The 70,135-nt window shown below is 55.2% G+C and overlaps 1 protein-coding gene and 2 long non-coding RNA genes across 3 annotated transcripts; 2 read left to right on the top strand and 1 right to left on the bottom strand.

The window, feature by feature from the left end:
* The first annotated feature begins 3,867 nt into the window (after window positions 1-3,867).
* On the top strand, window positions 3,868-15,640 carry LOC144673431 (uncharacterized). The gene is made up of 3 exons (XR_013574309.1): window positions 3,868-3,933; window positions 13,464-13,535; window positions 15,536-15,640. It is a non-coding gene; the product is annotated as an uncharacterized LOC144673431 (long non-coding RNA).
* Window positions 15,641-30,314: 14,674 nt separating this feature from the next.
* On the top strand, window positions 30,315-31,844 carry LOC144673433 (uncharacterized). The gene is made up of 2 exons (XR_013574311.1): window positions 30,315-30,407; window positions 31,693-31,844. It is a non-coding gene; the product is annotated as an uncharacterized LOC144673433 (long non-coding RNA).
* Window positions 31,845-33,857: 2,013 nt separating this feature from the next.
* On the bottom strand, window positions 33,858-69,313 carry LOC144673428 (uncharacterized). Its single transcript, XM_078535271.1, has 5 exons — window positions 68,288-69,313; window positions 62,589-63,037; window positions 61,494-62,501; window positions 51,611-51,756; window positions 33,858-34,486 (listed from the first exon to the last, which is right to left on the bottom strand). Exons 1-5 carry the CDS (start codon window positions 69,311-69,313, stop codon window positions 33,858-33,860), a joined length of 3,258 nt encoding a protein of 1,085 aa, XP_078391397.1.
* Between the last annotated feature and the right edge of the window lie 822 nt (window positions 69,314-70,135).

Below are 70,135 nucleotides of genomic sequence, written 5' to 3'. Positions count from 1 at the left end.
GTGAAGTTGTTCACTTTGGCAGGAAGAATAAAAAAGCAGAGAGTTACTAAAATGGAGAACAGCTGCATAATTCCAGGGTGCAGAGGGATCTGGGTGTTCTAGTGCATAAGTCACGAAAAGTTAGTATGCAGGCACAGCAAGTAGTTAAGAAGGCTAATGGAACGCTCTCCTTTATTTCAAGAGGAATTGAACATAAACGTAAGGATGTTATGCTTCAGTTATACAGGACATTGGTGAGATCGCATCTCGAATACCATGTGCAGTTTGGGTCTCCTTATTTAAGGAAGGATGTAAATGCGTTGGAGGTGGTGCAGAGGAGGTTAATGAGATTGATACCTGGAATGAGTGGGTTGTCTTATGAGGAAAGGGTTGGACAGACTGGGCTTGTTTCCACTGGAGTTTAGAAGAGTGAGGGGGGGTGATTTGATTGAAGTTTACAAGATCCTGAACAGTCTCGACAAGGTGGAAGTAGAAAGGATGTTTCCTCTTGTGGGTGAGTCCAGAGGGGCACGGTTTTAAAATTAGGGGTCGCCCTTTTAGGACAGAGACGAGTAGAAATTTTTCCTCTCAGAGGGTTGTGCGAGTTTGGAACTCTCTGTCTCCGAAGGTGGTGGAGACGGTGGGGGGGTCACTGAATATTTTTAAAGGCGGAGATAGAGAGATTCTTGTTCAGCAAGGGAATCGAAGGTTATCGGGGGGTAGATGGGGATGTGGAAATCGAAACACCAACAGATCAGCCACGATCTCATTGAATGGCGGAGCAGGCTCGAGGGGCTGAATGGCCTCCTCCTGCTCCTATTCCTTATGTTCATATGTAAACCCCATCTCCCCTTCCCTCTGTTATGAAGAGAGGGGAACCCAGCCTACCTCACGTAGCCCATCCTATACTTTCATGTTAATGGGCGTGTTAATGGTAGCGTTAAAGACTAGAGAAGGTGCTGATAGCAGCAGAAAGGTAAGAAAGCAGAATGTGATGATAGCAGGACAAGAGTCAGCGCTCTGTGAAAGAACAACATGGAAGCAGTAACAGATGGCCCTTTCGAGAGTGGGGTGGGGGCGGTGGTTGGGAAAAATCACATGAAATGATAACAGAAAATGCTGGAAAACCTCAGCAGGTCTGACAGCATCTGTGGAGAGTCAACGTAACCTCCCTGCTCTTGTACTCTATGCCCCTATTAATAAAGCCCAGGATACTACATACGTCATTAACCGCGCTCTCCCCACCTGTCCTGGACACCTTCAGTGATTTATACACATCCCTCTGCCCCTGCACACCCCCTGTACAGATGTCCCCTTTATTTTATATTGTCTCTCCACGTTCTACCCACCAAAGAGAATCACTTCGCTCTCAATGTCCAAACTCCCTGTGATAATCCCTCTCTCTCTCTCACGACCAAACCTGTCACAGGAGAGGAGAGATGAGGATTGTTGGACAGGCTGAGCCTGTGCCCATTGGAGTTTCGAAGACTGAGAGGTGATCATCTTATAGAAACTTATAGGCTCCTGAAAGTGGGGTGGGGGGGAGGAGGGGCAGGTGGGGTGTGGGTGGTGGGGAGGTGCAGCTCGACAGGGGTGCAGGCTGGCAAGGATGTTCCCCCTTGTGGGGGAATTTAGAAAGAGGAAAGCAAAATGCTGCGGATGCTGGGAATCTGAAACAAAATGCTGGAAAAACTCAGCAGGTCTTACAGCATCCGTAGGGAGAGAGACAGAGTTAATGTTTCGAGTCTGTGTGACGCTTCAGAGCTAAAGAGAAGTGGAAATGTGATGAAACCTATACTGATTAAGGCGGGGCAGGGGGTGGTGGTGGAGCAGGTGAAGCTGGATAGAAGGCCAGCGATAGGTGGGGGCAAAGGAGAGATTGACAAAGGTGTAATGGACATACGACAAAGGGAGTGTTAATGGTAATGATAAGGGCTAAAGGAGGTGTTAATAGTGGCATGAAGGTAAGAAAGCAGAATGTGTTAATAGCAGAACAAGGGTAAGCGCTCTGTGAAAGAACAGCATGGAACAAGAAAGAGATGGACCTGGTGGGGATGGGGTGGGGGAATGGTGCGGTGGTTGTGGGAAAAAGGGATAAAAGGGGAAGATAAAAAGGGGATAAAACAATGAATGAAACATGAAAATAAGTGGATAAAAATGGAAAATAGAGGGGATTAAAAAAAGGGGGTGAGGATGGAGGAGAGAGAGAGTTCATGGTCTGAAGTTGTTGAACTCGATGATAAGGACCCGCATGGGAGACTGATAACGGAGGTAAGAGCCCATGGGATCCAAGGCAATTTGGCAAATTGGATCCAGAATTGGCTGAGTGGCAGGAAGCAGAGGGTGATGGACGAGGGGTGTTTTTGGGACTGGATGCCTGTCTCCAGTGGGGTTCCACAGGGATCGGTGTTGGGTCCCTTGCTGTTTGTGGTATATATAAATGATTTAGACGTGAATGTAGGAGGGTTGATCAGTAAGTTCATGGATGACACGACAATTGAGGTGGTGAATAGTGAGGAGGATTGCCTTAGATTACAGGAGGATATTGACGGGCTGGTCAGATGGGCTGATCAGTGGCAAATGGAATTTAATCTGGATAATTGTGAGGTGATACACTTGGGCAGAACAAACAAGGCACGGGAATACACGATGAATGGCAGGACCCTGGGAAGTACCGAGGATCAGAGGGACCTCGGTGTGCATGTCCGCCGGTGCCTTAAGGTAGTGGGGACAGGTAGATAAGATGGTTAAGAGGGCATATGGGATACTTGCCTTTATTAGCCGAGGCGTAGGATATAAGAGCTGGGAGGTTATGCTGGAACTGTATAAAACGCTGGTTAGGCCACAGTTAGAGTATTGCCTGCAGTTCTGGAATCCGCATTATAGGAAGGATGTGATCACACTAGACAGAGTGCAGAGGAGATTCACCAGGATGTTGCCTGGGCTGGAGAGTTTTAGTTATGAGGAGAGATTAGGGTTATTTTCCCTGGAGCAGAGGAGATTGAGGGGGGACATGATTGAGGTGTACAAAATGATGAGGGGCATAGATAGGGTAGACAGGAAGGAACTTTTCCCCCTTGGTGGAGGGATCAATAGATTTAAGGTAAGGGGGGACGGGAGGTTTAGAGGGGGATGTGAGGAAGAATTTTTTCACCCAGAGGGTGGTGGGAATCTGGAACTCGCTGCCTGAAAGGGTGGTAGAGGCAGAAACCCTCATAACCATTGAAGAAGTACTTGGATGTGCACTTGCGATGATGCCCATGGCGGACAAGGCTATGGGCCCAGTGCTGGAAAAGGGGATTAGAATAGTCAGGTACTTGTTTGACCGGCACAGACTCGATGGGCCGAAGGGCCTTTTTCTGTGCTGTCGACCCCTATGAGCCTATGGCTCTATAAAGTTAAATCTGGAAGGCTGTGAAGCGCCTAATCTGTTCCAATCCCAGTGGATTCCGGTCCCTGTGGCTGCGTTTGGGCAATGGCGGCGCCTCCTGACCAGCATGCCCCGCGCTCGGGAATACGCCCTATCCCGCCTGGCACATGACCAGCGGCTGAGGGGGAGCGGGGCTTGGCGGGACTGGAGACAGGAGCATGCGCACCAGGCAAGGGAGCCCGCCAAGGCAGGGCGAGGGCTGGGGGCGTTTCCCCGCCCGCCCTCTCTCGACGCCCCGCCTCCCCGTGGGCGGGGCGCTGGGCTGCGGGGCCGGACAGCGGCCACGCGTGCGCAGTTGAGGGGGTTGGGGGGGGGGCGGGGACGCCGGAGCGAGCGCAGTGGTCAGGCGGGGGGGGGGGGGGGGGGGGCGGGGCCGTCCAGCGGCTACGCGTGCGCAGTGGCGGGTAGGCGGGGTTGGGGGTCGGCCCCGCATGCGCACCGCGTTTCCCCCGAGGCCCCGCCTCCCCGAGCATGCGCAGTTCGGAGTAAAATGAAAGCCGGAGAGAGAGGTGGCAGCGGATGAGGTAGGAACGGGTCCCGGAGCCCGGGGGAGAGGAGGAGGGAGGAGGAGGAGGAGGAGGAAGGAGGGAGGTTAAAAACTCCGGGTGTTTATAAAACTCCGGAATAACCGATCGCGCGGGGGGGGGGGGCAGCGTGTGGGTGTCACGTGTGCAGGAAATGCCCCCCCCTCCCCCCTCCTCTTTGCCACATTTCACGACAGTGGGAGCCCCTGGGAGAGAGACTGGGGGTCAAATCCCCAAAATCCTGAATCAAATCCCCAAAATCCAGTCAAATCCCCAAAATCCTGAATCAAATCCCCAAAATCCAGTCAAATCCCCAAAATCCTGAATCAAATCCCCAAAATCCTGACAAATCCCTAAAACCCAGTCAAATCCCTAAAATCCTGAATCAAATCCCCAAAATCCAGTCAAATCCCCAAAATCCTGAATCAAATCCCCAAAATCCAGTCAAATCCCTAAAATCCTGAATCAAATCCCCAAAATCCAGCCAAATCCCCAAAATCCTGAAACAAATCCCCAAAATCCAGTCAAATCCCTAAAATCCTGAATCAAATCCCCAAAATCCAGCCAAATCCCCAAAATCCTGAAACAAATCCCCAAAATCCAGTCAAATCCCTAAAATCCTGAATCAAATCCCCAAAATCCAGTCAAATCCCCAAAATCCTGAATCAAATCCCCAAAATACTGAATCAAATCCTCAAAATCCAGTCAAATCCCCAAAATCCTGAATCAAATCCCCAAAATCCTGAATCAAATCCCCAAAATCCAGACAAATCCCTAAAACCCAGTCAAATCCCCAAAATCCTGAATCAAATCCCCAAAATCCAGTCAAATCCCTAAAATCCTGAATCAAATCCCCAAAATCCAGCCAAATCCCCAAAATCCAGAAACAAATCCCCAAAATCCAGTCAAATCCCTAAAATCCTGAATCAAATCCCCAAAATCCAGTCAAATCCCCAAGATCCTGAAACAAATCCCCAAAATCCAGTCAAATCCCTAAAATCCTGAATCAAATCCCCAAAATCCAGTCAAATCCCCAAGATCCTGAAACAAATCCCCAAAATCCAGTCAAATCCCTAAAATCCTGAAACAAATCCCCAAAATCCAGTCAAATCCCTAAAATCCTGAAACAAATCCCCAAAATCCAGTCAAATCCCTAAAATCCTGAATCAAATCCCCAAAATCCAGTCAAATCCCCAAGATCCTGAAACAAATCCCCAAAATCCAGTCAAATCCCTAAAATCCTGAATCAAATCCCCAAAATCCTGAATCAAATCCCCAAAATCCTGAATCAAATCCCCAAAATCCAGTCAAATCCCCCAAATCCTGAATCAAATCCCCAAAATCCAGTCAAATCCCTAAAATCCTGAATCAAAACCCCAAAATCCAGTCAAATCCCTAAAATCCTGAATCAAATCCCCAAAATCCTGAATCAAAACCCCAAAATCCAGTCAAATCCCCAAAATCCAGTCAAATCCCTAAAATCCAGTCAAAACCCCAAAATCCAGTCAAAACCCCTAAAATCCAGAACAAAATCCCCAAAATCCAGTCAAATCCCCCAAATCCAGTCAAAACCCCAAAATCCAGAACCAAATCCCTAAAATCCAGCCAAATCACCAAAATCCAGAACCAAATCCCCAAAATCCTGAATCAAATCCCCAAAATTCAGCCAAATCCCCAAAATCCAGAACCAAATCCCTACTATCCAGTCAAACCCTCAAAATACGGTCAAATCCCCAAAATCCAGTCAAATCCCCAAAATCCAGTCAAATCCCCAAAATCCTGAATCAACTCCACCAAATCCAGTCAAATCCACAAAATCCAGTAAAATCCCTAAAATCCAGTCAAATCCCCAAAATCCTGAATCAAATCCCCAAAATCCAGAACCAAATCCCTAAAATCCAGAACCAAATCCCTAAAATCCAGAACCAAATCCCCAAAATCCAGTCAAATGTTTTAAATCCAGTCAAATCCCTAAAATCCTGAATTAAATCCCCAAAATCCATTCAAATCACCACTGTCGGAGGGTCAGTACTGAGGGAGCGCCACACTGTTGGAGGATCAGTACTGAGGTAGACCGTCAGTATCGGAGGGTCAGTGCTGAGGGAGCGCTGCACTGTCGGAGGTTCAGCACTGATGGAAAGCCGTACTGTCGGAGGGTCAGTGCTGAGCCAGTACCGCACTGTCGGAGGGTCAGTACTGAGGGAGCGCCGCACTGTCGGAGGGTCAGCACTGAGGGAGCGCCGCACCGTCGGCGGGTCAGCGCTGAGGGAGAGCCGCACTGTCGGAGGGTCAGTGCTGAGGGAGACACGCACTGTCGGATGGTCAGTACAGAGGGAGCGCCGCACTGTCGGAGGGTCAGTACTGTGGGAGAGCCGCACTGTCGGAGGGTCAGTACTGAGGGAGCGCTACACTGTCGGAGTGTCAGTGCTGAGGGAGCACCGCACTATTGTATGGTCAGTACTGTGGGAGCGCTGTACTGTCGGAAGGTCAGTGCTGAGGGAGCGCCGCACTGTCGGAGGGTCAGTGCTGAGGGAGAGCCGCACTGTCGGAGGGTCAGTGCTGAGGGAGCGCCGCACTGTCAGAGGGTCAGTACCGAGGGAGAGCTGCACAGTCGGAGGGTCAGTACTGTGGGAGAGCCGCACTGTCGGAGGGTCAGTAATGAGGGAGCGCTACACTGTCGGAGTGTCACTGCTAAGGGAGCACCGCACTATTGCATGCTCAGTACTGTGGGAGCGCCGCACTGTCGGAGGGTCAGTGCTGAGGGAGAGCCGCACTGTCAGAGGGTCAGTGCTGAGTGAGCACTGCACTGTCGGAGGGTCAATACTGAGTGAGAGCCGCACTGTCAGAGGATCAGTGCTGAGGGAGAGCAGCACTGTCGGAGGGTCAGTACGGAGGGATAGCCGCACTATCGGAGGGTCAGTGCTGAGGGAGAGCCGCACTGTCGGAGGGGCAGTACTGAGGGAGCGCCGCACTGTCGGAGGGGCAGAACTGAGGGAGTGCCGCACTGTCGGAGGGTCAGTGCTGAGGGAGCGCTGCATTGTCGGAGAGTCTGTGCTGAGGGAGCGCCGCACTGTCGGAGGGGCAGTACTGAGGGAGTGCCGCAATATCGGAGGGTCAGTATTGAGGGAGAGCCGCACTGTTGGAGGGTCAGTACAGAGGGAGCGCCGCACTGTCGGAGGGGCAGTACTGAGGGAGTGCCGCAATATCGGAGGGTCAGTATTGAGGGAGCGCCGCACTGTCGGAGGTTCAGGACGGAGGGAGAGCCGCACTGTTGGATGGTCAGTACTGAGGGAGAGCCGCACTGTCGGAGGGTCAGTGCTGAGGGAGAGACGTAATGTCGGAGGGTCAGTGCTGAGGGAGAGCCGCACTGTCGGAGGGTCAGTACTGAGGGAGCGCCACACTGTCGGAGGGGCAGTACTGAGGGAGTGCCGCATTGTCGGAGGGTCAGTGCTGAGGGAACGCCGCGTTGTCGGAGGGTCAATACTGAGGGAGAGTCGCACTGTCTGAGGGTCAGTACTGAGGGAGAGCCGCACTGTCGGAGGGGCAGTACTGAGGGAGAGCCGCACTGACGGAGGGTCAGTGCTGACGGAGAGCCGCAGTGTCGGACGGTCAGTAATGAGGGAGTGCCGCACTGTCGGAGGGTCGGTGCTGAGGGAGAGTCGCACTGTTGGAGGGTCAGTACTGAGGGAGAGCCGCACTGTCGGAGGGTCAGTACTGAGGGAGCGCCGCACTGTCGGAGGGTCAGTACTGAGGGAGCGCCGCACTGTCGGAATGTCACTGCTAAGGGAGCGCCGCACTGTTGGAGGGTCAGTACTGAGGGACAGCCGCACTGTCGGAGGGTGAGTGCTCAGGGAGCGCTTCACTGTCGGAGGGTCAGTGCTGAGGGAGAGCCGCACTGTCGGAGGGTCAGTGCTGAGGGAGAGCCGCACTGTTGGACGGTCAGTACTGAGGGACAGCCGCACTGTCGGAGGGTCAGTGCTCAGGGAGCGCCGCGCTGTCGGAGGCTCAGTGCTGAGGGAGCGCCGCACTGTCGGAGGGTCATCGCTGAGGGAGAGCCGCACTGTCGGAGGGTCAGTGCTGAGGGAGACACGCACTGTCGGATGGTCAGTACAGAGGGAGCGCCGCACTGTCGGAGGGTCAGTGCTGAGGGAGAGCCGCACTGTCGGAGGGTCAGTGCTGAGGGAGAGCCGCACAGTCGGAGGGTCAGTACCGAGGGAGAGCCGCACTGTCGGAGGGTCAGCGCTGAGGGAGCGCCGCACTGTCGGCGGGTCAGCGATGAGGGAGAGCCGCACTGTCGGAGGGTCAGTGCTGAGGGAGACACGTACTGTCGGATGGTCAGTACAGAGGGAGCGCCGCACTGTCGGAGGGTCAGTGCTGAGGGAGAGCCGCACTGTCGGAGGGTCAGTGCTGAGGGAGAGCCGCACAGTCGGAGGGTCAGTACCGAGGGAGAGCCGCGCTGTCGGAGGGTCAGTACTGTGGGAGAGCCGCACTGTCGGAGGGTCAGTACTGAGGGAGCGCTACACTGTCGGAGTGTCAGTGCTGAGGGAGCACCACTCTATTGTATGATCAGTACTGTGGGAGCGCTGTACTGTCGGAAGGTCAGTGCTGAGGGAGCGCCGCACTGTCGGAGGGTCAGTACGGAAGGATAGCTGCACTATCGGAGGGTCAGTGCTGAGGGAGAGCCGCACTGTCGGAGGGGCAGTACTGAGGGAGCGCCGCACTGTCGGAGGGGCAGAACTGAGGGAGCGCCGCACTGTCAGAGGGTCAGTGCTGAGGGAGAGCCGCACTGTCGGAGGGTCAGTGCTGAGGGAGCGCCGCACTGTCGGAGGGGCAGTACTGACGGAGAGACGCACTGTCGGAGGGTCAGTACAGAGGGAGCGCCGCACTGTCGGAGGGTCAGTACTGTGGGAGAGCCGCACTGTCGGAGGGTCAGTAATGAGGGAGCGCTACACTGTCGGAGTGTCACTGCTAAGGGAGCACCGCACTATTGCATGCTCAGTACTGTGGGAGCGCCGCACTGTCGGAGGGTCAGTGCTGAGGGAGAGCCGCACTGTCAGAGGGTCAGTGCTGAGTGAGCACTGCACTGTCGGAGGGTCAATACTGAGTGAGAGCCGCACTGTCAGAGGATCAGTGCTGAGGGAGAGCAGCACTGTTGGAGGGTCAGTACTGAGGGACAGCCGCACTGTCGGAGGGTCAGTGCTCAGGGAGCGCTTCACTGTCGGAGGGTCAGTGCTGAGGGAGAGCCGCACTGTTGGACGGTCAGTACTGAGGGACAGCCGCACTGTCGGAGGGTCAGTGCTCAGGGAGCGCCGCGCTGTCGGAGGCTCAGTGCTGAGGGAGCGCCGCACTGTCGGAGGGTCATCGCTGAGGGAGCGCCGCACTGTCGGAGGGTCAGCACTGAGGGAGCGCCGCACCGTCGGCGGGTCAGCGCTGAGGGAGAGCCGCACTGTCGGAGGGTCAGTGCTGAGGGAGACACGCACTGTCGGATGGTCAGTACAGAGGGAGCGCCGCACTGTCGGAGGGTCAGTGCTGAGGGAGAGCCGCACTGTCGGAGGGTCAGTGCTGAGGGAGAGCCGCACAGTCGGAGGGTCAGTACCGAGGGAGAGCCGCACTGTCGGAGGGTTCAGCGCTGAGGGAGCGCCGCACTGTCGGAGGGTCAGCACTGAGGGAGCGCCGCACCGTCGGCGGGTCAGCGATGAGGGAGAGCCGCACTGTCGGAGGGTCAGTGCTGAGGGAGACACGTACTGTCGGATGGTCAGTACAGAGGGAGCGCCGCACTGTCGGAGGGTCAGTGCTGAGGGAGAGCCGCACTGTCGGAGGGTCAGTGCTGAGGGAGAGCCGCACAGTCGGAGGGTCAGTACCGAGGGAGAGCCGCGCTGTCGGAGGGTCAGTACTGTGGGAGAGCCGCACTGTCGGAGGGTCAGTACTGAGGGAGCGCTACACTGTCGGAGTGTCAGTGCTGAGGGAGCACCGCACTATTGTATGGTCAGTACTGTGGGAGCGCTGTACTGTCGGAAGGTCAGTGATGAGGGAGCGCCGCACTGTCGGAGGGTCAGTACGGAAGGATAGCTGCACTATCGGAGGGTCAGTGCTGAGGGAGAGCTGCACTGTCGGAGGGGCAGTACTGAGGGAGCGCCGCACTGTCGGAGGGGCAGAACTGAGGGAGCGCCGCACTGTCAGAGGGTCAGTGCTGAGGGAGAGCCGCACTGTCGGAGGGTCAGTGCTGAGGGAGCGCCGCACTGTCGGAGGGGCAGTACTGAGGGAGTGCCGCAATATCGGAGGGTCAGTATTGAGGGAGCGCCGCACTGTCGGAGGGTCAGTACTGACGGAGAGACGCACTGTCGGAGCGGCAGTACTGAGTGAGCACCGCACCTTCGGAGGGTCAGTGCTGACGGAGAGCCGCACTGTCGGACGGTCAGTGCCGAGGGACCGCCGCTCTGTCGGAGGGTCAGTACTGAGTGAGAGCCACACTGTCAGAGGGTCAGTGCTGAGGGTGAGCCACATTGTCGGAGGGTCAGTACTGAGGGAGCGCCGCACGGTCGGACGGTCAGTACTGAAGGAGCGCCGCACGGTCGGAGGGTCAGTGCTGAGGGAGAGCCGCACTGTGGGAGTTTCAGGACGGAGGGAGAGCCGCACTGTTGGAGGGTCAGTACTGAAGGAGCGCCGCACTGTCAAAGGGTCAGTGCTGAGTGAGAGACGTAATGTCGGAGGGTCAGTGCTGAGGGAGCGCCGCACTGTCGGAGGGTCAGTGCAGAGGGTGAGCCGTACTATCGGAGGGTCAGTGCTGAGGGACAGCTGCACTGTCGGAGGGTCAGTACTGAGGGAGCGCCGCACTGTCGGAGGGTCAGTGCTGAGGGAGAGCCGCACTGTCGGAGGGTCACTGCTGAGGGAGCGCCGCACTGTCGGAGGGTCAGTACCGAGGGAGAGCCGCACAGTCGGAGGGTCAGTACCGAGGGAGAGCCGCACAGTCGGAGGGTCAGTACTGTGGGAGCGCCGCACTGTCGGAGGATCAGTGCTGAGGGAGAGCCGCACTGTCAGAGGGTCAGTGCTGAGTGAGCACTGCACTGTCGGAGGGTCAGTGCTGAGGGAGCGCTGCACTGTCGGAGAGTCAGTGCTGAGGGAGCGCCGCACTGTCGGAGGGGCAGTACTGAGGGAGTGCCGCAATATCGGAGGGTCAGTATTGAGGGAGCGCCGCACAGTTGGAGGGTCAGTACTGTGGGAGCGCCGCACTGTCGGAGGATCAGTGCTGAGGGAGAGCCGCACTGTCAGAGGGTCAGTGCTGAGTGAGCACTGCACTGTCGGAGGGTCAGTGCTGAGGGAGCGCTGCACTGTCGGAGAGTCAGTGCTGAGGGAGCGCCGCACTGTCGGAGGGGCAGTACTGAGGGAGTGCCGCAATATCGGAGGGTCAGTATTGAGGGAGCGCCGCACTGTCGGAGGGTCAGTACTGACGGAGAGCCGCAATGTCGGAGGGGCAGTACTGAGGGAGTGCCGCACTGTCGCAGGGGCAGTACTGAGGGAGAGCCGCACTGTCGGAGGGTCAGTGCTGACGGAGAGCCGCACTGTCGGACGGTCAGTGCCGAGGGACCGCCGCTCTGTCAGAGGGTCAGTACTGAGTGAGAGCCACACTGTCAGAGGGTCAGTGCTGAGGGTGAGCCACATTGTCGGAGGGTCAGTACTGAGGGAGCGCCGCACTGTCGGACGGTCAGTACTGAAGGAGCGCCGCACTGTCGGACGGTCAGTACTGAGGGAGCGCTGCACGGTCGGAGGGTCAGTGCTGAGGGAGAGCCGCACTGTGGGAGGTTCAGGACGGAGGGAGAGCCGCACTGTTGGAGGGTCAGTACTGAAGGAGCGCCGCACTGTCAAAGGGTCAGTGCTGAGGGAGAGACGTAATGTCGGAGGGTCAGTGCTGAGGGAACGCCGCGCTGTCGGAGGGTCAGTACTGAGGGAGAGCCGCACTGTTGGAGCGTCAGTACTGAGGGAGCGCCGCACTGTCGGAGGGGCAGTGCTCAGGGAGCGCCGCGCTGTCGGAGGCTCAGTGCTGAGGGAGCGCCGCACTGTCGGACGGTCATCGCTGAGGGAGCGCCGCACTGTCGGAGGGTCAGTGCTGAGGGAGACACGCACAGTCAGATGGTCAGTACAGAGGGAGCGCCGCACTGTCGGAGGGTCAGTGCTGAGGGAGAGCCGCACTGTCGGAGGGTCAGTGCTGAGGGAGAGCCGCACAGTCGGAGGGTCAGTACCGAGGGAGAGCCGCACTGTCGGAGGGTCAGTACTGTGGGAGAGCCGCACTGTCGGAGGGTCAGTACTGAGGGAGCGCTACACTGTCGGAGTGTCAGTGCTGAGGGAGCACCGCACTATTGTATGGTCAGTACTGTGGGAGCGCTGTACTGTCGGAAGGTCAGTGCTGAGGGAGCGCCGCACTGTCGGAGGGTCAGTGCTGAGGGAGAGCCGCACTGTCGGAGGGTCAGTACTGAGGGAGAGCCGCACTGTCGGAGGGTCAGTGCTGAGGGAGCGCCGCACTGTCGGAGGGTCAGTGCTGAGGGAGCGCCGCACTGTCGGAGGGTCAGTACCGAGGGAGAGCCGCACAGTCGGGGGGTCAGTACCGAGGGAGAGCCGCACAGTCGGAGGGTCAGTACTGTGGGAGAGCCGCACTGTCGGAGGGTCAGTAATGAGGGAGCGCTACACTGTCGGAGTGTCACTGCTAAGGGAGCACCGCACAATTGCATGGTCAGTACTGTGGGAGCGCCACACTGTCGGAGGATCAGTGCTGAGGGAGAGCCGCACTGTCAGAGGGTCAGTGCTGAGTGAGCACTGCACTGTCGGAGGGTCAGTGCTGAGGGAGCGCTGCCCTGTCGGAGAGTCAGTGCTGAGGGAGAGCCGCACTGTGGGAGGTTCAGGACGGAGGGAGAGCTGCACTGTTGGAGGGTCAGTACTGAAGGAGCGCCGCACTGTCAAAGGGTCAGTGCTGAGGGAGAGACGTAATGTCGGAGGGCCAGTGCTGAGGGAACGCCGCGCTGTCGGAGGGTCAATACTGAGGGAGAGTCGCACTGTCTGAGGGTCAGTACTGAGGGAGAGCCGCACTGTTGGAGGGTCAGTACTGAGGGAGCGCCGCACTGACGGAGGGTCAGTACTGAGGGAGAGCCGCACTGTCGGAGGGTCAGTACTGAGGGAGAGCCGCACTGTCGGAGGGTCAGTACTGAGGGAGAGCCGCATTGTTGGAGGGTCAGTGCTGAGGGAGAGCCGCACTGTCGGAGGGTCACTGCTGAGGGAGAGCCGCACTGTCGGAGGGTCAGTGCTGAGGGAGAGCCGCAGTGTTGGAGGGTCAGTACTGAGGGAGAGCCGCACTGTCGGAGGGTCAGTGCTGAGGGTGAGCCGCAGTGTCGGAGGGTCAGTGCTGAGGGTGAGCCGCAGTGTCGGAGGGTCAGTGCTGAGGGAGAGCAGCACTGTCGGAGGGTCAGTACCCCGCTCGCTGTGTGGGATGTTCTGAGATGGCGAGACCCCGCCCGCTAATGCAGGTCTGTCTCCTCTTTCAGAGTCACTGTCTGCGTTTCGTTGCCCCACCCTCACCCTCCGCTGAGATCGAGCAGCTGTTAGCGCCGGGCAAGGTAGGATGTTGAGGGTGACTCAAGCTCGTTGGGGGAGTCGGGGGTTGGGGCGGTGGGTTAGGGGCATGAGTTGGGAGACGTGGGTCAGCCCCGATGATATTCTACAGGCCCGTGGGGCTGGAACGGCCTCCTGCTCTCCCAATCAGAGGGGCTGAACGGCCTCCTCTTTTCCCCGTCCAAGGGGCTGAATGGGCCCCCCCTTCCTTGCCTGGCAAAGAGGGGCTGAGTGGCCTCGGCCAATTCCTAAATGAGGGGCTGAATGTGCCCCTCCCCCCACCCCTCCCCCTCCCCCTGTTTCTAGAGGAGACTGAATAACTTCTAGCCTGGGGAGGGGCTGTTGACCGGCCTGTCCCGAGGAGAGGGGCTGAATGGCCTCCTGTCCCGAGGAGAGGGTCTGAATGGCCTCCCGTCCCTCAGAGAGGGGCTGAATGGCCTCCCGTCCCTCAGAGAGGGGCTGAATGGCCTCCCGTCCCTCAGAGAGGGGCTGAACGGCCTCCTGTAGCGGCTGAATGGCCTCCCGTCCCGAGGAGATTGGCTTAATGTCCTCCTGTCCCGAGGAGAGGGGCTGAATGGCCTCCTGTCCCGAGGAGAGGGGCTGAATGGCCTCCTGTCCCCAGGAGAGGGGCTGAATGGCCTCCTGTCCCCAGGAGAGGGTCTGAATGGCCTCCTGTCCCCAGGAGAGAGGCTGAATGGCCTCCTGCCCCAGGAGAGAGGCTGAATGGCCTCCTGTCCCCAGGAGAGAGGCTGAATGGCCTCCTGTCCCCAGGAGAGAGGCTGAATGGCCTCCTGTCCCCAGGAGAGAGGCTGAATGGCCTCCTGTCCCCAGGAGAGAGGCTGAATGGCCTCCTGTCCCCAGGAGAGAGGCTGAATGGCCTCCTGTCCCCAGGAGAGAGGCTGAATGGCCTCCTGTCCCCAGGAGAGAGGCTGAATGGCCTCCTGTCCCCAGGAGAGAGGCTGAATGGCCTCCTGTCCCCAGGGGAGAGGCTGAATGTCCTCCTGTCCCCTGGAGAGTGGCTGAATGTCCTCCTGTCCCCAGGAGAGAGGCTGAATGGCCTCCTGTCCCCCGGAGAGGGGCTGAATGGCCTCCTGTCCCTCGGAGAGGGGCTGAATGGCCTCCTGTCCCACGGAGAGGGGCTGAATGGCCTCCTGTCCCCAGGAGAGGGGCTGAATGTCCTCCTGTCCCCAGGAGAGGGGCTGAATGTCCTCCTGTCCCCAGGAGAGAGGCTGAATGTCCTCCTGTCCCTCGGAGAGAGGCTGAATGTCCTCCTGTCCCTCGGAGAGAGGATGACTGGCCTTCTGTTCCCTGTATAGGTGCTGAATGACATTTTATCCCTTGAAAGGCCTAATGCCCTCCTCTTGCTTGGTGTGGGGCTGAATGGCCTCTTGTTCCCCTAGAGAGTGGCTGAATAGCCTCCGGTCCCTCAGAGATGGGCTGAATGTTCCACTGTCTCCCGGAGATGGGCTGAATGGCCTCCTGTCCCCTCAGAGAGGGGCTGAATGGCCTTTTGTTCCCCTGGGGCGTGGTTGAATAGCCTCCGGTCCCTCAGAGATGGGCTAAATGTTTCACAGTCTCCTGTAGAGGGGCTGAATGGCCTCCTGTTCCCCCGTAGAGGGGCTGAATGGCCTCCTGTTCCCCCCGTAGAGGGGCTGAATGGCCTCCTGTCCCCTGGAGAGGGGCTGCATGGTCTCCTCCCGTCAGTAAATTGCGTTTTTTTTGTTTCTTTCTCTCTCTCTCTCTGTCTCTCCCCCTCTGTTTCTCTCTCACCCTCTCTCTATCTGTCTGGCTCCCTCTCCGTCTCTCTCTCTCCCACCCTCTCCTTCTCCCTCCTTCCGTCCCCCTCTCCCTCCTTCCGTCCCCCTCTCCCTCCTTCCGTCCCCCTCTCCTTCCTTCCGTCCCCCTCTCCTTCCTTCCGTCCGTCCCCCTCTCCTTCCTTCCGTTCGTCCCCCTCTCTATCCTTCCGTCCCTCTCTCTCTCTCTCCCACTCTCTCCCTCTCTGCAGGTCGGAGTGCTGAGGAGGGTCCCCCCCCTGCGAGGAGTCCCGGCGATGGAGGACCTGGGCCCGGACGTGGTGAAGGTGACGGTGGGGGGCAGCCCGGAGCGGGGCTCCCAGCCCAAGCGCCGGCGCAAGTACTACTGCACCTACAACGACGACTGGTGCGCCCTGCACCCCGAGTACCGGCCCTGGCTGCGCAAGGTGGACGAGTCGACGGCCGAGTGCCTGCTGTGCCGCCAGGCCTTCTCCGTCAAGTACGAGGGCCGGAGGGCCGTCCGGGGACACGCCGACTGCACCCGCCACAAGGAGGCGGTGAAGAACCGGGGCCGGCCTCCTCCTCCTCCCGCACCCCCCTCCCCCCACCCCCACCAACACCCCCCCCCCGCCGACCCAGCCCCGGCCGCCCGGGAGGCCGAGCTGCGGGAGAACCTGGCCACGGCGGCCGAGCTGGCCGAGATCTACCGGGGGGTCACCCACCACCTCAGCTACTCCAGCCTGGGCTGCGGAGGCGTCGGCAGCCACCATCACCTGCTGCTGAGGCGGAGGGGGCGGGGCCTCGGGGCCGCCGCGTCATCCGCGGACCCTTGTGACGCGGATCCCGGCCACGCCCCCTGGGCGGCCGCCCTCGCGCGGCCCGTCCACTGCGGCCGCACCAAGGCGGCCAGCCTGACCGAGAGCGTGCTGGCCCCGCACTCGCGCGGGCTGCTCCTCTCCGGCCTGCGGGCGGCCGGCGCCTTCTCCCTGTCGGCCGACGCCTCCAACCGGGGCGGCCGCACCTACCTCCCGGTCACCGTCCGCTACTTCGACCGGGCCCGGGGCCTGCGGCACGGGCTGCTGGACTGTTACCGGGAGGAGGGGCCGGAGGACCAGGCGGAGGCGGCCGGCCGGGCCCTGGCCTCCCGCCTGGACGGCCTCCTGCGGCAGTGCCGGCTGGAGGGGGCCCGCCTCTCGGCCTACCTGGCCGACGATGACGACGACGGCGCAGGCGCAGACGGCGGCAAGCACGCGGCGGCCTACCGCGGCCTGCGCGAGCGGCACGGCGCCGCCCTGCGCGCGACCTGCCACTGCCGGGCGCTGCACGAGGCCGTCCGCCAGGGGCTGAGGGGCCTCAGCTTCGACGTGGAGTGGCTGGTGCTGAAGGTGTGCGCCGAGCTCTCCTCCTCCTGCGACAGCGCCACCACCGGCGGCGGCGGCAAGGGCCTGCGCGGCGAGAGCGTCTCCTCCTCCTCCTCCCTCTCCGGCGACAGCGCCACCACCGGCGGCGGCAAGGGCTTGCGCGCCCAGCTCTCCTCCTGCGACAGCGCCACCACCGGCGGCGGCGGCGGCAAGGGCCTGCGCGCCCAGTTCTCCTCCTGCGACAGCGCCACCACCGGCGGCGGCAAGGGCCTGCGCGCCCAGCTCTCCTCCTGCGACAGCGCCACCACCACCTGCGGCGGCAAGGGCGTCTCCTCCAGCTGCTCCTCCGGCGACACCGCCGGCAAGGGCATGCGCGGCGAGCTCTGCTCCTCCTCCTCCGGCGACAGCGCCACCACCGGCGGCGCCGGCAAGGGCATGCGCGGCGAGCTCTGCTCCTCCTCCTCCGGCGACAGCGCCACCACCACCGGCACCGGCGAGGGCCTGCGCGGCTTCACCGCCTTCCTCCAGCGGGAGTACAAGGAGCTGCTGCGGCGGGCGCCGGTGCGCTGGCTCTCGCTGCTGCTGCCCGCCGTGGCCCAGCTGGCCGGCAGCTGGGAGGCGCTGCGGGCGCACTTCCTGGCCAAGCCTGTCGGCGGCGCTGTCGCGGGCGGCGGGGGCGACGCCGGGGCGCTGAGGCAGGCCTTCGCCCAGCCGGGCCCGCTGCCCCTCTGCTACCTCCACTTCGCCCACCACCTGCTGGCGGCCTTCCAGGAGGCGGTGGCCCGGCTGGAGCGGCCCGAGGCCACCTGCGCCGAGCTGGGGCCGGCCCTGGCCGGCCTGCTGGCCCGGCTCCGGCGCCGGCGGGACGAGCGCGACTATGGCCCGGCCTGCCAGGCCGCCCTGGCCGGCCTGCCGGCCGCCGAGCGCCGGCGCTTCGAGGAGGAGGAGGCCGGCGCCGCCCTCACCCGCTGCCTGGGGCTGCTGGAGCGCTGCTATCACCACCAGCAGGGGGCGGAGGCGGAGGAGGGCGCCCCCCTCTGGGGGGGCATGGCCGCCCTCTCCCTGGAGCGGGAGGTGCGCTGGGCCGAGGTGGAGGCCCTGGCCCGGCGCCTGCGCCTGGGCCTCGACCTGGACCGGCTCCGCGATGACGTCAGCGCGCTGCAAGGCCTCCAGCAGGGGGCGTCGTCCGCCGCCAGGGAGCCGCGGGTGGACCGGCGCTGGGTGGAGGTCTTCCGCCAGCTGCCGCCGGCCCGCAGCGCCCAGCTCTTCCGCCTGGTCTCCTTCGTCCTCTCCATCCCCGTCTCCAACGGCTACTGCGAGCGGGTCTTCCGCCTGATGGCCCAGCTCCGCAGCAAGGAGCGCAACCGGCTGAGCGAGGGGCTGGTCCGGGCCGAGCTCCAGGTGCAGCTCAACTACGGCCTCAGCTGCGCCGAGTTCTACGAGTACGCCAAGGGCTCGCCCGAGCTGCTGAAAGCCGCCCGCAGCCAGCTCAAGTACCGCTTCAAGAAGAAAAGGATCGCCAGCGAACAGCAGCAGCAGCAGCCGGAGGAGGAGGAGGCCCCGTCTCTATAAAGCCCAACGTCTCCCCATTGGAGCCATTCTGCTGCTTCTGTATAATTTTTCGCTTTCTGAATAAACCCGACGTTCTCGCTTAGCCTGATGCCGCGGTCCTGTCAGCCTCTTATTTCGCCGGCCGGTTCGAAGGGGCGGACTTCCCCTTTCAGGTCTCGCACCAGCTCCCCCTTCCGGTCTTGCACCAGCTCCCCCTTTCCGGTCTTCCTCTCGTGTGCGTCAGATTCTTCCCTGGTTTATCTTTATTTATCCGTGTCCTCTGCGCTACAGGGTGTTGGGGGGGGCTCCCTCTCCTCTCCCTCCTCTCCCTCCTCTCCTCTCCCTCCTCTCCTCTCCCTCCTCTCCCCTCCTCTCCTCTCCCTCCTCTCCTCTCCCCTCCTCTCCTCTTGCCCCTCCCCTCCCTTCTCTCGCCCCTCCCCTCTCCCTTCTCTCGCCCCTCCCCTCTCCCTTCTCTCCCCTCCCCTCTCCTCTCCCCCCTTCCCCTCTCCTCTCCCCCCTTCCCCTCCCCTGTCCTCTTCCCCTCCCCTCCCTTCTCCCCCCTCCTCTCCCCCCCCTTCCCTTTCCCCTCCCTCCGTCCTGTCGGTTCCAGCTCGTCGAAAGGGCTCGTGTTGGACGTTCTCAATTCAATCCGCCCTCCCCACCTCCTCTGCTCTGAGGGGAAAGCGATTCCAGCTCCTACGAGCGTAGGAGTGAGGAGCAGGAGGAGAGGCCACTCGGCCCCCTCGAGCCCTGCTTACTCCCCCCCCCCCCCCCCCCTTTCGATAAGACTGTGGCTGATCCGATGGTAACCTCAGCACTCTTTTAGAGTTAAAACAATGAACTAAATGAACAAAATAAGGGATAAATCAAGCACAGCCCCTAAGTCAGGTCAGCTGTAAAACCAAGGACAAAGTTTAAAGGAAACTTGCAAACATCAAACCAAAATGTGATTAAAGGGGTCAACAAACCACCCCAGTCCCCGCGGCGCCCACCGGGCACGGAAGGTACCCTCAGCCCCACACTCCCTGCCCACCCCTGATAACCTTTCACCCCCCCCCCCCCCCGCCTTGTGAATCAAGAACCTATCAAGCTCTCCCTTAAAAATATTAAAAAGACTCTGCTTCTCACCACCTTTTGACGAAGAGAGTTCCAAAGACTCACCACCCTCGGAGAGAGAAACATTCTCCTCGTCTCTGTCCCTTATTTTTAAACAGTGAACCCCCCCTCGTTCTAGATTCTCCCACAAGAGGAAACATCCTCTCCACATCCACCCTGTCCAAGACCCCCTCAGGATCTTAAAAGGTTTCAATTAAGTCGCCTCTCACTCTTCTAAACTCCAGCGGTTGCAAGCCTAACCTGTCCGACCTTTCCTCATAAGACAACGCGTACGAAATAGGAAGAGGAGGAGGCCATTCGGCCCCTCGAGCCTGCTCCACTATTCAATAAGATCATGGCTGATCTGTTTGGGTTTCGAGTTCCACATTCCCATCTCTCTCCGATAACCTTTGATTCCCTTGCCTCACAACAATCTCTCCACCTCCAACTTAAAAATATTCAGTGACCCCCTCCCCCTGTCTCCACCACCTTCGGAGGCAGAGAGTTCCAAAGTCGCACAACCCTCTGAGAGAAAAAGTTTCTCATCTCTGTCCTAAAAGGGCGACCCCCTCATTTTAAAACAGTGCCCCCCCACCCCCTCTAGTTCTGGACTCACCCACAAGAGGAAACATCCTTTGCATGTCCATCTTGTCAAGGCCGTTCAGGATCTTGTAAACTTCAATCAAATCAACCCCCCCTCACTCTGCTAAACTCCAGTGGTAACAAGCCCAGTCTGTCCAACCCTTTCCTCATCGGACAACCCACTCATTCCAGGTATCAATCAGGTAAACCACCTCCAACGCATTTACATCCTTAAGTAAGCAGACCAAAACTGTGCACAGTATTCGAGGTGCAGTCTCACCAATGCCCTGTATAACTGAAGCATAACATCCTTACTTTTATGTTCAATTCCTCTCGTAATAAAGGATAGCATTCCATTAGCCTTCTTAATTACTCGCTGTCCCTGCATACTAACCTTTTGTGACTCATGCACTAGAACACCCAGATCCCTCTGCACCTCAGAATTCTGCAGCTGTTCTCCGTTGAGGTAAAACTCTGCTTTTTTTATTCTTCCCGCCAAAGTGAACAACTTCACATTTTCCCACGGTCTACCCCATCTGCCAGGTTTTTGCCAACTCACTCCGCCTATCTTTCTCTGTCTGCAACCTCCTTATGTCCTCTTCAAACCACACCCACTCACTCCACTTCTCCATATCCACCCACAGCCTCTTATGTCTTCACCACATACTTTCCTACCTATTTTTGCGTCACCTGTAAATTTAGCTACTGCGCCTTCACTCCCCTCATTTAAGTTATTGATATAAGTTGTAAAAAGTGGAGGCCCCAGCACAGACCCCTGTGGGACTCCGCTTGTTACATCCTGCCAATCCGAAAAAGACCCATTTAAGCCTACTCTCTGCTTCCCGCCAGTCAGCCGATCTTCTAACCATACGTTACCCCCTACACCACGAGCTTTTATTTTTCCACAGTAACCTTTGATGTAGCACCTTATCAAATGCCTTCTGGAAAATCCAAGTGCAGCACGTCTACAGGTTCCCCTTTATGCACAGCGCACGTCACTCCTTCGAAGAACGCCACAATACATGGGTTAAACATGATTTCCCTTTCGCAAAACCAAGCTGATGCTTCCCGATTACCTTGAGTGCCCGGCTATAACCTCCTTAATGATCGATTCGAGCGCCTTCCCTGGAACGGGCGTCAAGCCAACTGGCCTATCGTCTCCTGTTTTCTGCCAACCCTCCCCTCTTGAATAGAGGGGTTGCATTTGCTACTTTCCAGTCTGATGGAACCCTCCCAGAATCTAGCGAATTTTTGGAAGATTAACACCAGCGCATCGCTGACTACCTCATTAGCCACCTCTTTTAAGACCTCTAGGATGTAGCCCACCAGGACATGGAGACTTGTCAGCCCTGCAGCCCCATCGGTTTGCTTAGTACTTCTTCCCCAGCGATTGTAGTGGCATAGCCACTGGACTAGTAATCCAGAGACCCAGGGCAGTGCTCTGGGGACCTGGGTTCAAATCCCCACCACGGCAGATGAAACAATCGCCAATTGTTGGAAAAAACCCACCTTTGTTCACCAGTGCCCCTTTAGGGAAGGAAATCTGCTGTCCTTACCTGACCTGGCCTGCATGTGACCCCAGGCCCCCAGCAATAAGACGATAAGACATAGGAGCAGAAATAAGGCCATTCGGCCCATCGAGTCTGCTCCGCCATTCAATCATGGCTGATAAGTTTCTCGACCCCATTCTCCCGCCTTCTCCCTGTCACCTTTGATCCCCTTACCAATCAAGAACCCATCTATCTTGGTCTTAAATACACTCAGTGACCTGGCCTCCACAGCCTTCTGTGGCAATGAATTCCATAGATCCACCACTTTGGCTAAAGAAGTTTCTCCTCATCTCTGTTCTAAAAGGTCTTCCCTTTACTCTGAGGCTGTGCCCTCGGGTCCTAGTCTCTCCTACTAATGGAAACATCTTCCCCACGTCCCACTCTATCCAGGCCTTTCAGTATTCTGTAAGTTTCAATCAGATCCCCCCCCTCATCCTTCTAAACTCCATCGAGTATAGACCCAGAGTCCTCAAACGTTCCTCACATGTTAAGCCTTTCATTCTTGGGATCATTCTCGTGAACCTCCTCTGGACCTTCTCCAGGGCCAGCACATCCTTCCTGAGATACGGGGCCCAAAAGTGCTCACAATATTCTAAATGTGGTCTGACCAAAGCCTTATCAAGCCTCAGCAGCACCTCCCTGCTTTTATATTCTAGTCCTCTCGAAATAAGTGCCAACATTGCATTTGCCTTCCTAACTACCGACTCAACCTGAAGTTAACCTTAAGAGAATCCTGGGCTAGGACTCCCAAGTCCCTTTGCACTCCAGATTTCTGAATTCTCTCCCCATTTAGAAAATAGTCTATGCCTCTATTCTTCCCACCAAAGTGCATGACCTCACACTTGCCCACATTGTCTTCCATCTGCCACCTCTTTGCCCGTTCTCCTCTTCAATACTACCTGTCCCTCCACCTGTCTTTTTGGTTGTCTCTTAAATGGCTCCTGACAAAAGCACTGGCCCAGCCAGTGATGCCTGCAACTCAGGAGCAAATTTAAAAAAATGTTCTCTCCCTTCCACCACCTGATTTACAGCTATTACTGGAACATTTTTTGTATCTTCTATAGCGAATACAGAAGCAAAATATTTGTTCGTTTGATCCGCCTTTTACTTATTTATTATTCTTACTCTTCTTTTTAAATACCTGTAGAAACTCTTGCTTTCCATTTTTTACATTTCTAGCTGCCTCCTCTGATACTCTTCTCCTGATGAACTTTCTCGTCAGTCTCCGCTGGTCTCTGTATGATGACCAAGTGTCTGAGCTCTTTGCACAGTTACGTGCTTTTTCCTTAAGTTTGATGCTTTCCTTAATGGGCCCTCCCCTTCGAATTTTTCTTTACCATAGGAATATACTTATTCTGAGTGTTCTGAAATATCCCCTTAAACGCCTGCCACTGCTTCTCTATCGATCTATCCTCGAGCCTAGTATCCCAGTTAAATTAAGCAAGCTCAGCACTCATGCCCCCATAGCTGCCCTTATTTAAGTTTAAAAGACTAGTCTTAGACCCACCCTTCTCCCCCTCAAACTGGATGTGAAGATCAATCATATTGTGGTCGCTGCCTTCACTCTGAGGTCATTAATTAACCCTGTCACATTACACAATACCATGTCTAATGTAACCTACTCTCTGGTTGGTTCCAGAACGTGCTGCTCTAAGAAACGATCTCATTCAGGTATTAGTCTAGTAAACCTTCTCTGAACTGCTTTCAACAGATTTACATCCTTCCTTAAATAAGGAGACCAATACTGTACAAAGTACTCCAGATGTGGTCTCACCAGTGCCCTGTACAACTGAAGTATCACCTCCTCACTTTTGTAATCAATTCCCGTCACATAAATGATAACATTCTATTAGCTCTCCTAATTACCTACTGTACCTACATACTAGCCTTTTGTGATTCAAGCACTAGGACAGCCAGATCCCTCTGCACCTCAGAGCTCTGCAATCTCTCACTATTTAGATAATACGCTTCATATTAACCTTCTGTGATTCACGCACGAGGACACCCAGATCCCTCTGCACCTCAGAGCTCTGCAATCTCTCACCATTTAGATAATACCCTTCATACTAGCCTTTTGTGATTCATGGAGTAGGACACCCAGATCCCTCTGCATCTCAGAGCTCTGCAATCTCACCATTTAGATAATACGCTTCATACTAGCCTTTTGTGATTCACGCACGAGGACACCCAGATCCCTCTGCACCTCAGAGCTCTGCAATCTCTCACCGTTTAGATAATATGCTTCATACTAACCCTCTGTGATTCATGCACTAGGATACCCAGATCCCTCTGCATCTCAGAGCTCTGCAATCTCTCACCATTTAGGTCATTCTCATGAATCTTTTCCGCACTCTCTCTCTCTCCAACGCCTTCATATCCTTCCTAAAGTGTGGAGTCCAGAACTGGACACAAGACTTCAGTTGAGGCTGAACTAGTGTCTTATACAAGTTCAACATAACCTCCTTGCTCTTGTACTCTATGCCCCTGTTAATAAAGCCCAGGACACTGCCTGCTCCCTCAACCCGTCCAGCCACCTTCAATGATTTATGGACGTATACACCCAGGTCCCTCTGCATCTGCGCACCCTTTATAGAATTGTATCCTTTATTTTATATTGTCTCTCAGTGTTCTACCAAAAAATGTCTTTGTATGGAACTTCATCTGCCACCTGTCTGTCTATTCCACTAACTGGTCTATGTCCTTTTGAAGTTTTGCACGATCCTCCTCATAGTTCACAATGCTTCCCAGTTTTGTATCAATCGCACATTTTGAAATTGTGCCCCATACACCAAGGTCTAGACCATTGATATATATTTGGAAAAGCAAGGGTCCCTTGAGGGACTCCCGTACAAACCTTCCTCCAGTCTGAAAAACATGCTCTCTGCCTCCTATCACTAAGCCAATCTCGTATCTGTTTTATCCCACGAGCTCTTAATTTTTCTCACAAGTCTGTCATGTGGCACTGTATCAAATGCCTTGTGGAAGTCCATGTACACCATATCGACGGCATTGCCCCGCATCAACCTTCTCTGTTACCTCTTCAAAAAACTCCTGCGGGTTGGCTAAACACGATTTTTCCCTTAAGAAATCCCATGCTAGCTTTCTTTAATTCACCTGCATTTGTCCATGTGACTATTAACTTGGTCCTGAATTATTGTTTCTTGAACTATCCCCACCACTGAAGTTAAACTGACTGGCCTATAGTTGCTGGGCTTATCCTTACACTTTTTTTGAACAAGGATGTAACATTTGCAATTCTCCAGACCTCTGGCACCACTCCTGAGCCTATGAGTTACAGATAGGAGGGGGTTTAATTTAAACTGCCCTGATTTCTCCTGTCACCACCCATCTGTAAACAGAAAGGCGTTTTGATTTGCTTTCCCTTTTATAAGCAATGGCGTACTTCCCAACCCCTCAGTTTGGTGTGATCCAATTTTCCTGTTCATAAACCCGCAGAAAACTCGAGATAGGATGAACTCAAAGGGTTAGTTTCTTTGTGCACACTCGAAACGGGAGAAAAAGGATTCGCAATGTTCACCCCCCCCCCCACAAACCCTTTGCATTCATGGAGTAGAAGAGGGGTAGAGAAAAGTTTTTATGGTGCAGAGACCACAGAGAAAATAAATATTGGTTCAAGTGGGGTCCAGAGCCCAGAATCGAAGTCTAATGAGGTATTTGTTCATGGAGGTTGGGCAGGCTGCAAGCTGATGCTGTATAATTCACTTTTCCGGTGGTGTTGTCTTCACGTGAGGAGGTAGGTACACAGGGACGAATCAGTCTTGTAGGTGATGGCACAGAATTCCCAGCAGAAGCAGAGTAGATGGGGCCAACCTGGTCCAGAGCTCCTTGTCTGTGAGGCTGCTAGTCAGACGGTGAAAAGGCAGACTGCGACTTTGCAGTTCAGCAAGGCAGCATCACTGCTTCAACGCCAGAGTTGGGAAGGTCACAGACCTCTAGGGGAGGTGTAATCGGCTGAGAGGGCGGTAGGGAAATCCAACACCAATGGTGCCCTGCTCCTGAGAAAAGGCCTGGAACACGGCCTTGTCATAACCAACACCTCGTTCCATCAGAGAGACAAATCCAGGGCCTCACGGCAACAACCTCGCTCCAAGCGCTGGCACCTGCTCGATTACGTCATTGTCCGGGCTAGGGACTGCACTGACTACACCCCCCCCACCCACCCCCCGCAGTTATCAAAATCCACAACCAGGCCTCGGACAACATGGACCACGTCCCAAACCTTCGGAACCTACTGTCAACGAGGGCGGGCATCGATGGTGAGGTTCAGCACCGCCTTCAGTGTGGCCAGCGCAGCCTTCAGCCGCCTGAGGAAGAGAGTGTGTGAAGACCAGGGCCTCACACCCGGCACCAGGTTCATGGTTCCACAGAGCAGTGGGTGATGCCCACCCTCCTAAATGGCTCGGAGACGTGGACTGTGTACAGCAGGCACCTCAGGACTCCGGAGAAGTACCACCAGCGCTGGGTCCGCAAGATCCTGCCAATCCACTGGTGGGATAGGTGCACCAACATCTGGCCAACATCCCCCAGCATCGAAGCGCTGACCCTCTCGACCAGCTCTGCTGGGCCAGCCACATCGTCCACGTGCCTGACACGAGACCCTTGAAACAAGCGAGCCCCAGGAGGGCAGAGGAAATGCTCCTCTCCTCGAAAAAGTGCGACATCCCCCCGCTGACGTCTGGGATTCCTGGGCCCCGAGACCGCCCAAAGTGGAGGGAAAGCATCCGGGGAAAGAGCTGAACGTCTCGAGTCTCAACGCCAAGGGCTAACCAAAGGCAAGCGTCGACAGCGAAAGGAGCGCTTGTCAGCCCAGGCACACTGCCCATCTATCCGTTCCCCCTACCACCGTCTGCCCCGCTTGCGACAGAAGCTGTAGGTCACGCATTGGACTCTTCAGTCACCTGAGACACTCAGTTTTAGCGTGGAGGCAAGTCATCCTCGGACCCGAGGGAGACCCTGAGAGAGATTACTGGTTCCACAAGCCAGAGGCCCACATCATTGGACTCCCACCTCTCCACGCTGTCTTTGACCAAAGGACGTGTATCCCTTGTCCGGGTCCCCCGAGATTGTTAAATGCCTTAACCATAAAGAATTGAAAGGAAGTTTGCGGGGTTCTTTGCCTTAGCAGACGAGCAGGCACCTATTGGCCGGTCTGGGTTATGAAATGTAGATGGCCTTTGTATAGCTCTCATTGAATTTGGTCTGTGCAGCCCACACAGTGGGGTTGTTAGTGGATCTTCAGGGATAACTAGGTGCGAGTTTCCCCCAATGCTGTCAGGTAGCTTCTTTTGGTCAGGGTCACAGACGTGCAAAGATTCAGCCATTTTAGGTCTTTGTCCAGTTTGAGATTTTTAGCAATCGTAATGGCACATCTCTATATATTTTAAGAGAACAAAAATACAGAGGAAAGTCTTTGTCCCTCACACTAAAGAAGACTGGAAAATTATGGCCAGTGCCTCTTGCAATTTCCACTCCCACTTCCTTCAGTATCCTTGGATGCATCTCATCCGGTCCCGGCGGTCTTGTTCATTTCAAGTATAGGTAGCCTGTCCAATACCTTGTCCGCCTCAATCCTAAACCCTTCTCGTGATTGAATTTCCTCCTCTTTCACCGTGACCTGGGTAGCATCTTCTTCCTTGGTGAAGACTTGGTGAATACCTCAGCTAGGTCCCCTACCTCCATGTGTAAGTCCGCTTTTTTTGGCCCAACTCCTCCTTTTACCCACCCTCTTACTATTTATGTGCCTGTAGGAGGCTTTGGGATTCCATTTCATGTTAGCTGCCAGTCTCTTTTCACGCTCCCTCTTTGCTTCACTTAATTGCTTTTTCACTCCACTCTGAACTTTCTACATTCAGCCTGGTTCTCAATTGTATTTTCCCCCCCTTTGACATCAGTCACAGCCACACTTTTTCTTCTTTATCTCAATTTCTGTGTCTTTGGTCATGGAGGGAACTCTGGCTTTGTTTGCCCCTGCCGCACCTGAGCGAATATACCTTGACTGTGCCCATTTGAAGGCAGCCCATTGTCCAGCTACCACTATTCCCGCTGAACTTTGACTCAGCCCAGGTCCACCTTCTCGACCTGTCCATCAGCAGGGATGCCTTGCTCTGACCCAGATGGGACGAGTGCACTGTCTGTCTCTAGTCCCACTACTCCATGGGACACAACATATATATTTAAGTGATTTCTCCAGCTCGCTACAATGGCCAAATCAGCGCTCTACATGCCACCCCCCCCCCCCCACCCCCCCGCCCCCTCCTCAATTTAATCTCAGAATGAGCACTCAATGCCCGGGTTTCTTCAATAAACAACAAAAGTGCGTTTATTACAAAACCAGACTTGTCAAGTAGAAAGACCAGGCTTATTAACAAACAGTAAGAAATGTGAAAGTATAACAATTACTCTTTCTAAATACCCTAACTCTCACACGCACGAGAAATTCTGCCAAAAGATTAAAAGTCAATTGTTCATAAGGTGGGGGACAAAGAATAGATAGTGGAGTCCATGAAATGGCATCCGGGTTGTACTGTTGGCCTCTCAGCGCGGGTCTGCGAAACAGTCGATGACTCTTGCCCCGCCTTCCAGGCGGACTCGAGGAAAGCTCGCAGTCAGTCGATTTCAGAAGCTAAGAGCCATTTCGGAGCGACTTCCTTTCGCGCTCTGCTTTGGGACTGGGTCTGGAGCTGCCGCTGTCTTCTTTACTCAAGCAGTTGGTCCTTCTCGTTTTCTCCCCAGAAGCAAAAACCCAGCCAACCAGCATTTGAAACGATAAACCACCCTGTGACCCTTTTGTAAACAGTCTGCCAGGGTCAAGAGGCCTCCAGCTTCTTTCAAACTGCTTAATGACCTTTTCCCGCGAAACGTCGTCTCCTCCAGGAGCAGCGGCGACCACCAGGGTCCGAGCGTCGGCCCTTTAAGGGGCAGCGTCTTTTAAAAAAAAACACACAAATTCTTCCAGAATGTTCTCCGCCCGTGAAGGTCAACCATTTTCCATCATTGAAGGATTCGCGACAATGTATATAAGACAGCTCGCTGGTCCCTCAGTTCCTGTACCGTTTTTAAAATTGCACTATTTAGTGTATATTCACGGTGTGAGATTATTCCATTTAACGTGCCACTTGAAAGTCTCAGCCCTCCACCGTAACCTGGGCTGTTTGATACGCGTGTCTCGCACGTCGGCACAGCTTAAAAACACGCTGTGCCTCTCACAGCTTTGGCGGCCGGAATACCGTTCGCTGAATTCGTACTGATCAAGTTAGGCGGTGGTGGGGGGGTGGGGGCTAGTTCAAGGGAGGCGAGAGCGTGCCAACTTGGAAGCTCCCTTCGGGTTTTCTTAAAAGCTTCAGCAAGTGCGTTGAGCCGAGGGAGGGAGCCTTGCTACTGCCTGCACGGTTATTTGAAGGTTCAGAAGGCACGACAAGCTGTGTGTGGGGCTCTTGCAGTATTGGCTGCAGCTCAGTCTGCAGCAGGTTGGAAGGTGGTGAGTGAGCCTAATATCTCGGCCGACGCTCCAGACCAGTACTGAGTAACCTTCCGGGTGAGAGCTGATTATTCCTTAGGGAGGATATGCTGGCCTTGGAGGGAGTAGGGATGTATTCCCTGGAATTGAGACGGCTGAGAGCTGGTTTGATTGAGCTTTTCAAGATACGAAGGGGAGCGGCGAGTTTCACCCAATCTATCCTCTCTCCTCTGGCTGGGGAGGGGTCAGAGCACTTTGCTGTGGGGGGAGGGGTACAGAGTCTTAAAAATTAGCGCCAGACCCTGCAGGAGTGAAATGAGGAATCGCTTCCGCACACCAAGGGAGGTAGAAGCTTGGAGCACCCTTCCGCAAACGGCAATTGAGGCTGGATCGATTGATTTTAAATTCAAAGGTGGGTGGATTTTCTGGATAATCAAAAGATACTGAGGGATATGGGTATGCGAACATGGATGGCTGATCAGCCACCGTCTCACCAAAGGGTGGTGGAACAAGCGGAGGGAGAGACTGAGTGGGCCGCCTCTTGTGCCCGCAATTTGTAATAGAGGACATGACTTTTGGAATAACATCGAAATGAGAGACACGTTGCCCAAGAGAGAAAGAGGCCTACATGCATACGCAGGGACCCATTCCCCGGGGCATTTTTATGAATTACCCAGGAGCCCGGGGAGCGTACAGCTCCCCATTACTTCCTCCGCGGCAATGCCTCCCGGCCAGTCAGAGTCAGCTTGTCAACCAATCGGCACCCTTTTCTCCAGCGGTATAAATTGTTGTGAGAGTTCAAAATTTGGCGTTCTTGCATTTGTCCTCGTGAGTGCAAGGCAAAAAGAAATTTGGTGACACGTCTCTCCGTTCTGCAAAACTCACGTTTGGACTACAAACCGACGAGTTGTTTAGTAGAATATAGAAAGTTGCAGTTTCGATGATCAATTAAAGCATCTTTTCCCCCCATTTTATTAAATGTAAAGCAATATTTTTTTATTTGTTTACGGCATGTGGGGGTCGCTGGCCGGGCCCAGCATTTATTGACAATCCCTAATTGCCCCTCGAGAAGGTGGTGGGTGAGCTGCCTTCCTGACCCACTGCAGTCCCCTGTGGTGTAGGTACATCCACGGCGCTGTTAGGGAGGGAGTTCCAGGATTTTGTCCCTGTGGTGTAGGTACACCCACGGCACTGTTAGGGAGGGAGTTCCAGGATTTTGACCCTGTGGTGTAGGTACACCCACGGCGCTGTTAGGGAGGGAGTTTCAGTATTTTGTCCCTGTGGTGTAGGTACACCCACAGCGCTGTTGGGGAGGGAGTTCCAGGATTATGTCCATGTGGTGTAGGTACACCCACAGCGCTGTTAGGGAGGGAGTTCCAGGATTTTGACCCAGCGACAGTGAAGCAACGGCCGATATATTTCCAAGTCGGGATGGTGAGGGGCTCGGAGGGGAACTTCCAGGTGGTGGGTGTTCCCCAAGTGTCTGCTCCCCTTGTCCTTCTAGATGGTAGCAGTCGTGGGTTTGGAAGGTGCTGTCGAAGGAGCCTTGGCGAGTTGCTGCAGTGCATCTTGTAGATGGTACACACACTGCTGCTACTGTGCGTCGGTGGTGGAGGGAGTGAATGTTTGTGGATGGGGTGCCGATCAAGCGGGGGCTGCTTTGTCCTGGACGGTGTCGAGCTTCTTGAGTGTTGTGGGAGCTGCACTCATCGAGGCAAGTGGGGAGTATCCCATCACACTCCTGACTTGTGCCTTGTAGATGGTGGACAGGCTTTGGGGAGTCAGGAGGTGAGTTACTCTCCGCAGGATTCCCAGCCTCTGACCTGCTCTTGTAGCCACAGTATTTATATGGCTGGTCCAGTACAGTTTCTGGTCAATGGTAACCCCCAAGATGTTGATAGTGGGGAGGATTCAGCGATGGAAATGCCATTGAATGTCAAGGGGGCGATGATTGGATTCTCTCTTGTTGGAGATGGTCATTGCCTGGCACTTGTGTGGCGTGAATGTTACTTGCCACTTGTCAGCCCAAGCCTGGATATTGTCCAGGTCTTGCTGCATTTGGACACAGGGCTGCTTCAGTATCTGAGGAGTCGTGAATGGTGCTGAACATTGTGCAACCATCAGCGAACATCCCCACTTCTGACCTTCTGATGGAAGGAAGGTCATTGATGAAGCAACTGAAGATGGTTGGGCCGAGGACACTAACCCTGAGGAACCCTGCAGTGATGTCCTGGAGCTGAGATGTCTGACCTCCGACAACCACAACCATCTTCCTTTGTGCTTGGTATGACTCCAACCAGCAGAGAATTTTCCCCCTGATTCCCATTGACTCCAGTTTTGCTCGGGCTCCTTGATGCCATTTTATTGAAAGTAATGCATTCTTTCCTTGGTTCATTGACGGGATGTGGGCGTCGCTGGGCCGGGCCCAACATTTATTGCCCTTCCATAATTGCCCCTTGAGAAGGTGGTGGGTGAGCTGCCTTCTTGAACCGCTGCAGTCCCCTGTGGTGTAGGTACACCCACGGCGCTGTTAGGGAGGGAGTTCCATGATTTTGTCCCCTGTGGTGTAGGTACACCCACGGCGCTGTTAGGGAGTTCCAGGATTTTGTCCCTGTGGTGTAGGTACACCCACAGTGTTGTTAGGGAGGGAGCTCCAGGATTTTGACCCAGCAACAGTGAAGGAATGGCCGATATATTTCCAAGTCGGAATGGTGAGGGGCTCGGAGGGGGAACTTCCAGGTGGTGGGTGTTCCCCATGTGTCTGCTGCCCTTATCCTTCTAGATGGTAGCAGTCGTGAGTTTGGAAGGTGCTGTCGAAGGAGCCTTGGCGAGTTCCTGCAGGGCATCTCAGTCAATTATCTTGGTCAAAAGAATTTACACTAAACGAAAGCCCACAACCCCTATCAGGGCCTTACCCCAGACCCAGACTGCCCCTTCTGGAACTTCCTCAGACAATGGGAAAAGGGAGGGAGGGAGGGAGTGACTTGCACCCACTAACGTCACCAGTCCAGGTCCCGCCCCCGCCCCCCCCACTCTGCAACACTATTGGTTGGAGGACCAGCAGCCTCACTTGGACTGGCCGGCTGCCACCGTTTCATCCCTTCTGATTGGTCCGCAGCTCATGTCAATCACAACCTCCCAACCCTGCACGCTGCAGAACGGTGCTCCCAGTGTGATACGGAGACCGGAACTGTACACGGTGCTCCCAGTGCGATACGGAGACCGGAACTGTACACGGTGCTCCCAGTGTGATACGGAGACCGGAACTGTACACGGTGCTCCCAATGTGATACGGAGACCGGAACTGTACACGGTGTTCCCAGTGTGATACGGAGACCGGAACTGTACACGGTGCTCCCAATGTGATACGGAGACCGGAACTGTACACGGTGTTCCCAGTGTGATACGGAGACCGGAACTGTACACGGTGCTCCCAGTGTGATACGGAGACCGGAACTGTACACGGTGCTCCCAATGTGATACGGAGACCGGAACTGTACACAGTGCTCCCGGTGTGATACGGAGACCGGAACTGTACACGGTGCTCCCAGTGTGACACGGAGACCGGAACTGTACATGGTGCTCCCAGTGTGATATGGAGACCGGAACTGTACACGGGGCTCCCAGTGCGATACGGAGACCGGAACTGTACACAGTGCTCCCGGTGCAATACGGAGACCGGAACTGTACACGGTGCTCCCGGTGTGATACGGAGACCGGAACTGTACACAGTGCTCCCGGTGCGATACGGAGATCGGAACTGTACACGGTGCTCCCAGTGTGATACGGAGACTGGAACTGTACACGGTGCTCCCAGTGTGATACGGAGACCGGAACTGTACACGGTGCTCCCGGTGCGATACGGAGACCGGAACTGTACACGGTGCTCCCGGTGTGATACGGAGACTGGAACTGTACACGGTGCTCCCAGTGTGATACGGAGACCGGAACTGTACATGGTGCTCCCGGTGTGATACGGAGACCGGAACTGTACACGGTGCTCCCGGTGCGCTACGGAGACCAGAACTGTACACGGTGCTCCCTGTGCGATACAGAGACCGGAACTGTACACGGTGCTCCCAGTGCGATACGGAGACCGGAACTGTACACAGTGCTCCCGGTGTGATACGGAGACCGGAACGGTACACGGTGCTCCCAGTGCGATACGGAGACAGGAACTGTACACGGTGCTCCCTGTGCGATACAGAGACCGGAACTGTACACGGTGCTCCCAGTGCGATATGGAGACCGGAACTGTACACAGTGCTCCCGGTGTGATACGGAGACCGGAACGGTACACGGTGCTCCCAGTGCGATACGGAGACCGGAACTGTACACGGTGCTCCCAGTGTGATACGGAGACCGGAACTGTACACAGTGCTCCCGGTGTGATACGGAGACCGGAACTGTACACGGTGCTCCCAGTGCGATACGGAGACCGGAACTGTTCACGGTGCTCCCGGTGCGATACGGAGACCGGAACTGTACATGGTGCTCCCAGTGCGATACAGAGACTGGAACTGTACACGGTGCTCCCAGTGTGATACGGAGACCGGAACTGTACATGGTGCTCCCAGTGTGATACGGAGACCGGAACTGTACACGGTGCTCCCGGTGCGATACCGAGACCGGAACTGTACACGGTGCTCCCGGTGCGATACGGAGACCGGAACTGTACACGGTGCTCCCGGTGCGATACGGAGACCGGAACTGTACACGGTGCTCCCAGTGTGATACGGAGACTGGAACCATACACGGTGCTCCCAACTGTCTGAAATTTGGTATTCTGGCATTTGTCAGAACGCTTTGGCAAACAGGCCTCCCGTTTTTGGCATTATTCATCGAAAGGTGTCACCTGTGGTCCGTAATCGAGCCGGGGGGCACTCTCGCGCCATTGGAAGGGACGAGGAATAGCGTGCCCGGCCGGGAGCTGGGAAACAGCCTCTTTTCCCAGCTCTTAAAGGGCCGCTGCCTCCGGGTGGGTGCGTCGGTGCGAGGCCAGGTTGGACGAGTCGGCGAATCTCCGCCCGCACACGGGGCACTGGAAGGGCCGCTCGCCCGTGTGGGTGCGCCGGTGCGTGGTCAGGTAGGAGGACTGGGCAAAGCGCTTGCCGCAGACGGGGCAGGCGAAGGGCCGCTCCCCGGTGTGGACCCGCTGGTGGGCCAGCAGGTCGTAGGAGCGGGAGAAGCGCTGGTCGCAGGACGAGCACTCGAAGGGCCGGGCGGAGGGGTGGGCCGCCCGCCGGTGGGACTCCAGCTCGCCGGGGCCGGTGAAACGCCGCCCGCACTCGGGGCAGACCCGGGGCCCCGAGCCGGCGTGGACCCGCTGGTGCCGCAGCAGGTGGGAGGACTGGGCAAAGCGCTTGCCGCACAGGGAGCAGGGGAAGAGCCTCTCGCCCGTGTGGACCCGCCGGTGCCTCAGCAGGTGGGAGGACTGGGCGAAGTCCTTGCCGCACAGGGGGCAGGCGAAGGGCCGCTCGCCGGTGTGGACCCGCTGGTGGGTCAGCAGGTTGGACGAGCGGCTGAAGCCCTTCCCGCACTGCGAGCACCTGAACGGCCCCTCAGCCGCACCAGCACCCGCGCTGCCTGCCATCGCCCCGAGGACACAGCTCACACGCTCACACACACACACACACGCTCACACACACACACACACGCTCACACACGCATGCACACACACTCACATGAACACACACGTGCTCACACACACGCACATGCTCACACACACGCTCACATGAACTCACGCTCACACACACACGTGCTCACACACACATGCTCGCTCACACACACACCCGCTCACACACACGTGCACGCTCACACACACACCCGCTCACACACACATCCGCTCACACACACGTGCACGCTCACACACACACACCCGCTCACACACACGTGCACGCTCACAAACACACCCGCTCACACACACGTGTACGCTCACATACACACACACACACACACACTCACATGAACTCACACTCACGCTCACATGAACTCATGCTCACACATACATGCTCACACACATGTGCTCACACACACGTGCACGCTCAACACTCGCTCACACACACATGCACACGCACTCACACACACACGCGCACACGCAACCTCTCCCCACTGTTGCAATCTCGTCCTGCCCGAAAGTGATGTGTCCAGGCTGTGTCACCGCTCGACGTTCTCTCTCTCTCTCTCTCCGCGTGTCACACCGTCTCTCCAAAGTCGGACATCTTTTCTGGCGGGCAGGCCGTCCCCGAATCCCGTGGTTCACCGATCTTCGAGCAAGCCTGTCTGGTCCGGGCGGCGGTCGCTTCAGCTCGCCGTCCCGCGAGTGCCCGCCTCCTCATCTCCTACAAAACCAATCGTTACCGTCAGTGAGGAGAGAGCTCGTTCCCCCTTTGTTCCCTCGCGTGGGCGTCGCCGGCTCGGCCAGCGTTTGTTGCCCGTCCCTAACAGCCCCTCGAGCTGAGCGGGCTCGCTCGGCCATTTCGATGGGGGGGGATGTTAAGAATCGGACACGTCGCTGTGGGGCTGGAGTCACATGTAGGCCAGACCGGGTGAGGGCGGCAGATTCACAAACATACGAACAAGGAGCAGGAGGAGGCCACTCGGCCCCTCGAGCCCTGCTCCCCCTTTCAATAAGGTCATGGCTGATCTGATAGTCACCTGAAATCTGCACCCACCTATCCCTTGATAACCTTTCACCCCCTTGCTTACCCAGAATCTATCCACCTCTGCCTTCAAAATATTCCAAGACTCCGCTTCCCACCACCTTTTGGGTAAGAGAGTTCCAAACATTCACCACCCTCTGGGTGAAAACATTTCTCCTCATCTCTGTCCTAAATGGGTGACCCCTTATTTTTAAGCAGTGACCCCCCGCCTCGTTCTAGATTCTCCCACAAGAGGAAACATCCTCTCCACATCCCACCCTGTCCAAGACTCCCTCAGGATCTTAAAGGTTTCAATCGAGTCGCCTCTCACTCTTCTGAACTCCAGCGGATACAAACCTAACCTGTCCAACCTTCCCTCATAAGACAACACACTCATTCCTGGTGTTAGTCTGGTAAACCTTCTCTGAACTGCTTCCAACGCATTTACATCCTTCCTTAAATAAGGAGACCAACTCTGTACACAACACTCCAGATGTGGTCTCACCACTGCCCTGTACAACTGAAGCATAACCTCTCTACTTTTATATTCAATTCCCCCTCACAATAAATGATAACTTTCTATTAGCTTTCCTAATGACCCGCTGTACCTGCAAACCGGCCTTTAGTGATTCATGCACTAGGACACCCAGATCCCTCTGCACCTCAGAGCTCTGCAATCTCTCACCACTTAGATAATACGCTTCATACTAACCTTCTGTGATTCATGCACTAGGACACCCAGATCCCTCTGCACCTCAGAGCTCTGCAATCTCTCACCATTTCGATAATACGCTTCATACTAACCTTCTGTGATTCCTGCACTAGGACACCCAGATCCCTCTGCACCTCAGAGCTCTGCAATCTCTCACCGCTTAGATAATACGCTTCACACTAACCTTCTGTGATTCATGCACTAGGACACCCAGATCCCTCTGCACCTCAGAGCTCTGCAATCTCTCACCATTTAGATAATACGCTTCATACTAACCTTCTGGATTCATGCACTAGGACACCCAGATCCCTCTGCATCTCAGAGCTCTGCAATCTCTCACCATTTAGATAATATGTTTCCCTTTTATTCTTCCTGCCAAAATTGGACAATTTCACATTTTCCCACATTATGCTCCACTTGCCAGATCTTTGCCCACTCACTTAACCTGCCTATATCTTTTTGTAGCCTCCTTATGTCGTCTTCACAGCTTACTTTCCTACCTGTCTTTGTGTCATCAGAAAATTTGGCAACCATCCCCCATCCATCCCTTCATCCAAGTCATTTGTATAAATTGTAAACAGTTGAGGTCCCAGCGCTGATCCCTGTGGCACACCACTCATTACATCCTGCCAACCTGAAAAAGACCCATTTATGCCTACTCTCTGCTCCTTGTTAGCCAGCCAATCTTCCATCCAGGCTAATATGTTACCCCCGGCACCACGTGCTTTTATTGTCCACAATAACCTTTGATGTGGCACTTTATCAAATGCCTTCTGGAAATCTAAGTACAGTACATCCACCGGTTCCCCCTAATCTGCAAACACATGTTACTTCCTCAAATAACCCCAATCAGTCGGCTAAATACGATTTCCCTTTCACAAAACCATGTGGACTCTGCCTGATGACCGTGAGCTTATCCAAGTGCCCTGCTATAACATCTTTAACAACAGCTTCTAGCATTTTCCCCATGACAGATGTTAAGCTAACTGGCCTGTAGTTTCCCGCTTTCTCTCTCTCTCCCCAATTTTGAATAACGGAGTTACATTTTTTAATCTTCCAATCTAATGGGACCTTCCCCGAATCTAGGGAGCTTTGGAAAACTAAAACCAATGCATCAATTATCTCACTGGACACTTCTTTTAAGACCCTAGGGTGAAGTCCATCAGGACCTGGGCTCTGGTCAGTCCACAACTTGCTCAGTACCACTTCTCTGGTGGCTGTAGTTTTTCCTGACTTCCTTCCCCACTTTCATTTCCTGGTTTATAGTTGCTTCCCTAAAGGACATTATGAACCTTTGTCGTTTTTACGATAGTTGTCCTGGCTGCCATCGCCGAGACTAGTTTTATAATTGCGGATTTACTCATTAATTCATCTGGAATTATAAAGTTAGCCTCAGTGATGGTGACCACGACAATTAGCGTCGATTGTCGTTAAAAAACCCCCATCTGGTTCACTCACGTCCTTCAGGGGAGGGAAATCTGCCGTCCTTACCTGGTCTGGCCTACATGTGACTCCAGATCCCACAGCGACGTGGCTGACTCTTAACTGCCCCTCTGAAATGGCAGAAGCAAGCCGCTCAGTTCAAGAAGCAATTAGGGACAGGCAAACAAATGCCGGCCTTGCCAGCGGCGCTTGCATCACGCGGAAGAGTGAATTAAAAAGAAAACTTGGGATAGATTGGGTTGTTATCCGGAAAGGAAGAACGTTCAGGTTTATGGGGAGAAGGCGGGAGAGTGGAACTCGTCATAAGGTGTTGGGTGTCGCTCGTTAGGCATTCAAGAGGGAACTGGATAAACCCCCTGCTCCTCCTGTGGCCTACTCCTGCTCCGTATCTCGTACGTTCGTATGACCTGAAGGAGGGGGACGGGGAAAAGGCCAAGCGTGGCCCTCCTTCTGCATTCTCCCTGCTCATACCTGTCACCATGACCCGGGCTTTCCCAGGGACGCGCTTCACCCCGGGTTTCCGGTTTGACCCGTTCCTGGGCGCACCTGGGGCAAGGCCGCGTTCTTCGGCCGCTCCTGGGCACGCGTCAGACCCGGTGGCGGGCGTGCAGTTTGAGTACAGGACGACCGGCCCACCCTGCCCCACCCTCGCCCCTTTCAGGCTCCCTCCACCCCCGCCCCACAATCAAACCGTTCCCGTTGGCGGGAGGATGCGGAAGCGGAGGGACGCGGGGTTCGAGGCGATCGGTAAACACGAGGAGAAACTTTTTCACGCAGCGAGTGGTCCGGGTCTGGAAGGCGCTGTCTGAGAGTGTTGGGGGGTGAGGTTGGGGGCAGGTTCATTGGAGGCGAGCGAGAGGGAAGCGGATTGTTATCCGGAAAGGGAGAATGTGCGGGGTTACGGGGAGAAGGCATGGGACTTTATGGCTCGTGCCACCACCCCCCGCAAACATGAAAGTGTCGCCGTAATGTGTCGTGGGGAGTGGGTGTACCTACACCACAGGGACAAAATCCTGGAACTCCCTCCCTAACAGCGCTGTGGGTGTACCTACACCACAGGGGACTGCAGCGGTTCAAGAAGGCAGCTCACCACCACCTTCTCAAGGGGGCAATTAGAGATGGGCCCGGCCAACGTGGCTCACATCCCCGTGAGTTAATAAGAGAAAAAAAAAAAATCCTGTGTAATCCGATTGTAGAACAATCCCGTCGACGAATAATGAAAAGGCTCAGGATGGAGAAGGGGGTGTTGGAGAAGGGGGCGTTAATGGCGGTCGAGTTACCCACAATGCCACGCGCCTCAGAAACCGCTCTATTCAGCTAGCGGCGGCCGCTACTGCGCAGGCGCACCCCGGGTCCTTAGCTCAACGCGCAGGCGCCGCTGGTCCCGCCTCACTACGCAAGCGCCCCAGACCCGGCCTCACTGCGCAGGTGCCTCTCTTCCGCCCCCCCCCCCCCCTAGTCGTTGGGCACAACGCATGCGCGACACTCGCCGTCGCCCGTTGAAAATCTGAGCGGGCGAGGGCAGAGGAAACAACTTCCTCGGAGAGACGTGGACCGGCGAGAAAGAAATGACTAACGATAAAGAAATTAAATTCACATAAAATGCCAGACCTGTAGAGTCCCGGCGGCGAAGCGTCTTCTCTCACCCCTCCCCCCGCTGCGCGGCCGTTGAACCAACGGAAGCCGCGCCGCGCGCTCACGTGGCGTCGCTGAGGGGGCGGGGCGGGTCCGCCTCCTGATTGACGTGGATTCTGACCAATGGGAAGCCCCGGAGGTTGGCGCTGGCGGCACCGGGGGGCCCTTCAACCAATAGCAGCTGAGGGGGCGGGGCTCCAGTCTGTGCTGGGGCAGGGAGCACGCGTCGTTCAGCCAATGGCAGCAGAGCGAGGCGTGGCTCGAATGGATTCGGCAGAAAGGGGGCGGTGCTCGGCGGGCGGCACGGGCCCTTCAACCAATGGTAGCAGAGCGAGGCGTGGCTCGAATGGATGGAGCAGATAGGGGGCGGTGCTCGGCGGGACACCGCACGGGCTGCACGTGTCCTTCAACCAATAGCAGCAGAGGGAGGCGTGGCTCGAATGGGTGTGGCAAGAAGGGGGCGGTGTTCGGCGGGACACCGCGCGGCGACACGCGCCCTTCAACCAATGGCAGCAGTGCGAAGCGTGGCTCGAATGGGTGGGGCGGTGCTCGGCGAGACCCCGCGCAGGCGGCACGGGTCCTTCAACCAATGGAGGCGTGGCTCGAATGGGTGGGGCCGAAAGGGGACGGTGCTCGACGGACCCGCGTGGGTCCTTCAGCCAATGGCAGCAGAGCGGGGCGGAGCTCGATGGGAAAGAAAGGGGGCGGCGCCGGTCATACCGCGCGAGGCGGCCCGGGTCCTCCAACCATTGGCAGCTGGGAGGGGGGCGGGACCCTACGCTGGCCCCACCTCCTCGCTGCCACCATGTAACACTTGGCTAGTGTCTTACCATTGACCCTGTTGGTTCACTTCACGCCAATGGCTTTCCCATGTTATATTGCAGCTCGCCCTCTACTTTCTTCGGGCTCAGAGCCATCAATAGTGCTGGTGTTTAGCTCCCATTAAAATGAATAAAGCTTGGTTGCTTTGATTTATTTATTTTTATTGTTGTGCAGAAGTTGTACAAACAGAGCAAAACAGAGGCAAAAAGATCAAAACAGAGGCAAACAGAGGTAAACAGAGCAAAACAGAGCAAAACAGAGGCAAACAGATCCAAACAGAGGCAAACAGAGCAAAACAGAGGCAAACAGAGCAAAACAGAGGCAAACAGATCAAAACAGAGGCAAACAGAGCAAAACAGAGGCAAGCAGAGCAAAACAGAGGCAAACAGAGCAAAACAGAGGCAAACAGAGCCAGACAGAGGCAAACAGAGCCAGACAGAGACAAACAGAGCCAAACAGAGCAAAACAGAGGCAAACAGGGCCAAACAGAGCAAAACAGAGCCAAACAGAGCAAAACAGAAGCAAACAGAGCAGGTCAGAGCCAAACAGAGCCAGACAGAACCAAACAGAGCCAGACAGAGCCAAACAGAGTTAAACAGAGCCAAACAGAGCAAAGCAAAGCCAATATTGTTGTGCAGCACTTGTACAGGCCACATGTAACAGGTGGTGTGCCCCAGGGCTCAAGTGCTGCGTCGGCCGTCAGCTCTTTGCCATTGATACAAATGACTTGGAGGAAGGGATGGTTGCCAAGTTTGCTGATGTGACGACGGTAGGTAGGAAAGTAAGGCGCGAAGGGGACATAAAGAGGCTACAAAATGATGTGGATAAGGTTAAGCGAGTGGGCAAAGATCTGGCCAATGGAGTATCGTGTGGGGAAAACGTGAAATTGGGTCCATTTTGCCTGGAAGAATGAAAGAGGAGAGCCTATTATCTAAATGATGAGAGATTGCAGAGTTCTGAGATGCTGAGGGATCTGGGTGTACTAGTGCATGAATCACAGAAGGTTAGAATGAAGCGTATTATCTAAATGGTGAGAGATTGCAGAGCTCTGAGGTGCAGAGGGATCTGGGTGTCCTAGTGCATGAATTGCAAAAGGCTAGCACGCACGCAGCGCAAGTAATTAGGAAAGATAATAGAACGATATTGTTTATTGTGAAGGGACTTGAACATAAAAGTAGGGAGGTTATGCTTCAGTTGTACAGGGCACTGGTGAGACCACATCTGGAGTGTTGTGTACAGTATTGGTTACCCTATTTAAGGAAGGATGTAAATGCATTGGAAGCAATTCAGAGAAGGTTTACCAGGCTAATACCTGGAATGGGCGGGTTGTCTTATGAGGTTTTACATTAAACTAATTGAAACATTTTATTCATTTACACAGGTTAAACTATATATACACATGGCTACAAATTACGACTCTCATAACTTTCAACAAATTCCCAAACTAATCTCCGTTAAGGCAACAGCAACCCATAGACTTAACCAGGCACCAGGCAAAGCACTTTCACCTTCCGAATCCAAAACGAGGTTCTTTTCACTTTGGTTCCTGTGGAGACAGTTGTAGGCTTACATGATGTATGTATAGAAATATCATCTTCAATAAGGCACCGTCCTTATAGATTAAACCCGGCAAAGTTATCACAAGCAGAAAGAGAAATTGGTTTTGTGCTTCAAAATGATATAATTGAGTCTAGTTGCAGTAACTCGAGTTTGCCTGTTGTACTGGTACCCCAACCGGGTGCAACACAAAGACTGCGTGTGGACAATCGAAAGCTGAATGCGGTGACAAGAGCAGATTCATATCCCGTACCACGGTTGGGAGATTGCATCGAGAAAGGGGGACAATCGAAATTTATCACAAAGGTTGACTTGCTAAAAGGAGATTGGCAGGTACCGTTGCCGGAGAGAGCAAAGGAGATATCGGCTTTTGTGATGCCAAACGGACTATGTCAGTTAAAAGTCATGCCATTCGGTATGAAGAATACACCTGCGACATTTCAAAGTAATTGCGGGTCTGAGCAACTGTGCTGTTTATATTGATGGTCTAATCGTTTCCAGTCAGACGTGGGAGGAGCATTTACAGCAACTGGAAGAATTATTTACTCGACTACAAGAAGCTAATCTGGCGATGAACTCGGCTCAAAGTGAATGTGCAAAAGCGCAAGTTACGCATCTAGGCCGTACCATCGGACGTGGTGAGGTGGCTCCGAGGGGTGCGAAAGTCAAGGCTATCGTGGATTTCCCAGGGCCTACAACAAAACGAGGAGTTTTGAGATTTCTGGGCATGAGTGGGTTTTACTGGAAATTTGTACCGAATCTTAGCCAAGTGCCTAGTCCACTGACTGAATTATTAAAAAGGACACAAGAAGTTTCAATGGGCACTGGAGTGTCAGAAGTCATTCGATAGTTTGAGAACCGTATCAACGACGACACCAGTACTGGCAGTGCCCAATTATGCCGAGCAATTCAAGACGGCCGTTGGCGCGAGCGATATAGGCATCGGGGCCGTACTGTTACAAGAGGACGGCACTGGAGAATTGTAAAACCGATATAGGGTAATTTTTCACAGAAGCTGAACGTACAACAGAGGAGATGTTCGACGATCGGAAAAGAGACTTTGGGTTTGGTGTTAGCGTTGCAGCATTTTGAAATTTACGTTGCAAATAATTCATCTGTTTATACAGACCATAATCCTTGGCAGTTTTTTGGACAAATTTCCAGACAAAAGTGCAAGGCTTTTCAGTTGGAGTCTGTCGTTACAACCATGTAATCTGTGGATTGTACATGTTGGTGGAAGAGAAGATCTGTTCGCAGATGCGTTATCAAGAGTTTAAGGAAAATTGGACATTTTTAAAACCCTGGACACTGAACTGGAGTGATTTCTGTTGATGCCCAAGGACTTGTATATAAATATTGTTATGCCAACGCATGCATCTGGTATTGTAATAAGTATAGGAGATAGTGTGAGATGGGTTATTAAAATGAAGCTGCCTTTTAGCATTACGGTGGTTCATTTTTTGATAAGGAGGGGGATGTCATTAATATACATTAATGCATGTCATATTATTGGAAAATATTTTTCTTTTAAAATAGAGGTTTAGTCTGTGGGTGTGTCTCAATTGGCGTTACAAAAGCCGATATCTCTGCTCTCTCCAGCAAATGGTACCTGCCAATACCCTTTGAGCAAGTCAACCTTTGTGATAAATTGCGATTGTCCCACTTTCTCGATGCAACCTTCCAACCGTGGTATGGGGTACGAATCCACTTTTATTACCGCGTTCGGCTTTCAATTGTCCGCACGCAGTCTTTGTGTTCCATCTGGTTTCGGTACAATAGGTCAGTCTGGGTGCTTCGATGGGTACAAGTTCTGAGGTGTAAACAGTGAGGTAGGTGTGCATTTGAATTTTTTGAATGGAGTATTCGAGAAGTGGGGTGAAATCTTGCACCTAGCTAGCGGAGACCAAGCAATATGTTTATATCACGAATAAAATTGGTGCTATGAAAGGGGCTTTATTGTTAGAAGAGGTGGAGTTCAAAGGGGCTGGTGATACAATGAGAATTTACATTCAATGAGATGGGCTGGATATTAGCGATGGTGGTTTTCATGTGTAGAGGGCAGAGGCAATGTAAGATCAAAACAAAAACAGAAATACCTGGAAAAACTCAGCAGGTCTGGCAGCATCTGCGGAGAGGAGCACAGTTAACGTTTCGAGTCCGAATGACCCTTCAACAGAAATATGGAAAAATAGAAAAGGGGTGAAATATAAGCTGGTTTAAGTGGGGGTGGGTGGGACAAGAAGAGCTGGATAGAGGGCCAGTGATAGGTGGAGATAACCAAAAGATGTCACAGACAAAAAGGACAAAGAGGTGTTGAAGGTGAGGATGTTATCTAAAGGAATGTGCTAATTAAGGGTAGAAAGCAGGACGAGCAAGGTACAGATAGCATTAGTGGGAGTGGGGTGTGGGGAAGGAATCGAAAAAGGCTAAAAGGTAGAGATAAAACAATGGATGGAAATACATTTAAAAATAATGGAAGTAGGGGAAAAGAAAAATCTATATAAATTATTGGAAAAAAAGGGGGGGGGGAATTGGAAAGGGGGTGGGGATGGAGGAGAGAGTTCATGATCTGAAATTGTTGAACTCAATGTTCAGTTCGGAAGGCTGTAAAGTGCCTAGTCGGAAGATGAGGTGCTGTTCCTCCAGTTTGCGTTGAGCTTCACTGGAACATTGCAGACAGGCCAAGGACGGACATGTGGGCGTGAGAGCAGGGTGGAGTGTTGAAATGGCAAGCGACAGGGAGGTCTGGGTCATGGTTGCGGACAGACCGAAGGTGTTCCGCAAAGCGGGTCACCCAGTCTGCATTTCTGTTTCTCAACCCCCATTCTCCTGCCTTCTCCCCGTCACCTTTGATCCCCCTTACCTATCAAGAACCTATCTATCTCGGTCTTAAATACACTCAATGACCTATGGCCTCCACAGCCTTCTGTGGCAATGAATTCCATCGATTCACCACTCTCTGGCTAAAGAAGTTTCCCCTCATCTCTGTTCTCAAAGGTCTTCCCTTTACTCTGAGGCTGTGCCCTCCGGTCCGAGTCTCTCCTACTAATGGAAACATCTTCCCCACGTCCCTCTCTATCCAGGCCTTTCAGTATTCTGTAAGTTTCAATCAGATTCCCCCCCTCATCCTTCTAAACTCCATCAAGTATAGACCCAGAGTCCTCAAACGTTCCTCGTATGTTAAGCCTTTCATTCCTGGGATCCTTCTCGTGAACCTCCTCTGGACCCTCTCCAGGGCCAGCACATCCTTCCTTGAGATACGGGGCCCAAAATTGCTCACAATATTCTAAATGTGGTTTGACCAGAGCCTTATAAAGCCTCAGCAGCACATCCCTGCTTTTATATTATAGTCCTCTCGAAATAAATGCCAACATTGCAATCAGGAACATTTATTATTATGCAGGGTAGGGCAAGTAGTTGGGGATGGTAAAGGGGGATAATAAAATATGGGTCAGGAGATCGAAACTGTGCACAATAATCCCGATGCGATCTCACCAGGGTTGCCAAGCTTCTCCTTTGCAGATCTCGCCCTTGGGAGTTCTCTCCGGGCGTCAATGCAATTCGGGCGGATTCCACGACTGTTCCCCCCCCAAAACCCCACCCCTCCCCAACCCCCACACCTGCCGCCCACCATCACCCTACCCACCAACCCACCCCCATCTTTGCAAGTTTTCAATCTCGCCTTCCGAGGTCACTTCGCACGAGCAGGATTTAAGCTCTTTGGCTGTGCCAGGCATCACGCCACCGCTCCCAAAGGGGGTACCTTCTGCCCCACAGCCCGGAGTCACCCACCCTGGGCTGCCCTTGCGGGTCACCCTGGCCTACACTAGGAAGTTCTGAGGGACAAAGGGACCTTGGCGTGTGTGTGTCCATAGATCTCTGAAGGCTGAGGGGGCATGTTAGTGGGGGTGGTGAAAAAGACACATGGGACACTTGCCTTTATCAATCGAGGCATAGATTACAAAAGTAGGGAGGTGATGTTGGAGTTGTATAGACCCTTGGTGAGGCCACAGCTGGAGTACTGTGTGCAGTTCTGGTCGCCACATTATAGGAAGGATGTGATGGCACTGGAGGGGGTGCAGAAGAGATTCACCAGGATGTTGCCTGGGGATGAAACATTTAAGTGATGAAGAGAGGTTTGGATAGACTTGGGTTGTTTTCGTTGGAGCAGAGAAGACTGAGGGGTGACCTGATCGAGGTGTACAAGATGATGAGGGGGCATGGACAGGGTGGGATAGGGAGCAGCTGTTCCCCTTAGTTGAAGGGTCAGTCACGGAGGGGACATAAGTTCAAGGTGAGGGGCAGGAGGTTTAGGGGGATATGAGGAAAAACTGTTTTACCCAGAGGGTGGTGAGGGTCTGGAATGCGCTGCCTGGGAGGCTGGTGGAGGCGGGTTAGCCTCACATCCTTTAAAAAGTCCCTGGATGAGCACTTGGCACCTCATAAACATTCAAGGCTATGGGGGCCAAGTGCTGGTCAATGGGGGATTAGGGAGGTGGGTCAGGCGTTTCTCACGGTGTCGGGTGCAGACTCGATGGGCCGAAGGGCCTCTCTTCTGCACCGTGTGAGATTCTGTGATTCTCCCTGAGTCTGCTTCATTCAAAGTCAGGTAACTGCAGCCGCTTTCCTGCCTTTCCAAATTCACAGGGGACCTCTTCCGGTCCCTGGGATACTTCCTGCGAAGTTTCGAGATGGAACGAGCCAGATAATGGTCGGCAAGAGTTTCGACAGGCATTTAAAAAGGAAAAGGCGAGGCAAAGTGAGCGTTGGTGCTCAAGAGAGCAACAGTGGGGAGTTAACAGTGGATAATAAGGAAATGGCTGAGGAAGTGAACGAATATTTTGAGTCATAGGGGTCTACAGCGCAGGGAAAAGGCCCTTCGGCCCATCGAGTCTGTGCCGGTCAAACAAGTACCGAACTATTCTAATCCCATTTTGCGTCTTGTGTTCCACTGTAGAAGATACAAAAAAAACATTTTCGCTTTTTAAAAATTCATTCACGGGATGTGGGTGTCGCTGGCTGGGCCCAGCGTTTATTGCCCATCCCTAACTGCCCCCTCGAGGAAGCAATTAAAAGCGGAAAATCAAGGAGGTGGAAAGAGAGGGACTTGGTGAGATTGAAACCACTAAGGAAACGGTACCGAGCGCATTGATTGGGGTTGGGGGCCTGGCAAGTCTCCGGGTTCCCCCAAGGGCTACATCCAAGGGTCTCAAAGGAGGTGGCCAATGGCGTTCATTTATCCAAAATTCGCTAGATTCTGGAAAGGTTCCATCAGCCTGGAAAATAGCAAATATAATCCCTCTATTCAAGAAGGGAGGGAGGCAGAAAACAGGAGACTATAGGCCACTTGGCTTGACATCTGTTCTGGGGAAGGCGTTAGAATCGATCATCAAGGAGGTTATAGCCGGGCACTTAGAAGAGCTCAAGGCGATCGGAAAGAGTCAGCATGATTTCGCGGAAGGAAAAGCACGTTTGACCCATTTATTGGGAGTTTTTTTGAAGGAGTAACACACTAAAGGGGAACCTGTAGACGTGCTGCCCTTGGATTTCCAGAAGGCATTTGATAAGGTGCCACATCAAAGGTTATTGTGGAAAACAAAAGCTCATGGTGTAAGGGGTATCGTATGGATAGAAGATTGGCTGGCTAGCAGGAAACAGAGAGTAAGCATAAATGGATCTTTTTCGGATTGGCAGGATGTGACGAGTGGAGTCCCACAGGGGTCTGTGCTGGGGCCTCCACTTTCTACAACTTATATCAATAACTTAAACGAATGGAGTGAAGGCGTAGTAGCTAAATTTACAGATGATGCAAAGATAGGTAGGAAAGTACGTGGTGAAGAAGACATAAGGAGCTTGCAAATGGATACGGACTGGTTGAGTGAGTGGGCAAAAACCTGGCAAATGGAGTTCAATGGGGAAAAAGTGAAATTGTTCACTTTGGCAGGAAGAATAAAACAAAGCAGAGTATTACTTAAATGGAGAACGGCTGCAGAATTCTGAGGTGCAGAGGGATCTGGGTGTTCTAGTACATGAGTCACAAAAAGTTAGTGCGCAGGTGCAGTTTAAGAAGGCTAATGGAATGCTATCCTTTGTGACGAGAGGGATAGAATATAAAAGTAAGGATGTTATGCTTCAGTTATACAGGGCGTTGGGTGAGACCACATCTCGAATACTGTGAGTAGTTTTGGGCTCCTTATTTAAGGAAGGATGTAAATGCATTGGAGGTGGTTCAGAGGAGGTTTACTAGATTGATACCTGAAAAGAGCGGGTTGTCTTATGAGGAAAGGGTTGGATAGACTGGGCTTGTTTCCACTGGAGTTTAGAAGAGTGAGGGGTGACTTTATTGAAGTATATAAGATCCTTGACAAGGTGGACGTGGAAAGGATGTTTCCTCCTTGTGGGTGAGTGCAGAACTAGGTGGGGGGGGGTCACTGTTTTAAAATTAAGGGTCCCCTTTTAGGACAGAGATGAGTAGAATTTTTTTCTGTCAGAGGGTTGTGTGACTTTGGAACTCTCTGCCTCCGAAGGCGGTGGAGATGGGGTCATGGAATATTATTACGGCAGAGGTAGAGAGATTCTTGTCAGGCAAGGGAATCAAAGATTATCGGGGAGAGACGGGAAAGTGAAAAATGAAACACCAGAAGATCAGCCAGGACCTTATCGAATGGCGGAGCAGGCTCGAGGGGCCGAATGGTCTTCCTCCTGCTCCTATTTCTTATGTTCTTTCCTGATTGAAACTGACTTGACACAAACTGACTGTTCACTGGCACATGAACTGATCTGGTGACCTATCGCAATGCTCCAAGAGGGCCCCGTCCTGGTTAGTGGACAGGACAAGCAAAGCGGTGCAGCATCCTGCGCCTTAAAACGTTACTATCTCCACCAGACTTACAAGCTTATGTAGCACAACAGAGAACGCAGGACGAACGGATTTCACAAGGCAAGATCGGTCCTGAATTTCATTAACGGCAGCAATAACTGCTGAATCGGAGCAGTTGCAGTCACACGCGTGAACCCGCCGGGGTCCTCAGCAGGTCGGACGGTCGAGCGAATCGCACATGGAAGGAGCAGGTGACGACAACCATGTGGCAAAAGCCCACCTGGTGGGTTCACCAATGGATGTCCCTCCTGCGAAGGGAGGGAAATCTGCCATCCTCACCCGGGCTGGCCGACGTGCGACTCCAGACCCCCTCACGGCGACGCGGTCGGCTCGTAAACGCCCTCTGGGCGAGGGTGCAATTAGGGACGGGCAATAAATGCTGGCCCTTTAAATCACAAGTCAACTCAGGGGCGGTGTCCCTTTAAATATGCAAATCGCCTTCCGCGCATGCTCAGTCGGCTCCAAACCCCACTCCAGGGCCAGGCGCCGGCAATGCGCCTGCGCGCTGGATTCAGAGGGTCAGGTCGACGATTGACGGGCCGAATGTCCGTCGGAAAGTGAGTTTTGCCCCGCGAAACCCCGAGGGAGGGCGGGAGCTCGCTCGCTCGCCGGGGGTGGGGGTTCAGGAGAGCGGGGAGGAAGAGAGAGAGAGAGAATCAAATAGAAGACAAACCCTGAGATTCAGACTCGGACCAACGGACTCGAACAGATGCGGCGGCGGCGCCCCGAAGAGCGGTGCACGTGATCGCCAGGGGGCGGAGGGAGCGTGGCCAGGACGGTGAGTGACGTGAGCTGCCGCCAATCGGCACAGCGAGGTGCCGGGGATGTGGGCGGGGTTGCGCGTGGGGGTTGCATTGGGTTGGCGCGTCCGCTTGGTCCTCCAACCAATGGCGGCGCGGCAAGGAAGGAAGGGGCGGGGCAGGGCCTGGCCCGGCTCTCCATCCAGCTGGGGTTTATTGTGACGTGTCACCCAGTGCCCGCTGAGTGACTCGCGCTCCGACCAATAGACAGGGCGGGGGCAGCTGGAGGACCGAGAAAGGGCGGCGGGTCCTCCAGCCAATGGCGGCGCGGCAAGGAAGGAAAGGGCGTGGCCCCGCTCGGCTCTCCATCTCGCTGGGGCTTATTGTGACGTGTCACCCAGTGCCCGCTGAGTGACTCGCGCTCCGACCAATAGGGCGGGGGCAGCCGGAGGACCGGGATAGGGCGGCGGGTCCTCCAACCAATGGCAGCCTGTGCCAGGGCCTGACTTGATTGTTGGGGGTGGGGGCGGGGTGTGGTGGTGGTGGTGGCACCTCCAGCTGTGTGGCTGGTCAGAGGTCAGAGGGCGGAGGGCGAGGTGGGGAAAAGAGGACATCTGGCTTCTCCCTCCTACCCAAAATCCACAAACATGGCCGTCCCGGGCAGACCGATCGTGTCAGCCTCTTCCTGTCCCCCCACGGGAACTCATCTCTCGCTATCTTGACTCCATTCTCTCTCCCCTTGTCCAGTCCCTTCCCACCTACATCCACAATTCCTCTGACACCTTACCTCATATACACCTCAATCATGTCCCCACCCCCTCGATCTCCTCTGCTCCAGGGGAAAATAACCCCAGTCTATCCAATCTCTCCTCATATCTAAAACTCTCCAGCCCAGGCAACATCCTGGTCAATCTCCTTTGCACTCTCTCTAGTGCAATCACATCCTTCCTATAATGCAGATTCCAGAACTGCACGCAATACTCTAGTTGTAACCTAACTAGCGTTTTATACAGTTCCAGCACAACCCTCCCTGCTCTTTACATTCTGTGCCTCGGCTAACATCCCATCCAAATACAAAGCGTCCTGGATCAGGCACCTCCGACTTCAGCCTTATTAACCGCACAAATCCACGAACAACGCGAAATCTGACAGGGCGAAATCTGATAGGTTGCGTCTACCCCAGTCGGGGGTGGGGGGGGGAGGGGGTGGTTTATTTCTGTTTATTCGATCGCGGGACGTGGGAATCGCCGACCAGGCCAGCGTTCGCCGCCCGTCCCCCTGATTCCACCTTGCTCGGGGGGGGGGCAAGAGCCCACCGCATCGTCGCTGTGGGGGATCTGGAGTGGCACGTGGGGCCCCCAGGCTTGGGTGAGGGGACAACAGATTTCCTTCCCGAAAGGGGGCGTGTGCGAGACGGGCGGGTTTTTTTTTGGGGGGGCGCCAGCAGTCGGCGGTGGTTTCGCGGGTGCTCGTCGAGTCTTTTCATTCCAGACTTTCATGGAATTTAAACATCGGACGTCTGCCCGGGTTGGAAATCGAACCTGGGTTCCCCCAGAGCAGAAAATGCTGGAGAAACTCAGCATCCCGTGGAGAGAGAGAGAGAGAGAAACAAGAGTTAACGTTTCGAGTCCGTCCGACGCTTCTTCGGAGCTAAAGAGGAGTAAATATGTGATGAAATTTGTGAAGATGGATAGAAAGGAGATGGGGGCGCAATGGAGGGATTGCCAGAGAGGTCCCCAAGAGCATTACCCTGGGGTCTCTGTGGAACACGGGTCCAGGGACAATACCGCCCTCCCCAGGCTCGGGGGGGGGGGCTGGGCCCTTCCTTTATTTGCAACCCCGTTTCGTGCCGATGGCTCACGGCCCAGCCTGTTCCGGTCTACCGCTTCCTTGGCGCTGACCGCTGCTCCGCAAGCCCCTCCTCCCCGCCGCCGCTCTGCCCGAGAACACGGGGAGGTCGAGTAGGCGGGTTCTAAGATGAGAAACGTGTTGCGCGCTACCCTCTTCCGCTGGTCAAAACAAGACTCTGGGGACCCGGACTATCGGGAGCCCTCGCGGCGGCGGTGCCCGGAGAGCTGAGGGCCACGCGGTGAGCGCGGCACGGGCACCCTCGGCGTCGATGGCCTACGCGAGATGGCCGCTCCAGGAGGGGGGCACAACGCCTCCGAGTGAAGGGAGGCGGTGGGGGAAGACTTCGCTGTGAAAACTGAGCTGGGTCCGGGCACGTCAGCCTCTCCCGGCGTGGGGGGAGGGGGGGGGGGAGTAAGCAAGCGCCCTCACCGGGCAGGTCATCGGCGCAACCGAGGGCTCGTCCGGGGTAACGCGCCGAGGCGATGGCGCCGTCGGAGGCGAGGTTGGGCCTGGTTAGCGCCTGGGAAACCCTCCAGCCGGACCTCCCTCGAGCCCCGCGTGGAGGCGAGTCCACCCTCGAACCCGGAGGGTACGGCCTTTGTTTCGAGACCTGATTTCGCCTCGTGCAGCCCGGTGAATTAAAATTGGGGAGGGAGAGGGGTACTGGTTAATGGTGGCTGGATTGTCCAGGCCAGGTCCAGGGGACAGGAGGGGCCTGTCCAAATGAACGGATTGCACCTGGACGGAGCTGGGAGCAAAGGGGGCGTGCGCCGGGATGTGCTAGCGCTATGGGGGTGGATATAAATTAAATTTGACAGGCTGGTGGGCAAAATGATTGCTCCTCCACCTTTAAAGAGAATAAAACCACAAGATACCCAGGTTTTCAAACAAACAGAAGAAATTTTACTGAACAAGAGCCAGCAATGCAAACAGTCGATGCTACTTGTCTTATGCTCCAAAATCCAGAATTAAACACGAATTAACAGGCAAACCCTGGTCGAACACACCACAAACTCGTACGTTAAATGGCAGACATGACTAGAACAGATTGCACAACCCACCCGGACATCAATGAGTCATAAAAATTCGTTCTTCAGCGTCGGTCTTCCCCGCCAGGGATTTCAGCTCTTCTCCTTCGAGGGCCCAGCCTCAACAGCTGCTCCCGTCCACCCCGGATGCCTTCCTGCTTCTCCTTCACCCCGCGAGTCGACCTCAGGCAGCAGGACTCGGGCGTCGAATGCCCCTGCTACTGCTCACCGCCCAGCTGTTCAATCTCTTCTCCCGAGACTGCGTCCACGCGGGATTCCCAAGGCGGCGTCCCCAGCATCTAATCACCCAGCGCCAGCCCAGCTTCCTAGCTCCTCTTGATCAGAGCCCTACTGCACACTGGAGGGTTCATGTTAAATTTGACAAGGGTGATGGGCAAAACTATTGCTCCTTCCACTGGGGGTCGCTTAAAGAAACATTTCCACGTTCGTTCCGGTTTGCCTTCCAGAAGCTGTTACGTTGGAAGTTCGGTTTTAATAACGCCAGAAGGTGGGAACGATACACGACAGGTGGCCCGAGGTTATGGTCAGCCCGGCACTGCTCCCTCCCCCACTCTCTGTGCTATCATTTCACAGAGGCTGGACAGATTCCCCGACACTTGCCCCCGAGGCGCCTTCCAATCGGACTCATTCACCGTGGTCGCTTTTGGACCTCGAGTTTAATCGGCAAAGGTTGGTGGTGGGTCAGAATTTAAGGACCGAGGAATTGACAAAAGAATTAACGAGGAGGGAGAAATTAAGAGTATGAGGCGAAGCTAGCTAGAAATATCGAAACAGAGGGTAAGAGTTGCTACCAGTATTTAAAAGGGAGAAGAGCAAGTAAGTTGAGCGTGGGGCCTCTCTGGGGACTTATGGAAATGGCAGAAGCACTGAACAGATGTTTCGTGCCTGTCTTCACTGTAAAGGACAGAAATAATTGCAAAGCACAGTGTCTTTACAGCGCAGAAGGAGGCTATTCGGCCCATTGAGTCGGCACTGGCTCTCTGAAAGAGCGTTCCGCCCAGTCCCACACCCCTGCCTTATTCCCCCGTAACCTTGCACGCTCTCCCTTTCTCAGGTAGCAATCCAGTTCCCTTTCCAATACCCCGATCGAACCTGCCTCCACCACCCTCTCGGCAAGTCCTTGACAGACTCCAGCCACACCCCCCCACCCAACCACCGGGCGAAAACGTTTGTCCTCATGTCACATTCACTGCTTTTTTGCCACTTCCTTCCAATCTGAATCACGAGGTGGAAGGGAGGGAAATACTTCAACCGACGACAATCGCCAGGGAAAGGGTACTGAGATTCTGGGAAGGTCCCCGCAGATTGGAAAATAGCGAACGTGGCTCCTCTGTTCAATAACGGAGGGGGTGGGTGGTGCGGGGTACAGAAAGCAGGAAACCGCAGACCGGTTAGCCTAACGGCCGTCATAGGGAGAATGCTGGAATCTATTGTTCAGGAAGTGATGGCGGGGACACCGAGAAAATCTTAAGGCGATCGGGGAGAGTCAAAGTGGTTGGGTGAAAGGGAAATCGCGTCTTGACGAATTCATCAGAGTTTCTTTGAGGAAAGCGACAAGCCACGGGGATAAAGGGGGAACCTGTAGATGTGGTGTAACTGGATTTCCGAAAGGCATTCGATTAAGTGGGGAGGGGTCACATTAAAATAAGAGCTCCCCCCCTCCCCATGACATAGGGGATAATATATTAGCACCGATGGAGGACTGGCTAGCTAACAGGGAGCAGAGAGTAGGCACAAATGGGTCATTTTTCAGGTCGGCAAGCTGTAACGATGAGTGGAGTGCCACAGGGATCGGCGCCGGGGCCTCAACTCTGTATCGGCGACAGAGGTGGCCGAATGTACGGTTACTAAATTTGCTGATGACACACAGGAGAGGAAGCTGGGAAGGGGACACGAGGAGGCCGCAGAGGGACATCGGCAGGTTAAGGGAGCGGGCCCAAAACTGGGAAGGTGGAGTGTAAAGCGGGAAAACGCGAACTTGTCCAATTCGGCAGGGAGACTAGAAAAGCGGGAATATTATTTAAACGGAGAGAGATCTGCGGGTGCGGAGGGATCTGGGTGTCCTGGTGCACGAAATGACAAAAGTTAGTACGCAGACACAGCGAGTGATCAGGAAGGCAACTGGAACGTTGTCGTTTCTAGCGAGGGGAACGGGAATAGAAAAGTCGGGATGTTTTGCCACAGTTGGACAGGGAGTTGATGAGACCCCCCCCATCTGGACTGCTGGGTCCAGTTTGGATCTCCATATTTAAGGAAGGGTATAAATGGCATTAGAAAGCGTTCGGAGAAGGTTCACTTGACCGATTCCTGGGTTCAGAGGGTGTTAGCTTACGAGGAGAGGTTGGGCCTGTACCCACTGCAGTTTAGAAGAAAGAGAGGCGGTCTTATTGAAACAGATAAGATTCTGGGGTGGTGGTGGGCTCGACAGGGTGGACTCCCACGAGGTGGGGGACAGGGTTTAAAAACGAGGGGTCATCCGTTTGAGACGGAGAGGAGAATTTTTCTCTCAGAGAGGGTCGTGGGTCTTTGGAAATCTTTTCTCCCACAGAGCAGCGGAGGTAGGGGTGGCCGAATATTTTTAAGGCTGAGCTAGACGGAGGTTTGATCGACGAGGGAGTCAAACTGGGGTCGACGGAGAAGTGGAGTCAAGAGCCGCAATCGGATTGGGCCACGATCCTATTGGATGTGGGGGGGGAGCCTCCACGAGGGGACCGATAGCCTACTCCCGCTCCGAATTCATGCGTTTCACAGGAGCGATGACCTCGAGTGATGAGGGAATGATCCCAGGAATGAAAGGCTTAACATATTGAGGAACGTTTGAGGACTCTGGGTCTATACTCGATGAAGTTTGGAAGGATGAGGGGTGGGGGGGGGATCTGATTGAAACTTACAGAATACTGAAAGGCCTGGATAGAGTGGGACGTGGGGGAAGATGTTTCCATGAGTAGGAGAGACTAGGACCCGAGGGGCACAGCCTCAGAGTAAAGGGAAGACCTTTTAGAACAGAGATGAGGAGAAACTTCTTTAGCCAGAGAGTGGTGAATCTATGGGATTCATTGCCACAGAAGGCTGTGGAGGCCAGGTCATTGAGTGTATTTAAGACCGAGATAGATAGGTTCTTGATGGGTAAGGGGATCAAAGGTTACGGGGAGAAGGCGGGAGAATGGGGTCGAGAAACTTATCAGCCATGATTGAATGGCGGAGCAGACTCGATGGGCCGAATGGCCTAATTTCTGCTCCTATGGTCTTATGGAGTCACACGGGGGAAGTGAAACTGAGGACCCTGGCCGCGCGCACACGGCGTGACACGACACAGGAACGACCGTAGGAGCAGGAGTAGGCCATTCGGCCCCTCGAGCCTGCTTCACCATTCCATAGGATCCTGGCTGATCGCCCTCCTCGACGCCATTCACCCACGCTCTCCCCGTGACCCCAGTGCCCTCAGTTATCTAGGAGCCTATCGCTCTCAGTCTCGAACCTCCTCAGTGGCTGAACTTCCACGTCCCTCTGGGGTAGGGAATTCCAAAAGATTCACCGCCCTCCCCGAGTGAAGAGGTTCCTCCTCGTCTCCCTCCCTCCTAAACGGCTTATCCCGAGACTGTGTCCCCTGGTCCTAGACCCCCATCCCCTCCACCAGCCAGGGGGAAACATCCTTCCTGCATCTACCCTGTCCAGGCCTGGAAAGATCTGGAATGTTTCAATAAGATCACCTCTCATTCTTCCAAACTCTAGAGAGTACAGGCCCCAGTCTCCTCATACGACAATCCCGCCATCCCAGGAATCGGTCTGGTGAACCTTCGCTGCAACCTTTCTCTGGCAAGTATATCGTCTCTTAGGTCAGGAGGCCAAAACTGCACACCATACTCCGGGTGTGGTCTCACCAAGGCCCTGTGCAGCTGCAGTAAGGCATCCTTGCTCCTGTACTCAAGTCCTCTCCGGCAATGAAGGCCAACATACCGTCTGCCTTCCTAACTGCTCACTGCATCTTAGCTTCCAGTGACTCGTGAACCAGGACACCCAGGTCCCTCTGGACATCAGCACTTCCCAACCCTCTCACCGTTTAGGAAACATTCTGTGTTTCTCTTCTTCCGACTAAGGTGGGTAATTTCCATGTTATATTCTGTCTGCCGCGCTCCTGCCCCCTCACTCAGGGAAGTGTGAGGTCATGCACTTTGGTAGGAAGAATAGAGGCATAGACTATTTTCTGAATGGGGAGAGAATTCAGAAATCTGGAGTGCAAAGGGACTTGGGAGTCCTAGTCCAGGATTCTCTTAAGGTTAACTTGCAGGTTGAGCCGGTAGTTAGGAAGGCAAATGCAATGTTGGCATTTATTTCGAGAGGACTAGAATATAAAAGCAGGGATGTGCTGCTGAGGCTTTATAAGGCTCTGGGTCAGACCACATTGAGAATATTGTGAGCAATTTTGGGCCCCGTATCTCAGGAAGGATGTGCTGGCCCCTGGAGAGGGTCCAGAGGAGGTTCACGAGAACGATCCCAGGACTGAAAGGCTTAACATACGAGGAACATTTGAGGACTCTGGGTCTATACTCGATGGAGTTTAGAAGGATGAGGGGGGGAATCTGATTGAAACTTACAGAATACTGAAAGGCTTGGATAGAGCGGGACGTGGGGGAAGATGTTTCCATTAGTAGGAGAGACTAAGGACCCCGAGGGGCACAGCCTCAGAGTAAAGGGAAAACCTTTTAGAACAGAGATGAGGAGAAACTTCTTTAGCCAGAGAGAGTGGTGAATCGATGGAATTCATTGCCACAGAAGGCTGTGGAGGCCATAGGTCATTGAGTGTATTTAAGACCGAGATCGATAGGTTCTTGATTGGTAAGGGGGATCAAAGGTGACGGGGAGAAGGCGGGAGAATGGGGTCGAGAAACTTAATCAGTCATGATTGAATGGCGGAGCAGACTCGATGGGCTGAATGGCCTAATTTCTGCTCCTATGTCTTATGGTCTTATGGCCTGTCCAAGTCTCCTTGAATCCTCTTTGTATCCTCCTCACAGCTTACACTCCCACCTCGCTCAGTGTCATCGGCAAACTTGGAAATATTACATTTGGTCCCCCACACCCAAGTCATTGATATGGATGGTGAATAGCTGGGGCCCAAGTGCTGATCCCTGCGGTACCCCACGAGTCACCGTCTGCCACCCCGATCGTGACCCATTTATTCCTACTCTCTGTTTTCTGACTCTTAACCAATCCTCAATCCCATGCCGGTATATCACCCCCCCGCAATCCCATGTGCTCGAACTATGTTTACTAACCTCCTGTGTGGGGCCCTTATCGCACTCCATAGAAAAGTTACAGCAAAGAAGGAGGCCATTCGGCCCATCTTGTCCATGCCAGCCCGAGGACCACTGCTTCTTGGAAAATCCAAGTACACCACATCCACAGGTTCCCCCTTATCTATTCTGCTAGCGACATCCTCAAAAAAAAAGCTCCAGGAGGTTGGTCAGAAATGAGTTCCGCTGCAGAAATCCATTGTGGCCATCAATTCTTCTTTTCGTTAAGTTATTGGTCCGTGGGATGGGGTGCGTGGGCTGGCTAGGGCCAGCATTTATTGCCCACCCACCCCACCCCCCTAACCGCCCTTAAGAGTGGCTCGCTCGGCCATTTCGGAGGGTGTTTTAAGAGTCGACCCCCCCCCATGGCTGTGGGTCTGGAGTCACATGGAGGCCAGACCGGGTAAGGACGGCAGATTTCCCTCCCCCGGTTTATAATCGAATTCACATTTCACCATCTGCCGTGGTGGGATTTGACCCTCCCAGGTGCCCAGAGCGTGACACTGGGTCTCTGGATTACTATCCACTGACAACACCACTTACCTCCCTGTGTGCAATCGGACAGAATCGCAGAATCACACGGTGCAGAAGAGGCCCTTCGGCCCATCGACTCTGCACCGGACACGTGAGAAACACCTGACCTACCTCCCTACCTAACCCCATTGACCAGCGCTTGGCCCCCATAACCTTGAATGTTTATGAGGTGCCAAGTGCTCATCCAGGTACTTTTTTAAAGGATGTGAGGCTAACCCACCCTCCACCACCCTCCCAGGCAGCGCATTCCAGACCCTCACCACCCTCTGGGTAAAAACGTTTCTCCTCACATTCCCCCCCCCCGCTAAACCTCCTGCCCCTCACCTTGAACTTATGTCCCCCCCTCGTGACTGACCCTTCAACTAAGGGGAACAGCTGCTCCCTATCCAACCCTGTCCATGCCCCCCTCATCATCTCGTACACCTCGATCAGGGTCGCCCCCTCAGTCTTCTCTGCTCCGACGAAAACAACCCAAGTCTACCCAAACCTCCCTTTATTCAGTGGACAGTAATCCACAGAGTGATTCCAATTCTGCCTTTTTAACCTTAGGACGCATTTTGACTCCGTTTGATTTCGATTCCGCTCTCGTTCCCTACTTCCCGCTACCAGCTTTGTTTCTCTCCTATCGGAATTTCCCCCCTCAGGTCCCACCCTCGCTGACCAGCCGGTTTAAACCCCTCCCCAGCAGCCAGCGCTCGCGAATCTCCCCGTGACGATAATGACGTGCCAGATCACAGCTCGGAAGGCGAGCGGCAGGGATTTCCCTCACCCCTTCATCCCCTGGGGGTGGGGGGGAGGTCCCGGGCCAATATTTCACCCTCGGCCAAATCTCGCTGGAAACCTCCGGGTTATGGGTCACGTCGATGGTTATGGGGGTCCAACTACGCGCGTGCGCGCTGGGGGAGGCTACCTATAGGTTATACGTAAATGCACCGTTGTTTCAACTCCCAGCCCGGTTACTGTAGTTAGCAGTAGACTGTATCAAGTCTTCCCCCCTCACCCCCCACCGCCACTGTCACAGTTAAAGGAAGGTGGTGGCATAGTGTGGTTTTGTCACTAGGGTAACTGCTCTGAGGACCCGGGTCCCAATTCCCACCCACCATGGCAAGACGGTGAAATTTGAATTCAATATTTATATATATATAAAAATAAAAAATCTAGAAACAAGTCCGATGAGGAGAGGTTGGTTCCGACTGGGCCCTGTGTTCACTGGAGTTTGGAAGAACGAGAGGGGATCTGATTGAACTGTATAAAATTCTAACAGGGCTGGACGGACTGGACGCTGGGAGGAGGATCTTTCCCCTGGTTGGGGAGCCTAGAACCAGGGTCCACAGTGAGGAGGCGGGGAGGCTGCAGAAGGATTTGGACAGGTTAGGAGAATGGGCAAAGAAGTGGCAGATGGAATACAACGTGGGGGAAGTGTGAGGTCATGCACTTTGGTAGGAAGAATAGAGGCATAGACTATTTTCTGAATGGGGAGAGAATTCAGAAATCTGGAGTGCAAAGGGACTTGGGAGTCCTAGTCCAGGATTCTCTTAAGGTTAACTTGCAGGTTGAGTTGGTAGTTAGGAAGGCAAATGCAATGTTGGCATTTATTTCGGGAGGACTAGAATATATAAAAGCAGGGATGTGCTGCTGAGGCTTTATAAGGCTCTGGTCAGACCACATTTAGAATATTGTGAGCAATTTTGGGCCCCGTATCTCAAGGAAGGATGTGCTGGCCCCTGGAGAGGGGTCCAGAGGAGGTTCACGAGAACGATCCCAGGAATGAAAGGCTTAACATATGAGGAACGTTTGAGGACTCTGGGTCTATACTCGATGGAGTTTAGAAGGATGAGGGGGGGGATCTGATTGAAACATACAGAATACTGAAAGGCCTGGATAGAGTGGGACGCGGGGAAGGTGTTTCCATTAGTAGGAGAGACTAGGACCCGAGGGCACAGCCTCAGAGTAAAAGGGAAGACATTTTTAGAACAGAGATGACGAGAAACTTCTTTAGCCAGAGAGTGGTGAATCTATGGAATTCATTGCCACAGAAGGCTGTGGAGGCCATAGGTCATTGAGTGTATTTAAGACCGAGATAGATAGGTTCTTGATGGGTAAGGGGGATCAAAGGTTACGGAGAGAAGGCGGGGAGAATGGGGTTGAGAAAACTTATCAGCCGTGATTGAATGGCGGAGCAGACTCGATGGGCCGAATGGCCTAATTTCTGCTCCTGTCTTATGGTCTACACAGTAGGCCATTGAGGACTGAGGTGAGGAAACATTTCTTCACTCAGAGTGTGGTCAGCCTGTGGGATGCTCTACCACAGGAGGCTGTGGAGGGCCAGGGTCACTGAGGGTATCCAAGAAGGAAATTGATCAATTTTTTTTGGATATTAGGGGCATCAAGGCAGTATGGAGAGAAAGCGGGAATATGGCGTTGAGATAGAGGATCGGCCACGATAGTATTGAATGGCGGAGCAGGCTCGAGGGGCTGAATGGCCTACTCCTGGTTTCTATGACCCCGAAACCATTGTCGATTGTTGTTAGTAACCCATCTGGTTCACTAATGTCCCTTTTTAGGGGAGATAAATCTGCCGTCCTTACCTGGTCTGACCCACACGTGGCTCCAGGCCCACAGCGACGTGGTTGACTCTTAACTGCCCTATAAAACGAGGGCGATTAAGGACGGGCAATAAACGCTGGGCCCAGCCAGCGACGCCCACGTCCCCGTGAACGAATTTAAAAAAAAATGAATGAGCTGCGGTCCTGAAATCTGATCATTGTTAAAAATTCAGTTATGGGATGTGGACATCGTTGGCCGGGCCCAGCATTAATCGCCCCCTTGAGAAGGTGGTGGGTGAGCTGCCTTCTTGAACCGCTGCAGTCCCCTGTGGTGTAGGTACACCCATGGCGCTGTTAGGGAGGGAGTTCCAGGATTCTGTCCCCTGTGGTGTAGGTACACCCACGGTGCTGTTAGGGAGGGAGTTCCAGGATTCTGTCCCCTGTGGTGTAGGTACACCCATGGCGCTGTTAGGGAGGGAGTTCCAGGATTCTGTCCCCTGTGGTGTAGGTACACCCACGGCACTGTTAGGGAGGGAGTTCCAGGATTTTGTCTGTGTGGTGTAGGTACATCCACGGCGCTGTTAGGGAGGGAGTTCCAGGATTTTGTCCCCTGTGTGGTGTAGGTACACCCACAGCGCTGTTAGGGAGGGAGTTCCAGGATTTTGACCCAGCGACAGTGAAGCAACGGCCGATATATTTCCAAGTCGGGATGGTGAGGGGCTCGGAGGGGGGGAACTTCCGGGTGGTGGGTGTTCCCCATGTGCGTCTGCTGCCCCTTGGACCTTCTAGACGGCGGCGGTCGTGGGTTCGGGCGGCGCTGTCGAAGGAGCCTTGGGCGAGTTCCTGCGGTGGGTCCCGTCGACGGCAGGATACGGCGGAGTGTAGTCACGTGTGGAGTCCCCGGTGCTTCAGCAGGTGGGACGATCGGGTGAAGCGCTTGCCGCACACGGGGCAGGAGAAGGGCCGCTCGCCGGTGTGGACCCGCTGGTGGGTCAGCAGGTGGGAGGACTGGGTGAAGCGCTTGCCGCACAGGAGGCAGGGGAAGGGCCGCTCGCCGGTGTGGACGCGCCGGTGCCGTAGCAGGGTGGACGACAGGGCGAACTCCTTGCCGCAGGCGGCGCAGGCGAAGGGCCGCTCCCCGGTGTGGACGCGCCGGTGCCGCAGCAGGTGGGAGGAGCGGGCGAAGCGCTTGCCGCACTCGGAGCAGGGGAACGGCCTCTCCCCCGGGCGGGCGGCCTCTTCCCTCTTCGGCGGCTTCTTCTTCTTCTTCGTCTTGGGGCTCCGGGGGCCCTTCTCACGGTCCGGCCTCTCCCGGCTGTGCTGCTGCTGGTGCTTGGCCAGGTGGGACAGCTGGTTGAACCGCCGGCCGCAGGCGGCGCAGCCGAAGGGCCGCTCGCCGGTGTGGACCCGCTGGTGCCGCAGCAGGTCGGAGGAACGGCCGAACCGCTTGCCGCACAGGGAGCAGGCGAAGGGCCGCTCGCCCGCGGGGAGGCGCTGGTGCCGCAGCAGGTCGGAGGAGCGGGCGAAGCCCTTGCCGCAGGCGGGGCAGGTGAAGGGCCGCTCCCCCGTGTGCAGGCGCCGGTGGGTCAGCAGGTGGGAGGACTGGTTGAAGCCCCGGCCGCAGACGGGGCAGATGAAGGGCCGCTCGCCGGTGTGGACCCGCTGGTGCCGCAGCAGGGTGGAGGACTCGGCGAACCGCTTCTCGCAGAGGGGGCAGGGGAAGGGCCGCTCGCCGGTGTGGAGCCGCTGGTGCCGCAGCAGGGTGGACGAGTCGGTGAAGCCCTTGCCGCAGAGGGAGCAGGTGAAGGGCCGCTCGCCGGTGTGCAGCCGCCGGTGCCGCAGCAGGGTGGAGGGCTTGGCGAACGCCTTGCCGCACTCGGGGCAGGGGAGTGGCCGCCTCTCCCCGGCCCGGACCCGCCGCGGCCTCTTCTTCGTCGCCGTCGTCGTCGTCTTGGGGCTCCTCGGGCCCTTCTCGCGGTCCGGCCTCTCCCGGCCGTGCTGCTGCCGGTGCTTGCAGAGGTGGGACAGCTGGTTGAACCGCTTGCCGCAGGCGGCGCAGCCGAAGGGCCTCTCCCCGGTGTGGACCCGCAGGTGCCGCAGCAGGTTGCAGGAGCGGCCGAACTCCTTGCCGCAGACGGAGCAGGGGAAGGGCCTCTCCCCGGTGTGGACTTGCTGGTGCCGCAGCTGGTCATACAGGCGGGTGAAGCGCTTCCCGCAGACCGAGCAGGTGAAGGGCCGCTCGCCGGTGTGGACCCGCTGGTGCCTCAGCAGGTGGGAGGACTGGTTGAAGCCCCTCCCGCACTTGGTGCAGGTGAAGGGCCGCTCCCCGGTGTGGACCCGCTGGTGCCGCAGCAGGAGGGAGGACAGGGCGAAGCCCTTGCCGCAGACGGGGCAGGCGAAGGGCCGCTCGCCGGTGTGGCTGCGCCGGTGGGTCTCCAGCTCGGAGGGGTAGCTGAAGCCCTTGCCGCAGTCCCCGCACTTGCACGGCCTCTCGCCGCCTCGCCGGCACCGGTGCCTCCCCAGGCCGGCCGGGCGTCGGAACCCCCGCCCGCAGGCGAGGCAGACGTACGGTTTGTCGGCGCCGCTCCCCTCTTCCATATCGCCGAGGGTCTTCGAGTCCTGGTCAACGGTGTGGGGTCGGACGCGGTGCTGGATCTTCGCTTCCCTCTCCATCCGGAAAACCAAAAGCTGCTCTCCCTCCTCTTGCATTGAAATAAGTCTCTCTCGCTCTTTCTTCCCCCACACACACACAGTGTCACTGTCCCTTTAAATGAAACAGGGACTGTCCCTTTAAATATGCAGGTGAACTGTGGGACTCCGCGCGCATGCTCAGTCAGGTTCAGCCCGGCCGGGTGCTGTACGCATGCTCAGTCGGTCTCAGGGCCAGCCGCTCCGGCACTGCGCCTGCGCGCTGAAACTCCTGCCCCGGGTAGGCATCTGCCAAGGGGCCGAATGGTCGCCAGAAAGTGAGTTTTAGCCCCACAACCGATGGAGTGAGCTGGAGGGTGGGGATGGCGGGGGGTGGTGGAGAAGCGGGTTGAGAAGAGAATCAAATAAAAGGCTTAATCCGACTAACGGCGACACCGAACGGAGCAGTTGCAGCGGCGGCGGCGGCGCTGGGAAGAGCAGACCACGTGACCCCGTAGACTATGACTGACAGTGCGGTGCCACCAATCGGGAGAGCCGAGGGCCGGAGGACCCAGGGACGGGCGGCGGGTCCTCCAACCAATCAGAGGGCGAGTCCAAGGGTTGGGGGCGGGCAGCGCCGTTGTGACGTCGAACCGTCCACGGCGAGCGCGCGAGGTTGGAAGACGTTCGGGTGAAGCGGTGGCTCGTCCAATCGGAGGGCGGCGCAACGCGGAGGGGGAGGCGGGGCCAGGACTCGGACTTCAGCCGCTCGGAGCTGAGCAGCGGGTCCTCCAACCAATGGGTGAGCGCTCCGGGTAGACAGAGGAGGGACTGGCGGCAAGGGAAGAGGCGAGGCCAACCCAGCGCAGGCACCCTGCCCACTCGGCCAGATGCTAAGGGCGGGCCGGAGCCTTCTCGCGCAGACGCAGTACCTCGCCTTTTGGGCGAGCGTCGTTGTGAGCATGCGCAAGGCACACGCCTGGGGAAAGGACATGAAAGAGTTGCATTGCCCTAACCGCCTGCCCCAACCCCCAGGAACTCCCACAGCCAGTGCAGCACTTTTTTTTAAAGTGCAGGAAAAGCAGCAGCCAATTTGTGCATAGCAAGATCCCACAAACAGCCCTCCCTGAGTGATCCAGATGATCTGTATCCCTTTCAATTTAAAAAAAGATTAATTCATTTAAGGGGCATCACTGGCAAGGCCGGCATTTATTGCCCATCCCTAATTGCCCCTGCCCAGAGGGCATTTAACAGCCAACCGCAGTCACGTGTATGCCAGACCAGGTGAGGATGGCAAATGATTTCCTTCCCGAAAGGGCATTAGATGGGTTTTTTTTACAACCATCGACAATGGTTTCATGGACGTTATTAGACTTTTAACTCCAGATTTTTAATGAATTCTAATTCCATCATCTGCTGTGGCGGGATTCGAACCCCGGGTCCACCAGAGCGTCACTCTGGGACTCTGGATTATTAGTCCACCGACAATATCACCACACCATCACCTCCCCCCATCTGCCAGTTGATGTTGATTATAACGGGGCAATATTTTACAATCACCTCGGAGCACAGGCGGGACCTCGCTTTAACGTTGCATCCCCGAGAGTGCACCGCTCCCTTGGTATTGTCCCTCCGACAGTGCGGCTCTCCCTCAGTACTGACCCTCCGACAGTGCGGCGCTCCCTCGGTACTGCCCCTCCGACTGTGCAGCTCTCCCTCAGTACTGTCCCTCCGACAGTGCACCGCTCCCTCGGTATTGTCCTTCCGACAGTGCGGCTCTCCCTCAGCACTGACCCTCCGACAGTGCGGCTCTCCGTCAGTATTGTCCCTCCGACAGTGCGGCTCTCCCTCAGCACTGTCCCTCCGACAGTGCACCGCTCCCTCATTATTGTCCCTCCGACAGTGCACCGCTCCCTCGGTATTGTCCTTCCGACAGCGTGGCTCTCCCTCAGCACTGACCCTCCGACAGTGCGGCTCTCCGTCAGTATTGTCCCTCCGACAGTGCGGCTCTCCCTCAGCACTGTCCCTCCGACAGTGCACCGCTCCCTCATTATTGTCCCTCTGACAGTGCGGCTCTCCCTCAGTACTGACCCTCCGACAGTGCGGCTCTCCCTCAACACTGACCCTCCTACAGTGCGGCTCTCCCTCAGTACTGACCCTCCAACAGTGCGGCTCTCCCTCAGTACTGACCCTCCGACAGTGCGGCTCTCCCTCAGTACTGACCCTCCAACAGTGCGGCGCTCCCTCAGCACTGACCCTCCGACAGTGCGGCTCTCCCTCAGCACTCTCCTTCCGACAGTGCGGCTCTCCCCGAGCACTGTCCCTCTGACAGTGCGCCTCTCCCTCAGTACTGACCCTCCGACAGTGTGGCGCTCCCTCAGTACTGACCCTCCGACAGTGCGGCTCTCCCTCAGTACTGACCCTCCGACAGTGCGGCTCTCCCTCAGTACTGACCCTCCGACAGTGCGGCTCTCCCTCAGCACTGACCCTCAGGGGTCAGTGAAGAAATTCCTCCTCATCTCAGTCCTAATTGGCCGACCCCTTATTCTGAGACTGTGTCCCCAGGTTCTGGACATCCCCCAGCTAGGGGGAAACATCCTTCCTGCATCCACCTGTCGATGCCTGTTGAACATTTCAACAAGATCACCTCTCATTCTTCGAAACTCTAGAGAGTACAGGCCCAGTCTCCTCAATCTCTCCTTGAGGGACAACCCTGCCATCCCAGGAATCAGTCTGGTGAACCTCTGCTGCACTCCCTCCTGGGCAAGCGTATCCTTCCTTAGGTAAGGAGACCAAAACTGCACACAATACTCCAGGTGTGGTCTCACCAAGGCCCTGTAACAGCTGCAGTAAGACATCCTCGCTCTTGTACTCAAATCCTCTCAAGATGAAGGCCAACGTGCCATCTGCCTTCCTCACTGCTCACTGCATCTTAGCTTTCAGTGACTCATGAACAAGGACACCCAGGTCCCTCTGCACATCAGCATTTCCCAACCTCTCACCATTTAAGAAGGATTCTGCATCTCCTTTCCTCCTGCCAAAGTGGATCACCTCACATTTATCCATGTCATATTTCATCTTGCCCACTCACTAAGCTTGTTGAAGACACTTTGCAACCCCCTCAAGGCTGGGGACCACGCACCGATCCTTGCGGTACCCCACGAGTCGCAGCCTGCCACCCTGAGAGTGACCCGTTTATTCCTACTCTCTGCTTTCTGTCCGTTAACCAATCCTCAAAGCAGGCCAGTATTCGCCCCACGATCCCATGTGCTCGAATTTTCTTTACTCACCTCCTGTGTGGGACCTTCTCAACATCCTTCTGAAAATCCAAACACACCACATCCACTGGTTTCCCCCCTCATCTATGCTGCTTGTTTGTAAGGAACATTTCGTTTCATTTCTGTTGGACTGTTGTACAGAACACATCTTTTTATTTTCTGTTGGACTGTGGTTAAAATTACAATGGCTGCAGCTGAAAGACATGTCTGCTGGAACAGGATGAGAGATATATATATACAATGTTGCAGTCCTGGAACAGAGTGTGCCATAAAAGTCAGGATGGTACCACAAAGGAGTCCTGGAGCAAGGGAGCTGCCCGACAACAGCATTTTAATTGGCTCCTGACCAGGTGACCAGGTTTTTTTTTGTGTGAGTGCAGCAGAATAGCTCTTAGCCTGAAAGGAAAAAAGACCTAAAACCTCTTTCTCCTGTGTGTGGAAGATTCCAGTAATTCCCCCACAATAATAGCTCGCTGTTTTTTTTCCCTTCATATCTCTATAACCTGCTCTCTCTCTCTCTCTGAGGAAACCCCTGTCAAGAGGCAAAGAGGAAAATCACTGTGAGAGACATCGAAAGGCAAAGTGCTCAGCCAGCGAACTAAACGCTGAAAGTGCTGGGAAGACCACCTCGTGCCATCAACAAAAGAACTGAAAGGGATTTGGGAGACATCGATCAAAATCAACCCATCGCATCTTGTACTCCGGAATTGGTGCTATTGAACTGTTTTATCCCCACCCTTAAAATCCATGTTTTGTGTGTCTTACGTATATTGTATGTATGTGCGTGTGTGTAGGGATTTAAGAAGGGGTTTGAATTTAAGTTATAGTGTTAGAAATGAGCAGTTAATATTTCTTTTGCCACTGGTTAACGAAAGTTTGTTCAATAAACAGTTATTTACTTATTAAGTTTCCAAACCTGGTGCTTGTATTCTGTTAACCTAAATTCAACAGTGAGGTAGAATTGGGGAAAATCTGGTGTGGTTTGATCAGACTTTTCACACTTGTTGTGGCTCAGGGACCAGTGGGGCTGGATATTACGGCGCACTGTCCCCAGTGAGTCGTGACACAGTGACCTCCTCAAAAAAAAACAACACAGGTCACCGCCTGCCATCCCGAGCGTCACCCATTTATCCCTAACTCTCTGTTTTCTGTCTCTTTTAACCGATCCTCAATCCACGCCAGGATATCCCCCCCCCCACAATCCCACGCGCTTGGATTCTGTTTACTAACCTTGTGTGGGACCTCATCGAAATCTCCCGGAAATCCAAGTACCACCACATCCACTGGTTCCCCCTTATCTAGTTACATCCTCAAAAAAAAACACCAACAGGTTTGTCGGAGGTGATTTCCCTTTCAGAAATCCTTCGTTGGCCACACCTTGGTGCGAATGCTGTGTGCATTCAGACAGAGCCCCTTTAATTCTGCCGCTTTAACATTATTTCATATTTTGACTCTGCTTGAACGCTGGCCTCTCGATCCTGCTGTCGTCCACCCTTGTTTCCTTGCTCTTCTACTTCCCATGAGCAGCTTTGTCGCTCTCCTGTCTGAATTCCCTCTCAGGTTCCCACCCTCCCCGACAAGCCAGTTTATAAACCTTCCCCGACGCCACTAGCGAATCTCCCCGGTGACGACATCGTGCGCAAGATCTCACGGCCGCTGTTCGGAAGGCGAGCGGTGGAGTTCTCCCCCCCGGGGCCCCGGTCACAATTCATGAGCTTCAGTCCGGGAATCTGTTGAGCCGGCAGCAGAGTCGGAGCACGTGTGGTCAGGTGTGGACGCGCTGGTGTCTCAGCAGGTGGGAGGAGCGAGCGAAGCCCTTCCCGCACTCGGAGCAGGTGAAGGGCCTCTCCCCGGTGTGGACCCGCTGGTGTCTCAGCAGGTGGGAAGACTGGGTGAAGCGCCTCCCGCAGGCGGGGCAGGCGAAGGGTCTCTCCCCGGTGTGGACCCGCTGGTGCGTCAGCAGGTCGGAGGACCGGGGGAATCGCTTCCCGCAGGCGGAGCAGGGGAAGGGCCTCTTCCCGCTGTGGACTCGCTGGTGCGCCAGGAGGTCGGAGGACCGGGTGAAGCCCTTCCCGCACTCGGGGCAGGGGAAGGGCCGCTCGCCGGTGTGGACCCGCTGGTGCGCCAGCAGGTCGGAGGACCGGGTGAAGCCCTTCCCGCACTCGGGGCAGGGGAACAGCCTCTCCCCCGTGTGGACCCGTCGGTGCGTCAGGAGGTGGGACGACTGGGTGAACCCCTGCCCGCAGGCCGGGCAGGTGAAGGGCCTCTCCCCGGTGTGGACGCGCCGGTGCCTCAGCAGGTGGGAGGAGCGGGCAAACGGCTTCTCGCACTCGGGGCAGGCGAAGGGCCGCGCCCCCGTGTGGACCCGCTGGTGGGTCAGTTGGTCGGACAGGCGGGTGAAGCCCTTCCCGCACTCGGGGCAGGTGAAGGGCCGCTCGCCAGTGTGGACCCGCCGGTGGGTCAGCAGGTCGGAGGACTGGTTGAACCCTTTCCCGCAGGCTGAGCAGGGGAAGGGCCGCTCCCCGGTGTGGACCCGCCGGTGCCTCACCAGGTCGGAGGCCTGAGCGAAGCCCCTTCCGCACTCGGGGCAGGCGAACGGCCGCTCCCCGGTGTGGACGCGCCGGTGGGTCTCCAGCTCGGAATGGTGGCCGAACCCCCTCCCGCAGTCCCCGCACTTGCACGGCCTCTCCCGGCCTGGCCGGCACCGGTGCCTCTCGAGGTCGGAGGGGCGCCTGAACCCGCGTCCGCAGGCGGGGCAGGCGTTCGGTTTATCCGTGCCGGGGATGCCGCTGCCCCCTTCCATGTGGCCGACGGTCTTCAGGCCCCAACGAACGGTGCGGGTCGGACGGGCGGTGGCGGCTTCGGATCTGGAACCTTCTCTCTCCGTGAAAACACGTTCGACGTTGGCGATAACCGTCAAAAAGCTGCAGGAGGGGGGGGAATTCGGTCGCCCGGCTTCACCTTGACTGTCGCTCCGGAACCTGCTTGACCTTCCCTCTGTCTCTCTCTCTCTCTCTGGGTGTCACTGCCCCTTTAAATCACAAGTGACGGTGTCCCTTTAAATATGCAAATCAGCCCGCCGGGCGTTGTGCGCATGCTCAGTCGGCTCGGCGGCGGTGGGGACGGCACTGCGCCTGCGCGCTGGATTCTTGATTGGTGGGAGAAAGGCCGCCGAGGGGCCGAATGGCCGTCAGGAAAGTGAGTCTTTAGTCGCTGAAAGCCCGAGAGTGAGCTCGGATCGCAGGGGGAGTGAGAGAGAGAAAAAAATCAAATAAAAGACGAAAGCCTGAGCGTTTGAACCGCGGCGGAGGCACCGAGTGGAGTCGAGGCGGCGCTGCGCCGGGCCGAGCGGGGACACGTGACCTCCGCGACCGTTGGCGGGTAGGAGGGGGCGGGGCCTGGCCGTTGACCGACGTGTTATCCCACCAATAGGAGGAGCGTGTGGGAGCTTAAGGAGGCGGGGAGGTGGTGGTGGTGGGTGGGGTTTCGGCTGGCCATCCAATCAGTGGCGGCTGGAGCAAGTGGGTGGGGCCAAGCGGCCGCCCCAACCCCACCCCCCCCCCTTCATCGCCGTCGTGCGTGGGCTGGGGCACTTTGTGACGTCGGCACAGCCGCCCCGCGCACG

The sequence above is a fragment of the Cetorhinus maximus genome, unplaced genomic scaffold (assembly GCF_964194155.1).
Source record: "Cetorhinus maximus unplaced genomic scaffold, sCetMax3.hap1.1 HAP1_SCAFFOLD_363, whole genome shotgun sequence".
Lineage (NCBI taxonomy): Eukaryota > Metazoa > Chordata > Chondrichthyes > Lamniformes > Cetorhinidae > Cetorhinus > Cetorhinus maximus.
This window is presented reverse-complemented; position numbering and strand designations above follow the sequence as displayed.

Excerpts from the sequence above, each read along its gene's own strand:
- LOC144673428 (XM_078535271.1), bottom strand. The coding sequence starts at position 69,313 with ATGGAAGGGGGCAGCGGCATCCCCGGCACGGATAAACCGAACGCCTGC. Across the intron at positions 62,502-62,588 it reads CAGCAGCACGGCCGGGAGAG|GCGGCCACTCCCCTGCCCCG; the intron begins GCCGGACCGCGA and ends GGCCGGGGAGAG. Across the intron at positions 51,757-61,493 it reads AAGCACCGGGGACTCCACAC|GGTGGACTCGCCTCCACGCG; the intron begins GTGACTACACTC and ends TCCGGGTTCGAG.